Source organism: Dendropsophus ebraccatus, chromosome 9 (genome assembly GCF_027789765.1).
Source record: "Dendropsophus ebraccatus isolate aDenEbr1 chromosome 9, aDenEbr1.pat, whole genome shotgun sequence".
Taxonomy (NCBI): domain Eukaryota; kingdom Metazoa; phylum Chordata; class Amphibia; order Anura; family Hylidae; genus Dendropsophus; species Dendropsophus ebraccatus.
Genome location: NC_091462.1, coordinates 101011720 through 101083808, shown reverse-complemented (window position 1 = coordinate 101083808; position 72089 = coordinate 101011720). Strand labels below are relative to the sequence as shown.

Genomic DNA, 72089 nt, shown 5'->3' with positions numbered 1-72089 from the left:
CGCGGGATATTCGTACGAATATCGAATATTCGAATATCTCACTATTCACTCATCACTATGTAGTAAGTTCTCGCTGAGATGGTGATCCCATTAAGAGCACAGAAAAGTGTAATTTCTAAAGTGGGTGGGGCATCATGAGATCACATGACTTAATTGAAGGAAAAGGGTTCCAGGAATCTTCAGGTAGAAAGATTAGATTAGACTAAACTAAATAAGGTAAAACGAGCTGAAAAACTAACATTTTATTTCAATTATAAAAGAAACTACCGTTACCAATAATAAATTACCACTATAGTAAATATAAGGATATCCTTTTTGTCCTTAAACTTGATGCACAGCATGTTTTCACTGTATGCTGTCCAGGCCACATGTCAAAAATTTTAGTGACAGATGCACTTTAGGAGCTACCCCTTTAACACAGCTGCCCTAGACACAGGTCCTCAGGTGCCATAGGTTACACAGTCAGCACACTAACCTGGAAAAACAAGACAGAAATTTGAACTAGTCTGCAGTGACTGGACCATAATGGTGCGTTTACACAGGCAGATTTATCTGACAGATTTTGGAAGCCAAAGCCAGGAATCGATTTGAAAAGAGGAGAAATCTCAGGCTTTCCTTTATGACCCGTTTCCTGTTTATGGTCTGTTCCTGGCTTTGGCTTAAAAAATCTGTCAGATAAATCTGCCTGTGTAAACGCACCATAAGGAAAGGAACACCCAGTGTACAAAGCCATTAATGCTGAGTGTAATTTCAATTTCAATTTTTGCGTTTTCGTTTTTTCCTCCTTGTGCTTAAAAGGCCATAGCACTTGCATTTTTTCACCTAGAAACCCACATGAGCCCTTATTTTTTGCGCCACTAATTGTACTTTGCAATGACAGGCTGAGTTTTTGCATAAAGTACACTGCAAAAGCAGGAAAAAATTCAATGTGTGGTGACATTGAAAAAAAATAAAACATATTTTTTTTTATTTGGAGGGTTCTTGTTTTTACGCCGTTCTCCCTGGGGTAAAACTGTCTTGTTATATATGTTTCTTAAGTCGTTACGATTACAACGATATATAACATGTATAACTTTTATATTATCTGATGACCTGTAAAAAATTCAAACCATTGTTAACAAATATATGTTCCTTAAAATCGCTCTATTCTCAGGCTTATAGCGCTTTTATCCTTTGGTCTATGGGGCTGTGTCAGGTGTCATTTTTTGCGCCATGATGTTTACTTTCTATCGGTACCTTGATTGCGCATATACAACTTTTTGATCGCTTTTTATTACAATTTTTCTGGATTTGATGCGACCAAAAATGCGCAATTTTGCACTTTTTTTGCGCTTACGTCGTTTACCGTGCAAGATCAAAAATGTGAAAAATTAATATTTTGGGCGATTACGCACGCGGCGATACAAAACATGTTTGTTTATTCATTTATTTATTAATTTTTATTTTTAACATGGGAAAAGGGGGGTGATTCAAACTTTTATTGGGGAGGGGGCTTTTTATGAATAAAAACACTTTTTTTTTTTTTTTTACACTTATACTAGAAGCCCCCCTGGGGTTAGGGTTATTCCCCCTGGGGGACTTCTAGTATAAGTACACTGATCTCTCATTAAGATCTATGCAGTAAAGTTATACAGCATAGATCCATGAGAAAGGCACTCGATTGCTTTCGGCTGCTGAAGCCGAAAACAACCGAGTGCCGAGCCGGGATCATCGCCATTATGGTGCAGACCCCGGCAGGTACCAGACACGTCATGGGGGGGGGGGGGGGGGTGGAATGCCGTGAACTCTTTCTATATCAGCAAATTTTAAGCAAGAGGTGTCACTGTGATGCACGTCTCTCATGTGTTTAATAAGTCTAGGAGCTCCTGAACCTGTTTAACAGAATAAAAATGTTCCTTTATGCGTATATGTAAGGCTCTTTTTGTCTTGCCCACATAGAATCTTCCACAGGGGCAAATTATAACATAGACTATATGGTTAGTTTTACAACAAATAAAATCCTTTACCTGTATAACAGAACCATTAAGGGCCCTTTTACACGGAAAGATTATCTGACAGATTATCTGCCAAAGATTTGAAGCCAAAGCCAGGAATGGACTATAAACAGAGAGCAGGTAAAAAAGGAAAGCCTGAGATTTCTCCTTTTTTCAAATCCATTCCTGGTTTTGGCTTCAAATCTTTGGCAGATAATCTGTCAGATAATCTTTCTGTGTAAAAGGGCCCTAACAGTGAGAGACGTGCCTCTGTGCACCTGTTTGCATAATTTGCAATTACTGCAATGAAAGTTACCAGTTAATTCATTTCTTAACCGTATTTTATTTCTATTTTTATCTGTAAATCTACTTTGTACTAGAATATCTTTTACATTTGTGCTACGTCTAAACGTTATGAACGTCTTTGTTATAGACCAAGCACCTAGAGCTACATCATTTTCCAATAAGCTCCAGTTCAGGGTATCCTCTATTTAACAGGCGAGTTTTTAACTCTAAAGCCTGTTCCATAAATGACTCCACCGAACTATTAATGCAACATATTGGTTGATACATATTGGTTGTACTGTTATGGTCCTTTTACTCGGAGCGATTATCGTTCGACTTTTCACAATAATGATCGCACTTGAGCGATTACTGGCTCGTGTAAACAACGCGAACTATCAAGCGATGAGCAATAAATTGTTCATCATGATCTTTCAACATGTTCTCAAATCGTCATTGGGCGTTCACTAAAAATAAGCAGATAGCTTCTTCTAAACGTATTAGACCGGCTGTTCCGTGACCCGTCCGGGCCACGGAACGACTGGTCTCTGCAAAGATCATCCCGGCCGATACTACAGATGATCTTTCCGGCCGCAGTGTTCTGATGCGGGTGCATCAGCGCGCGCCCGCATCAGAACTCTCATAGCACAGGCCAGAGCCGCTCTCTTCATTGTGTGAACTGACGGGGTTTCCTACTGCCGCAATTCACTGAATTGTGGCCGCAGAAAACTAACATGTCAGTTTTTTCGGAGCTGCATGGGATCCCGGCCGGAGCGTATATGATGTGTATACGCTCCGGGCCGGGATCACATAGAAGAAAAGGCAGTGTTCCACACCGCACAAAGTACGGTTGTTGTTGCCGATGGCAACAACGGCCATACTTTTACGCTGTGTGAACATAGCCTAATCAAGTTTTATTATTTGTTAAAAAAAAAAAAAACACAGCAAATCTGCCATTTTGGGGGTTGATGTTTTTTTTAGTTGTGAGTCCTTTTTTTAAATTTTCTGGCATAACTGAATTTTTATAGGGAAAAGTGTTTTTTCGTGTGTTTTGTACCAGGTTAATTCCTTCGTGTGGTTCTGGTTTGGGCCAGGAGGCACCCTGGCATGGTACCAGGGGAGGTCAGGAAAGAGCGTCCTGGTCAAGCACTGGAGAGTTGGTATGGATGGTACACAGGGACCAAGCAAAGGTGGAGTCGATAACAGAGAAGAGGCAGGTGGTACAGAGTCTGGGTCGAAAATCAGTCGGTTTTGTACAGCAGAAATCAAGCAGAGATGGAATCCAGAAGACTGGCATGGGTCAATACAGGGATATTGGGAACAGTTTGAGCTATGGGCATGAAGAACTGGAATAATGCTGAACCATCAGAAAGAGGGTGGAGCTGGCCTAAACAGGTGTTGTTGAGCTGGTACAGGATGGGGACAGGTTTTGACAATTGACTGCCATATTGCTACTTATTCTGGGGTGTAGGAGCAGGACTTCTGGCTGCTGCCTCCACTACTGCTACCCAACTATTGTATACTAGGTGACATTGCGCTAACCAGTCATATGACAATATAGTCATGTCAAAGAGTTAAATTTCAGATGACTAGTATTAAAAGAACACACTGAAGAAGGAGGAGCCTAATGTCAACATCAGTTTATTGGGTCTCTCCCCTGCTCTGGGAGAGGTGTGGTTTCCTGGAATGCCCCGCCTGTGCGGATCTCTAAAATAACTTTGGTTTGAAAGACTTTTGGTGTACTTGTGTTCTTTGATAGACACAGCTCATTACTTACTGTACTTGTAAGGTAGCTGTGGCATCCTTGCTACCGATAGGGTTTCTTCACTATTTTTATGTCCAGTTTGTTGCTAACTTTGGGCCAATTTTTTTCTGGTTCAATGTTGGGAATAAATATGCAGAGGTGGAGATAACTGAACAGTGAGCCTATATCCATTTATAGTTGACTGGGCTGAACCATTGTTGGTCTGCCAGTCTGGTAACTCTTGGGTCATCGTGCTACTTGTCCTATTGTTGTTCCCCGATGTGAAGGACACTGTTGCTTCCCTTGCATAGGGGGTGGCATCCCAGTTATTATAATGCACCTTATTGCACGAACATCACGCACATGCGTACAGATTATGATCAGGTGTAAAGTGTAAAATATGTAATAGCGAAGCAATTACATGGCATTTATATATATATATGAATTAGCCCTAAAAAGGACTGTTTGGTTCTTAAAGGGGTATTCCCCCCCAAATTTTTTTTGCATTAATACGTTGCCCACCTGTAGCTTTCCATCTTTTCAATATAAAGTTATTATGGATTCTGCACAGTTTTGCTGTTATCTAGAAGCACTCACCCCCACCGTTTGCTTAGAATCATCAGATCTCAGTCCAACCCGACACGCTCCCTGCTCCTGGCCCGCACCCTCCGAGACGGCATCACGTGTCCTGCCTCTGTTCAATGGGCTGGCTTCTAACCCTGCCTATTGAAGTGAGGGAGGACACTGACAGCTGCTGCTGCTGTCTCCCGACTGCCTCCCCCCAGGTCACCTGTGTGCCCCCTCGCCCCTGAACACACCTGTGGCCCTCACACTGTGCCCCCTGACGTTGGGAGATGTAGTTTTCTGGCTGGAGTCATGTTGGATATAGTTCGGCTTTCTAAAAAACTTGTAACTCAGGAACGGAAGCAGCTAGAAAGACGGGAGATGGCTCAAAATTCTCAGGGGGACTTGGTGAGTAAGACTAGCTAGGTTTGGGAGCATTTTATATTTTAGCTCTTGGGGGGAATACCCCTTTAAGTTTTTTTTCAAAGAGGACGCCTAGTCACTACAGGGTTAAGAAATGAATCCTTATAGTGATAAAATGCTGGATTCTGTCTCTCTCCCTACACTGACAATTTAACAACGTCCTAAGCCCTACTCGGTCAGCTCTCCCTCCCTACACTAACTACTACTGTGAATATTGCTGCCTAACTAAATTCAGATGCTGTCCCTGCTCGTCTCACTCTCCCTACTGAACGGCACAAGAATCAGAAAAGACTTTGAGAAAATTCACCTCGCGTTTTCATAACATTTACGTAACGTATGTAATGACGCTATATACAGCCAATCACAGTAATGCCAGTAGTGAACATGGCTACTACATTACCTGATGTGCCCTTCCTTCCCCACACCTTCATTGGCTCTTTCAAATTGGTGGGAGGAAACTTACGTAGTTGCGTACATCACAAGATAAACGTTCGCATGTTCGAAAATGATCTTTATAACCATGTTCATGTACATGGGCAGCAGGATGCTAGCTCTATCATGGCTCTCTTTATCCTCTGCTTTTTGCAAAGCTCAGGTCAAGTCCTGTTATGTGCCCAGGGCCAGTGTTAACCTTGACTGCTTGTCTCTCGTCAATGTCACCTATTGTACCCCTTCGTGCATTCGTTCATTTTAGAGATTCTTGAACACAATGGTGGGACGGCATTGTCTCCCAAAAGCAGCCACCACCCTCCCCCCCACCTAGTGAATGGAGTAATATTTCGAAGCGTTTCCTGTCTCTATGACAAGCAGTTGGTTATCTGCATAGAGTTCATTTGCTCCATTCTTTCATGAGCGTCTAACACAATAATACATCCTTTTCAAATTCTTATAATATTTCCTCCCTTTGTAGTCTTGTTGCTAACATACGGGTCAACAATTACTTGCAAGCTGTGTTATTTTCTCAGAGGGGATAAATGTACAAATCCTCGTGCCTAATAATTCCGCTCTTTAGTGCTCAACAGTGAATAACATTATAATACAAAGTCATAGGCTATGTTCACATGACATTTTTCTGTCTGTTTTTGTCTTTTAGTTCATGCCCTTTTGGGTGTGGTTCTTTTTTGGAGGTCCATTAAGTTTAGTAGTAAAAACGGTGAAAGGACGGGAAAAAAATGTGTGTGGAAAACTAAAAATAACGTCCACGATTGTCATTAAAGGAGAAGTACGGTCACAATTTTTATTAAAGTATTGTATTGTCGCCCAAAAGTTATAAAAATCACCAATATACATTTATTATGGGAAATGCTTATAAAGTGTTTTTTTCCCCTGCACTTACTACTGCATCAAGGCTTCACTTCCTGGATAAAATGGTGATGTCACGACCCGACTCCCAGGGGGAGTGCCCTGTGTCCCTCAGTGTCCCCCTGCCATTATCCTCTCCAGCAGCCACAGTCCGCACAGCTCTGGGAGTCGGATCGTGACATCCCCATTTTATCCAGGAAGTGACATCACCATGGTATCCAGGAAGTGACATCACCATTTTATCCAGGAAGTGACACCAGCATTTTATCCAGGAAGTGACATCACCATTTTATCCAGGAAGTGACATCACCATTTTATCCAGGAAGTGACATCACCATGTTATCCAGGAAGTGAAGCCTTGATGCAGTTGTAAGTGCAGGGAAAAAAAGCCCTTTATGTGCATTTCCCGTAATAAGTGTATATTGGGGATTTGTATAACTTTTGGGGGACAATACAATACTTAAAAATTTTCACTGGACTTCTCCTTTAACATTAATTTGATGTCCACGCAAAAAAGTCTGTTATTCAATACGCTATTGATTGTAATGAGAACCATGTAATGCAACGTTTTTCTTGCAGTGGTGCTGCCAGGACTGCCAGGTTACAGCTGATCATAGTAGAGGTTCATCAGTTTATCGTCATAGGACCCTACTAATAAAAAGGGATAGTTCAGGACCGTAATTACAGTTCAGTTGGTGTGGACTGTGCTCTATGGGGAAATACACTGTATATGTATGCTTTACCAGAACCTGAATCTCTACACGTAGAGCCAGTGAGGGGTGGGGGGCTCCACAGATGCAGAAGCCAATACATTTTGTTCATAATTGTGTGTGTTGCTCTTTAACCCCTTAAGGACCGGGCCTAAAATGGCCTTAAGGACCAAGGCAAATGTTATGAATATGACCTGTGTCACTTTAGTCATTAATAACTTGGGATGCTTTTACCTATCCGGCTGATTCTGAGATTGTTTTCTCGTGACATATGGTACTTTATATTTCTGGTAAATTGGAGTCGATACTTATAACAAATTGTTATGAAAAAAACCAAAATGTAACTAGGGGTGCGGTGAGCATCTGGACCCCACAGGTGCTTACAGATTTTCAGAACAATATGGCGTTAAAAAAGAAAAAATTAATTTTTTACACTAAAACGTTGTTCTAGCCTTCAATTTTCTGGGTTTTGGGGGCGTACACTTACGCCCGCGGTCGTTAAGGGGTTAAGATCCTCAATTGGTCAAGTTCTCCTTTTGAGTACCAGTCAGTACAGGTCACTATAGGCTATTTAAAAGAGACGTCTCATGAAAAGTGATGAGCCAGCATGCTCGTCCGAGCTTGGTACTCGATCGAGTATTAGGGTACTCGATGGTACTTGTTACTCGGACGAGCATCTCGCGATACTAGAGAAAATATCATCATCCATTTCCTGTAAGTTTGGGTGCTATTTCTCAGCCAATAAACATGCAGGAGACTCTTTGGTACATCCTGCGATCAAGTGGGACTCATACATGTCAATAGCAGCGATTGGTTGGCCAGATCAGAGGACCCTGCCATATAAAACTCGACGCCGGCAGTACTCGCTTCAGAAGCATGCTGTGAGAGATCAGGGACAGAGCTGCTGCTGGTCAGGGAGAGTGTCAGTGTAGGATTTAGCGTTTCAGTAGGCAGGGTATATACTAGCAATACAAACAGGGCTTCAGGGCTTAAAAGTGTTTTTTAATAGTATTACTACAGACTGCTGGCTGGGAGTTGCAGTGCTGCTACCACGATTTCACCAGCACTCTGTGGTGACCGGCTGCTGGCAGAAAGGGGACATTAGGTGTTACATACAGACCCCTAAGAAGTGCTCAGTGTACTCTTTTTTGATTTTAGGGCTGTTGGTCCAGCTGTACTACATTGTATTGCTGGGATTTGTAGTACATCCTGCATAGCACATCACTGCTCATTGTAATGGGGTGTCACAGAGTGTGTATAGGTCCAGCCACTACCAGATTGTACTGTACAGCCCCCCAAAACAAGTGGGTACTACACTGTATTGCTGGGATTTGTAGTACATCCTGCAAAGAACTTCACTGCTCATTGTAAGGGGGTGTCAGAGAGTGTGTGTATAGTTCCGGCCACTACCAGATTGCACCGTACAGCCCCCCCTAAACGAATGGGTACTACACTGTATTGCTGGGATTTGTAGTACACCTGCATAAAGCGTCACTGCTCATTGTAAGGGGGCCCTACGGTTGTGGAGGAGCGGGACTGGTTGCCCGTGGCCTCACCACCCCCGGTCGAGAGGCATCAGGTGTACCCTTGATGGTGACTGACAGCTGGCCTAGCCAGTTAGCTGTCAGCACCCGGGTTCGTGTGTAATTAGCAGTGAGCTTGGATTCCTGTGACAAGGGGCGGAACCTGGTGGCGGCTCTGCAACTCGGCAGCCTCACACATGTACCATGCCTGGCCCACGTTATCAACCTAATGTTGCTGCGGTTCCTTAAAACTTACCCCAATGTGGCTGACTTGCTCAACAAGGTGCACCGCATCTGTTTGCATTTCCGCAACTCAACCACTTAAACTAACCCAACTGCTACAGTCCAATTCAAAGTCAAATTCAAACTAAAAACAACAGTGGGGGGAGAAGTGGGAAGTCACATGATGCAGGGAATGTTACCCCAACTGCTACAGTCAAATTCATAGTCAAATTCAATTTACTTTCCTTGTCTTGTCCATTTCGAACCATATTATCTGTGGATGTCATCTTATCTTATGGGTGTCCTCTGCCATTCTTTCACCAGTACCTTTGACCTTTTTTCGATGTTTTAGCCGTTTTTAAGGCAGGATTGACAAGAGCAGTAATGGACATCCATGTTGACTACTGCTGTGCCTGCCCTTGCCTCCATGTTGGCTACTGCTGAGCCTTAACTGGCATCCATGTTGACTACTACTGACTACTGGTGTGCCGGCCCTTTCTTCCATGTTGGCTACTGCTGATCCTGCCTGGCCTCCATGTTAACTACTGTTGCTCCTGCCTGGCCTCCATGTTGGTTACTGTTGCTCCTGCCTGGCCTCCATGTTGGTTACTGTTGCTCCTGCCTGGCCTCCATGTTGGTTACTGTTGCTCCTGCCTGGCCTCCATGTTGGCTACTGCTGCTCCCGGGAGTTCTCTGTGTGCTCAATGCCATGCAGTGTCTGGCCTAATTTTGGGGAGGCTCACTTGCTTCTTCACTCACTTTTAATGGTTCTCTGTGTGCTCACTGCCATGCTAGGTCTAGTATAATTTTTGGAGGGCTGACTGGCTACCGCTTCTACCTTGTTCACTCTGTCCTCACCGCTGTGCCAGGCTGAATTTTTGGCTGGTTCATGATATGCTACCTCTGTTTTAATGGTTCCCTGTGTTCTCACTGCCATGCTGTGTGGATTGACCAGGATTGACCAGAGCAGTAATGGACATCCATCTTGACTACTGCTGTGCCTGCCCTTGCCTCCATGTTGGCTACTGCTGAGCCTTAACTGGCATCCATGTTGACTACTGCTGACTACTGGTGTGCCTGCCCTTGCTTCCATGTTGGCTACTGCTGATCCTGCCTGGCCTCCATGTTAACTGCTGTTGCTCCTGCCTGGCCTCCATGTTGGTTACTGTTGCTCCTGCCTGGCCTCCATGTTGGTTACTGTTGCTCCTGCCTGGCCTCCATGTTGGCTACTGCTGCTCCCGGGAGTTCTCTGTGTGCTCAATGCCATGCAGTGTCTGGCCTAATTTTGGGGAGGCTCACTTGCTTCTTCACTCACTTTTAATGGTTCTCTGTGTGCTCGCTGCCAATTTTTGGAGGGCTGACTGGCTACCGCTTCTACCTTGTTCACTCTGTCCTCACCGCTATGCTGTGTCAGGCTGAATTTTTGGCTGGTTCATGATATGCTACCTCTGTTTTAATGGTTCCCTGTGTTCTCACTGCCATGCTGTGTCAGGCTGAGTTTTTGGGTGGTCCCTTTGCCTACCTCTGTTTTAACCAGGCTGTTGCACAGAATTAGGCATAATGGTGCCATTAGGCAGCCTCAGAGGCATGCATACATGCTGCCCCTGCTGTTTCCTGTCAATTTCCGTTGTGTTTCCATCAATTTCAGAGGTTGACAGGTTTTCACACGACCTTTCCTCTACCGAACTTGAGTCTCCTGCAAAAATGCTCGAGTCTCCCATTGACTTCAATGGGGTTCGTTACTCGAAACGAGCACTCGAGTATCGGGAGATATTCGTTTCGAGTAACAAGCACCCGAGCATTTTAGTACTCGCTCATTACTAGTAATATCACACTATACTGTAGAGAGGAGACAGCCAACCAGTGCATGTACTTCACTAACACTGGTGTTTTACCAGTAAAACGGCCACTTTCATTGGTGTCGATCAGCTAGTTTTTTTTACATGTTCCGCAGATCCTGACTCTCTTTAGTATAGTATGTTGAGTCTGGTCTGAAGTTACGATGGTCCAGAAAGGAATATTGTATGTTGTAAATATTGTATGTTGAGCAGGGGCGTAGCTAATGACTCCTGGGCCCTGGTGCGAGAGGTCAACTTGGGCCCCCCCCCCTGCTTTCACGACCAAGTGATGCTATTGGTATATATACACATACACACACCAAGACAGATATTACCCATAACACCAGCATATAGGAAGAGAAAATATTATCACCATACATATTACCGCCATACTGTTACTGACCAAATCCTGTATACTGAGACCAATAAAACACAGTACCAGATAACAAGTAACAAATAATTCCACCACATACTGACTAACACCACCGCTGCTACTAACACCGCCACGCCACATACTAACACCAACGCTGCTACTAACACCACCACATACTGACTAACACCAACGCTGCTGACTATTACCACCACATACTAACACCACCGCTGCTACTGAGTAATACCACCACATACTGACTAACACCACCGCTGCTACTGAATAACATCCACTGTACACGTATCACCGCATCCAGTCATATAGAGGTAGCCTCATCTCCACACAGGTTCTGTACACCATATACATAACAGTGCAGTTATATCACGTGACTCACAGAGGGCGTCCTCTCTGATTGGAGTTCTTCCCTTTTCATCTTCTTCTCCATCTGCCCTGGGCCATTATGAGAACTTCTCCGAGCCACGAATCCACAGAATCATATTAGGCTCCACACTCTGTCACCATCCTCATCTCTCTACACACTGCACATCTGTATTGGCCCTTTAGTGGGTAGGCTGACTCTATGTGACCCCCTTACAGTGTATGCCCCCCTATATGTACCTTATAGATGGTCCCCCTCTGTGTACCCCCCCTTATAGTATATGCCCCCTACTATGTAGCCTCCTTATAGATGCCCCCTCTGTGTATCCCCCTTATAGATGGCCCCCTCTCCCCCTATGTTACCCCCTTATAGATGGCCCCCTCTCCCCCTATGTTACCCCCCTTATAGATGGCCCCCTTTCCTCCCTTTATAGATGCCAGCCCTTATAGATAGCCCCCTCTCCCCCCCTCCTATAGATGCTAGATGCCCCCCTTATAGATGGTCCCCTCTGCCCCCCCCCCTTATAGATGGTCCCCTCTCAGCCCCCCCCCCCTTATGGATGGTCCCCTCTCAGGCCCCCCCTATAGATGGTCCCCTCTGCTCCCCCCCTTATAGATGGTCCCCTCTCAGCCCCCCCTTATAGATGGTCCCCTTTCAGCCCCCCCCTTATAGATGGTCCCCTCTCAGCCCCCCCCTTATAGATGGTCCCCTCTCAGCCCCCCCTTATAGATGGTCCCCTCTGCCTCACCCTTATAGATGGTCCCCTCTCAGCCCCCCCTATAGGTGGTCCCCTCTCAGCCCCCCCCCTTATAGATGGTCCCCTCTCAGCCCCCCCCCCCCCCTTATAGATGGTCCCCTCTCAGCCCCCCCTTATAGATGGTCCCTTCTCAGCCCCCCCCTTATAGATGGTCCCCTCTCAGCCCCCCCTTATAGATGGTCCCCTCTCAGCCCCCCCCTTATAGATGGTCCCCTCTCAGCCCCCCCCCTTATAGATGGTCCCCTCTCAGCCCCCCCCCCTTATAGATGGTCCCCTCTCAGCCCCCCCTTAAAGATGGTCCCCTCTCAGCCCCCCCTTATAGATGGTCCCCTCTCAGCCCCCCCCTTATAGATGGTCCCCTCTCAGCCCCCCCCTATAGATGGTCCCCTCTCAGCCCCCCTTATAGATGGTCCCCTCTCAGCCCCCCCCCTTATAGATGGTCCCCTCTCAGCCCCCGCCCTTATAGATGGTCCCCTCTCTTGCCCCCCTTTATAGATGGCCACCTCTCCCCGCCCCCTCTTTCCTTCATGAAAACAAATATAAAAAAAGTAAAAAAAACACACACACAACTCACCTAACAACGCGCCCCCCCGGCGATCCTCTCTCCTTCTTGAGCCTCCGTCTTCCCCCGGATCATGCGCTGCTGCCAGGGGTGTCGGTGTCCTATCCCCGGCAGCGCGCGCATCATAGAGCTCCCTGTGTGCCTGTTACCTCCGGCACAGGGAGCGCACATTAGAGACGCTCCCTGTGCTGGAGGTCCCAGCACAGGGAGCTCTATGATGCGCGCGCTGCCGGGGATAGGACACCGACACCCCGGCAGCAGTGCATCATCCGGGGGAAGACGGTGGCGGCCTCTTGTGACCGCAAGCAAAACATTGCTTGCGGTCACAAGAGTGATTGATAAGGGGCCCTGCGGGCCCCTCCTTGTGGCGGGCTGGGTCGCAGCGGCAACCGCTGCAACCCTGGTAGTTACGCCACTGATGTTGAGGCCATTGTAAGTGGAGGGATCACTGTATTATAGTAGTAATCATTTGTAAAGCAAGCGGTCTGTATGGGTTAAGAATTTTTCTGCATCAAAATTTAGGAAAGCTAGAGTCGGGGAGATCATGATTGGGTATTTGCACAACTTAACCTATTTAAATGGGAAGCTGTTTTGAAGGGATTTAGAAGCTCTTTGAGAACATCCCATATTAAAAAGCTAAGATTTCCCTTTAATTAGTTTGTAATATGAAGCGTATAGGGAATGGTACAGTGGGTTAGAACATGCTATAATGACGCCATCCAAGAATAAGCCAATGCTATGGTCTATTTTGTCAACTATAATACCATTAATAAGTGGGTCACTCCTTACCTTTTTAGCTAGGGGTTCAATTGCCAAAACAAAAATTAGTGGGGATAAAGGACAGCCCTGTTAGGTATTGAGAATGTTTGCAATAAAAACAAAACAAAAAAAAACAAACAACTTAGCCCCACCAACAACACCACAGTTGGCCCCGCCCCCTCACCGGCCATTGGCCGAAAGGTCTAGACCCCACCCCCTGTACGTCGACCAACCAAGCTAATGCCGCGAGGCCACGCCCACTTAATACAATCTGCAGTTGATAAAAGGACACTTTTTACTTGAACAAGCACCATGACGTATGATATTAAATAAGATATGAAAAACGCTAAATTTACCCTTTGCACCTGTGTAGAGATGTCAGAATGCACAAAGGGGGTGACAGTGTCACTTTAAGCGATGAGTGTGTGGTGTCCTACCACGGATGTTGCTATTAGTTACACCCTTCGGAAAAGCCTGTACTTTTTTGGATGTAAGATGTGATGTAGTAGTAATAAAGTTTTGCCACAAGATGTTGCTATTGTAAGTATATGTATTCAGTCGTTGCATAGGAAGTCACATGGGTAGAGGAAGTGTAAGGTCTTTTGTCGCTAGACTCTGTGGAGGAAGGACACAAGCCAGAACGCTCTCTACAGTAGTCCAGTTAGGCCCTGGTCCCCTGCCAGGCCCCCAGTCTCTGTGTGCAGTCTAGAAGCAGACCCAGGCACATGCAACCTACAGTTTCTTCTCAAGTGACTCCACTCAACACTATGCAGTGTTAAACCCTTTACTAGATTGGACAAGTCAGAGATCATCTCAACCCCCGCCATGGACAAGGAGACTCACAGTGCAGGACAGTATCCATAAGAAAAAGTAAAGGAACTGATCCTGATAGAGCAAAGTTGCTAGAAGCCTATGAACTCTATCTCGCAGCGCAGGTGTAAGCAGGGAACCCTCAGCATTCCGCTCATCCCAGGTAACAAGGTCTGGGGCTTGTGTCACTCACTTGGATGGGTCCCCTGACACTGGTAGGGCAATAGGTGGTACAAACACCAAAGAGTCAAAACACGGACACAAGTATTCTCTCTCTCTTCTCAAGTATTCTTCTATTTCTACCTCCGACATTCCGGCAGAGCACAGTACTACTTGGGTTGGGACTCTCACGACATCCTCCTCTCTACTCTTCTGATTCTTCTATATACCTCTCAGCGCAACAACCCGGCAGGTCACTGTCCACAGGGGAACAAGGTATAACCGGCCCTTTAAACTAAAAGCAGGTGTGCCACCATACCTGTGTGCTCAACCAGCACTGGCATCATGACACAACAGCTCTGTGCCCAGCTATATCTCGGCCATCCTCCCACACCGGAGGGCAATGTAGGGCAGCTTCCTATGTAGCGAATCACTGCGAATTTCACACTGCAAGTTCAGCAGCAAAATCTACTGCAATTCTCGCTACTGATAGTTTGAATGGAGTTAAATTTACATTCCGCTGCAAGTATGTAAATTCCAGCCCCCTTAACCAGCAGCATACTTTACCTGGTCAGTGACTCAGCTACATCTGAGGCTCCCAGCTCATATGTCCTGCCAAGCCAATCAGTGATTGCGGCGTGGACGTGCACTGATTGGCTGGGCAGGACATACAGGAGTCGGGAGCCCCAGATACAGCCAGAGCGCAGACCAGGTAAAGTATGCTATGGGCGACGGCTTGTTAAGGGGGCCGGTATTTACATACTCGCAGCGGAATTTAAATGTAGCCCCATTCAAACTCACGGTAGCAAGAATCAACAGATGCGATCAACGATATACGGACAAAATTTCGTATAGGCGTTTTCTTGCTTTATTTACTTGCCAGCGATATCTCATTTTCATTTTGGATAATAATTTATCATAGTTATTGATGATGCATTGGTTATTGGCAATCAAAGGTATAGGACTATTCTTGGCAGTAGATGTGGTTTGTACAATAGAAAATTACAGTATGTCAAACAGTATATCAACCCATATTATGTGTAAACACTTGTGATTAATGATGATGATGATGAGTCCTCTTAAGTCACAGTCTAAAGTATGTTACTCAGGTCTTGGATCGGCAGTCATTTCCTGAACTAAGAAAGAGAGAGTTTTATGCAAACCGCTGCTGTTGTGAAACCAGGAGAAAGGGGAGACAGGGGCAATGAGCCCCCCAAGCTGTCCCTGCCTACTTGCCTCAGCTACTCTAAGCAGTAGCAGACAGCATGGCAACATCCCCTTCCTACGTAAAAGGTGACTACACAGAATTCAGACAAAACAAACAAATACGGGTAGTCAACAAGCCAAGGGTCAGAACCAGTCAAGCTGTGAAGTCAGAATCGGAAAACTAGTCAAGTAGCAATAGCAGAGGTCAGAATAAACGAGATATGAGATACAGAAGAAACGCCGGACGTTCAACAGAGACAAACAGCAAGCGATCAGGTGTGGGTTAGAGATGTGTTTATGGGAAGCCAGGAATGTGCGGACTCTGACATCCCAGTCACACACAGAAACTAACAGGAGAAGCGAGAGTGGCAAGGAATGGTGTCATCAATCAGAAGCAAAACCAAGGTTAATTGTTTGAGGATCCGAGGAAAATCAGCAGGGAAAGAGATGGGTGTTGTGGAGAATCAATTACCAAAGCTCTATTCCTCTGCTAAAGCACAAGATCATAGCGTGCAGATGTTACACAGAGAAAGAGAAAAACAACAATAAAATAAAGGGGGGAATGAGGGGAGGAAGGGTGGAAGGGTAACATCATTTGTTTGTGGGAAAGCTCCCAGTTCTTTGTTTGTAGTAAAGTAGATATTAGTCAGGAAGTAGAAAGGATATTGGAGAGAGATTATGATGTCATCATTTGTTATCGTTTTTTTTTTTTTTTTTTGGAAGTTGGACATCTTGCAAATCTGAAAATCTGGAAATCTTCGAGTACCTTAAGGGTAGCTTCACACACAACATATATGTAGTGGATTGCTTGCTGCGAATGTGCATCTAAATCCGCTGCGGATATTTGCCCATTCTCATGCACTGATTGGCTGACTGCCGGGAGACGCCGGGAGTCCCTAAAGCAAGGAGGAGCTTACACTCTGTACAGTATCTTCCCGGGCCATGGGGGTTAATGGCGCTGAGTTTGACATACTCACAGTGGGATGACAATCCCGCTGCGAGTATGTCAGCCCATTAAAGTGAATGGGCAAGTATCGCAGAGAATTTCGCTGCGAATTTGTAGTGAGAAATCCGCTCCGGATATTTTGTGTGTGAAGCTACCCTTAAGGAATGTTGTTTGCTCATGCGGGTTTAAGTTTGTCTTCTTTTATGTGGCAAAAATTAATTATTGCCTGCATCTGACAGTAGCGTAAAAAAGGCAATTGGAAATTCTTTCATTTCAGTTGGTTGAATTGTCTCCGGAAACCCTCTGAAACTAATGTTGTTGGAACTTGATGTGTGTTCTAGCTCAGCAATCTTAAGTTTGACTGACATCATTTCTTCCTCTAAGCTGTTTGGAGCATCAACTAGAGAATAATGGGTGTGGTAAAGTTTTCCATCTTATTTTCCAGGTGGTCTGTTCTATCTCCAGTGCTTTTAATTTATTGGGATAAAGAAGAAATTTTCAAAGGAACATCCTATTGGATCAATTCTCTGAGCTCTTGCATTAGGTTTTTCATGATACAGTAGTTTCAATTCGAAGATTAGGGGGAGATTTATCAGACATGGTGTAAAGTGAAACTGGCTCAGTTGCCCCTAGCAACCAATCAGATTCCACCTGTCATTTTCCAAAGAGTGTGAGGAATGAAAGGTGGATTCTGATTGGTTGCTAGGGGCAACTGAGCCAGTTTCACTTTACACCATGTTTGATAAATCTCCCTTTTGGTGTTTCTTGGTAGCAAAAAAAGAATCTGTTTGGCTTTTTCAGGTTTGTTTTAGGAGATTTTTCTTTTTTGGACCTATAAGCAATTTCAATAGAGACATGTCTCCGTAATGCTGTTGTGAATTGACTGTTAACTATTTATTTAGGTGAATTGGAATGGATTTCCTGTATCTGAAGTGTTTTGTAAAACATTGTCCATCTGACAGTTTTTTTTTTTAGACTTACTTCTGGATTTAGTAGCCGTAATTTGTCATGTATTTGGCAAATTGAAATGTTAAAGTGAATGTACCACTGGTACATTGCTTTTTTGCTTTTTACATGAATAGACCAATGCCGGCGTCGCGGTCCTTTTTCTGAACTGCTGCCCGGTTCCCGCACACAGGCCGGTCTATTATCGAGCACCGCCTGGGCATGAAGCACTGGAGGTGGTCCCACCGGCCCCCAGTGTGATGATCTGCCCTGCCTTCTGTGACGCGGCTCCATTAGAATCCCGCCTCCAGTGCTTCATGCCCAGTAATAGACCGGGACCATGCACATCTCTCTGCCGGTCTATTCATAAAAAACAAAACAAAAAGCAATGTAGCTGTGGTCCATTCGCTTTCAGGCAGTCTATTTCGCTTATTGTTGTAAAGTAATAGCGTGTTTTTGGAAATAGTAAAAGATAATTACCTTTCCCAACTAGTAGAGGAACCAACAAGAGGGGGGGCCCTTCTGGACCTGATCTTAACCAATAGGCCCGACAGAATATCAAAAATAGAGGTGGGGGGTCACCTAGGTAATAGTGACCATAACATAGTAATTTTTCAATTATCCTTCAATAAAATTATTAGTAGAGGGGCTACAAAAACATTAAATTTTAGGAAGGCTAATTTCCAAAAACTAAGAGAGGACCTTGGGAACATAGACTGGGACAATGCCTTCAGAAATAAAAGTACACAAGAGAAATGGGACATATTTAAGAGCATCCTGGGAAAATCGTGTGAACGGCACATACCATATGGGGATAAAAGTAGTAGAAATAAGAGAAATCCAATGTGGTTAACTACAGCTGTAAGGGGTGCAATAAATGATAAGAAACAAGCATTCAGACAACTAAAACAAGAAGGTAGTGGGGAAGCATTGAGCAACTATAGACAGAAGAATAGAATGTGTAAAACGCAAATAAAAGAAGCAAAAATAGCAACAGAAAGAAGGATAGCCACAGAAAGTAAAACAAATCCCAAAATGTTCTTCACCTATATAAATACCAAAAGACTTAAAACCGAAAATGTTGGTCCCCTCAAAAATAATCTGGGTATAATGGTGGAGGGGGAAGAGGAAAAGGCCAATCTACTAAATACATTCTTCTCTACTGTATTCACAGAGGAGAATCCCATAACAGACGACATGACTAGGGATAATGTTAATCCTCCCATAAATCTCACCTGCCTGACACAACAAGAAGTGGGGAAACGCCTTAAAAACATTAAAATCCATAAGTCACCGGGCCCAGAAGGTATCTATCCTAGAGTTTTGCAAGAATTAAATATTGTGTTGGACAGACCGTTATTCCTATTATTTAAAGATTCTATTACGACAGGGATTGTTCCACAGGACTGGCGCATAGCTAATGTGGTACCAATATTCAAGAAGGGGTCAAGGAGCGATCCTGGAAACTACAGGCCCGTAAGTCTAACATCTATAGTAGGTAAAGTATTTGAGGGGATTGTAAGAGATGCTATACTGGAGTATCTTAATGAAAATGATCTTATGACGCAGCACCAGCATGGATTTATGAGGGATCGGTCCTGTCAGACTAATCTGATCGGCTTCTATGAAGAGGTAAGTTATAGACTGGACCTGGGGGAGGCTGTGGATGTTGTGTATCTGGACTTTTCAAAGGCATTTGATACTGTGCCGCATGAAAGGTTGGTCTACAAAATGAGGATGCTGGGACTCGGGGAAAACGTATGCAAATGGTAAGTAACTGGTTGTGTGATAGAAAACAGAGGGTGGTCATTGATGGAAAATATTCAGATTGGGTTTTAGTTACTAGTGGGGTACCACAGGGGTCAGTGTTGGGTCCACTTCTTTTTAATATTTTTTATTAATGATCTTGTAGAGGGGCTACAGAGTAGAATCTCCATTTTTGCAGATGATACTAAACTGGGTAAAGTAATCAGTACAGAGGAGGATAATATCATATTACAGAGGGATTTGGAGAAGCTAGAGGCTTGGGCGGAGAAATGGCAAATGAAGTTTAATGTGGATAAATGTAAGGTTATGCATTTGGGCCATAGAAATAATAAGTACAGTTATGTGCTAAATAATAAAACACTGGGTAAAACTACTTCCGAAAAGGACCTGGGGGTATTGGTGGACAGTAAACTCAACTTTAGTGATTAGTGCCAGGCAGCAGCTGCCAAGGCTAATAAAATAATGGGATGCATCAAAAGAGGTATAGATGCTAAAGATGAGAACATAATTTTGCCTCTTTATAAATCACTGGTCAGACCACACATGGAATACTGTGTACAGTTTTGGGCACCGGTATATAAGAAGGATATAGGTGAACTGGAGCGGGTGCAGAGGAGGGCAACAAAGGTCATTAAGGGAATGGGTGGGTTACAGTACCAGGACGGGTTATCAAACTTGGGGTTATTTACGCTAGAAAAAAGACGTCTTAGGGGCGATCTGATCACAACATACAAATATATGAATGGACAGTACAGAGATCTTTGTAGTGGTCTTTTTACTCCTAGGTCTGTAACCATGACAAGGGGGCATCCTCTACGTCTAGAGGAAAGAAGATTTCATCATCAGCATCGACGCGGGATCTTTACTGTACGAGCGGTAAGACTGTGGAACTCTCTGCCACATGAGGTTGTCATGGCCGATTCATTAAATAAGTTCAAGAGAGGCCTGGATGCTTTTCTTGAACAATATATTACAAGTTATGGGCACTAGATTTCTGGTGATACGTTGATCCGGGGATTGTTCTGGTTGCCATTGCAGTCGGGGGGGGGGGGGTGGAGTTTCTCCCTGTGGTGGGGCGGTTGTCTTCTGCCCCATAGGGGTTTTTCGCCTTCCTGGATCAACACAGTAGGATTCTCCTAGGTTGAACCTGATGGACTCTTGTCTTCTTTCAACCTTATTTACTATGTTACTATGTTACTATGTTACTATGTTACTATGTAATATGGTTGTATTAGTTGTACTTTGCTGACACGTAGTGGATATTTTGGTGCACTGCAGTATAGTAAGTTAGCTTACAGACTTTTAAAGGGGTACTCCAGCAAAAAATGTTTGCTTTCAAATCAGCTGGTGCCAGAGATTTGTAATTTACGTCTATTTAAAATTCTCCAACCTTCCAGTACTTATCAGCTGCTGTATGTCTTGCAGGAAGTGGTGTATTCTTTCCAGTCTGACACAGTGTTCTTTGCTGCCACCTCTGCCTGTGGCAGGAACTGTCCTGAGCAGTAACAAATCACCAATGAAATTATACAGACAAATAAGTGCAGGTATATGTGTTTAAGAGCATGCTAGTATAAATACAGAAAAGAACAAAAACTTAAGCTGGCATTGGTAATAGCTTGTATATAGAACAGAGTTCAACAAGCAGGCAAACAGATGCTGATACAGTCTTGTTAAGGCATAACTGGTGGTTATAAGAATAGTGAAGTGGCTGGTAACGGCTATATCATGAGTATTATAGGCAGAATCAACAGACAAACAATGACAAGCACACATATGGAAAGTGTCTTGCAGATGCCATAGAGTACTGCATCGTGGCAAACGAGAGATCCGGATATACCGAAATCATGCGATACTGAGCCGGGATGCCATCTGAATCTCTAGTGGCTGTGAGGAGAGCATTTTTAACATGGAGGAAAAGAATCCTCGCAATAATATCCCTGGGAGTATGAGGCGGTTGGTGGGGAGAGTTGGGGATTCTGCGAACCCAATCGAGCACTAAGTCCCTATGGGAGCAATCCGCTGGGGTGTCCTTAAGAAAACGTTGGATATAATGGTGCAAGGCAGGTGCAGAGACGGTTTCGGGGATGCCCCGCAGTTTAACATTTTTGCGTCTGGCATAGTCCTCCAAAGCGGAAACTCTTTGCTTTAAATGTTGTGAGTCATGTTCCAATCCTTTGTATGAAGCTGCAAGGGAGTTGTGAGATGTTGACAGCTCTTTCACAGCACAAATCGAATGGGAAATTGTATCCTGCAGTCCTTGTATAGGAGAGAGGGCTGATTGTATAATGCTGTCCAGGACCTCAAGGAATGATAACAGCTTTTTGAGGGAGGAGGTTGTGAGCGTTGCTTCATCTGACCCTATTGACCCTAACAGCCTGTCTATCCCACCAGTTATGCAATCAGGCAATGTACAGTCTGTTGTACCATGGAAAGCAGGGAGAGGAGGTCCAGAGGGTGTACGTGGTGGAAGCTTACTGTGAAAGACCGGGGCTGCAGGCGAGAGGGTTCTGCGGGAGTCACACGGAGCAGTCTCCTGAGTCACAGTCTGCATATTGGAATGCTCGGTCATTGCCGATGATGTCCCATTGGCTGTAGTAATAAGCGGACCTTGCAGGGGTGATGGCTGGGCTCCCTGTGATGCACGCTGTATTGGCTTGTAAAAAGCATCCGTCCAGTGCGAGGAGGCATGGGCTGGAACCTCACGCAAGTCTGTAGAGGGGGGCTGCGCTTGGATTCCTCCTCCCTGTCGCAGCACCGTCACACGGCCATGGCCGCCCGGTTCTGTCACTGCTTATTAAAGCTGATGTAGTGTCCCGTTTATTCCGGGGGTCAGGAAAAGCGTGGTGAGGGTAGACCCTCCGTGCACCACCAGTCTGTTAGGCTCGGGAGACTGTAATAGTATTCTGAGCGGTCTCCTGTGCCCCCTGCCGCACCACAGGGGAGCCGGCACCATTTTGGGAGCGGGAGGCCGGGATATAGGGAGCTAATTTAACTAGCTTACGGGTCAGATTCTGTGGATCTCTCATGATGAGGCAGTCCCCGTGAGGTTCGGCAAGGCTCTGAAGTAGAAGCAGGAGAAAATATTAAGAGATCTGGGCTGAAATAGCTGAGTTGTCACTGTTTGAGTAGGAGCGCAGCACACACACATCCTCTCCCTCCGGCTGCAGATCACACCCCCAAGGATAACCCCTTAAAATGTTCGAAGAAACCCTCGCCTGGTGGTCTCCTGGATGGATCACCCTCCTCCCCCGCAATGCGATCGCAGAGGGGCGTTCCACGCCACATTGACGCTGATCTTGGCTTAGCAGTTGATCAAGCACTAATCAAGCACTGATTTTACAGATCAATGTAGTACATATGTACTGCATTGAGATCAGTGTAGTTAGCATAAAGGTCTGCCAGGGGGTTATAGTAAAAAAAAATTCATTAATAAAAAATCCCATTCCATTATAAAAGTTTAACTTCCCCCTTTTTCCTATGTTATAAGTAAAAATAAATAAATATATTTGCTATTGTTTTTGGAATAGCCTAAACTATTAAATTATGGCATTCCTGATCTTGCACAGTGAACGGTGTAAGCAGAAAAAAATGCCAAAATGCTAAATTGCTCGTTTCTGGTCACATCAAATCTGGAAAAATTGTAATAAAAAGTTATCAAAAAGTCGCAAGCAAGATACCACTAGAAAGTATACATCATGGCACGAAAAATGACACCAAATAGCCCATAGACCAAAAAGGTTTTAATTTTTAAAAAAGCAGTCAAATAAAATAAATGCATACAATAGTTATGCAAGTTGCATATCATTGTAATCGTATTGACTTGAGGAACATAGATAACATGTCAACTTCAACAAAAGAGAGTCACAGCGCCTGCACAGATACACTATGGTGAAGTGGAGTATAGACAGGACTGGCGTGGTGGATCAGGGGGTCGTGGTGCTAGCCATAGTTCATGCCATAACAACCATAATAAGAAGAAAAGGAGCGCACTCACCCCGTAAAATCAAATACTTCTTTATTCTTGCATCAAAGATTAAAAGCCATCCATGTGTACATCGGGTGGTAGGAACGCCAAAACACTCAAATCACTGTAGACGTGACAGCTGCTTCGTGCCTAGCTGGTGCTTCTATCAGACGTCGCTACCCCATTCAGGTACACAGGTGAAATATACGCCTGATGACGTAGATGGGGGGGGGTTACAAAGATAATTAAAAACATGTGATTAACCCTGTGTTACAGAAACATGTTGAGGTCTATTCTATCATTTAATCCACTTGCTCCTTGAGCATTGGTAGCTAATATCCAACGTGCTTCTTTTTGTAAGAGTATCTTATTTACATCTTGCCCGATTTTTCCTTGTACCTTTTCTAAACCCATGAATTTGATTTGTTTAATGTCGTTGTTGTGTACGTCTTTCATATGCTTAATAAAGCGAGTGGCTCCTATACCTGTGCGGAGTGATCGTACGTGCTCGCTGAACCTGCGGTTGAGGCATCTAATAGTTTTGCCTATGTAATACAAACCGCAGGCACAGGTCATTGCATATACAACGTTTTTACTACGGCAACATATTAGATCCTTTATTTTTTGGGTCACGCCTCCTAGTGTAACCATTTTATTTTCCCCATAGTAAGGGCACCACGAACATGACCCACATTTAAAATTTCCTTTAGGGGTACTCTTTGTGAGCCAATTTTCTTTGTTTTTATCATCTTGTAATTTACTGTGCACCAAAAAAATCTTTTAAGTTTTTACATCTTTTAAATGTAACCATCTACAGTGTCACGTCTACAGTGATTTGAGTGTTTTGGCGTTCCTACCACCCGATGTACACATGGATGGCTTTTAATCTTTAATGCAAGAATAAAGAAGTATTCGATTTTACGGGGTGAGTGCGCTCCTTTTCTTCTTATTATAGATAACATGTCAGTTTCACCAAAGGGCGAATGGCGTAGACTTTAGAGATGAGCGATTAGTGAAATGTTCGATTCAATTGGATTCGATTCGAATAGCTCCCGATATTCGACTATTCGATCAAATATCAAATCCCATTATAGTCTATGGGAGACAAATCCTTGGGACCTGGAAATCTAGATTCAACAAATCGGAGGTCACCAAGTCTAAGACATCTTTAGAAAGTCATGCAAACACCTCTGTAATGCATCTGGGAAAGCAGGGAATCAGTAATAAAGGGAACGGTATTACCGGCAATAGCTATTGCCGGCAATAATACTGCTCCCTGTATTAGTTAATATTTAATTAATAAAGCAAATTTTCATTCTTATAAAGCTATTTTCGTTGCACAATAGCATAATTAAAACAAATCAATACTTTTGCAATTAAATATACTGGTACTAAAAAATAAATACATCAATATATATATATATATATATATATATACAGCATATTTAATTGAAAAAGCATGTATTAATTTTAATTATGCTATTGTACAATAGCTTTATTAGAATGAAAATTTGCTTTATTAATTAAATATTAACTATTACAGGGAGCTGTATTAATGCCGGCAATTACTATTGCCAGTAATACAGCTCAATGTAATACTTAATTAATACTTTAATTAAAACAGCAAATCTTTCTTCCAATTATGCAATTTTTTTTTTATCACAATAGCAACATTAGAAAAAACATTTTGATCCATATGTCCACCCAGCTGATTGGCTGACCGGACATATAAAGAGCCAGAGCCGGCACGGAACTGGCGAAGAGAGAAGACCTGGGAGGGTGAGTAGAAAGCTTTACCCCCCCCCCTTCCCTGCACTACACCGATCCCAGCAAAGAAGGGGGGTCACTTAACCCCTTCCTTGCTGGTATGGGTGCAGTGGGGACCCTTACTTAATCCCCTGGGGGCCAGATTGTTTAGTATGGCACCCAAAGGGTTAAGGGGATGCAATGCATCCCCCTTAAACCCTTGGGTGCCACAGTGTAAGCAGCAATCTGTAAAGATGCTGCATGCTGTAAAGTGCACAACACCGCTCACAATGATGGGTGTTGTGCTCCTGTTTGTGTGTTTTTTTGTGTGTTTCTCCCTTTTTGTTTTTCAGATATCGGTATCCTGTGGATTACGGCGGATTCGGTGGACTACGTCGATGACCAGCGGTTGTTAAGATTTTTTTTATAAAATGGTCAACAAGGGGTGTGGGGGTGTTTTTATTTGAATAAAAAACATTTTTCACTTGAGTCTTGTCTTTATTTCTTTACCATATAGACTTAGTAGTGGAAGCCGTCTAATAGACGAATCCATTACTAAGTCGGGGCCTAGTGTTAGCCGGTATAAAATGGCTAACACTAACCCCCCCATTATTACCACAGTACCCAATGCCACCAGGGGTACTGGGAAGACCTGGGTGCCAGTGGTCCCAGAGCATCAAAATTGGCGCTTCTGGACTGGGTGACAGCAGGGTGGTAATATTAGGCTGGGGATGGCCTAAATAAATGGCCCTTCCCACCCTGGTGTTACTAGGCTACTGTTGTTTGGTTTTTAAGCCGGCTGGTTATGAAAATAGGGGGAACCCTACGCGTTTTTAAAAATTATTTATTTATTAAAAACAAACTTGTAGGGTTCCCCCTATTTTCATACCCAGCCAGGGTTGGCGGGGGATGGTTGGCGGGGGATGGTTAACTTACCCTTGCATCTTCTCTCTGTCTTCTTGTAATCAGCAACTGAGCAGAGACACTATTTCAGCCTCTGATTGGCTGACATCACGCTTGAGAATTTTTTTGGCCCTCCCCAGCCTAATAATACCAGCCTGCTACCGCCCAGTCCAAGAGTGCCAATTTTGACGCTCCGGGACTACTAGTACCTGGCTGTTCCCAGTACCCCTGGTGCTGTTGATACTGGGGTAGTAGTGGGGGGTTAGTGTTAGTTATTTTATACCAGCTAACACAAACCCCGACTTAGTAATGGATGCTGGTCATTAACGTAGTCCAATGAATCTGACATAATCCTCTGGATACCGATATCTGAAAATCAAAGGGGAAAAGCACACACTAAAAAAGGCCAGGAGCAGAACACCTGTTCTTGTTACAGGTGTTCTGCACCTTACAGTATGGCACACAAAGGGTTACATGAGGATGCATGCCATCTTCATTTAACCCCATGGGGGCCACATTGATGTCACAATGTACCCATCCCAGCAAGGAAGGGGGTTAATTGCCCCCCTTCCTTGCTGTGATGGGGGCAGTGCTGGGGGGGGAGAAGGGGGGTCCTACTGATACTCACCCCAACGTCTTCTTGCTTCAGCAGAGCCTAGCAAACTGAGCTACAAGTGTGCCAGGCTCTGCCTCTTCAAAGATGGAGAAAGTTAATCAGCAGATGCAGCCGGGACACTGCTGCAGCCGCTGATTGGCTGAGATGAGGAAACGCAAGCGTCATCTCAGCCAATCAGCGTCTGAAGCAGAGAGGGATAAGACCGGAGGGTAAGTTAACCATTCCCTGATGGTAATCAATTGTTTTACGTGTATTAGGCAGAAAGTAGAAAAGAGAAAATCTCCAGCTGGAGATTTCCCCTTTTCTACTTTCTGCATGATACGCGGCAGTCGGCCTGCTACAGTCTCCATGCTCCACACAGGACATATGCTTGCTGTTTCCCATTGTTCAAGAGTGAGCTAACATATCTATGTCATTGTGTGGTATATTCCTTCTATAGAGTTTATAGCTATGGCTGCTCTGTCTCTTAGCCCCACTTCCTGCTAAGAGACCCCAAAAAAGAAAAGCATGCACATGGCTCTTTGATTTATACAAAATCCATTGGTTAAAGTGTGTTATATACTTTTTTCACATATGTAGCCCGTGCAGTCTCTCTCCCTATGCTGTGTTAGTCTGTTTTGCTTCCTTCTAAAATAATTATGTGACATATATTATATGAACTATTTCTAAAAAAAATTTTTGCAATAAATTTTCTTTGTGTGGCTCTAATGTTTTTTTTTCTCTTTTGGGGGTCTGTTATTTGTTTGAACATTTTGGAGCCTGTATCGGTACAGCCCTTATGTGGCTTTAGAAGCAAAAAACTTTTTTGTGTTGTTACCACTTCCTGCTTAAAGGGGTTGTCTGGCGCTAAAAAATTATTCACGTCATCAGCCGCTCAGCCGTGATTGGCTGAGCACAGTTATGCTCAGCCAATCGCGGCTGAGCTTCGGATGACGCTGCAGAGGGCGGCCGGCACTCGGGAAGATCCGCCGCCCGCCCGAAGAAGACGTCACTGCTGAGGATCGGAGACCGTGGTCGGCACGTGACAAGTGAGTATAGCGCACCACACTTCCGGGTACACGGGTGGGGGTGGTGGGACACGGGGAAGGGGGCCATTCACAGACATAACATACATTACAAAGTTGTATAACTTTGTAATGTGTGTTATTCTGTGAATAATTTTTTAGCGCCGGACAACCCCTTTAAGCCTGTTGCTGGCTTATGTCCTCAGCACTCAATCACCCCACTGCTGCTGTACCTTTAGTTTCAGCCTCTTGGGGGGTGCCGACCTATTTGTTTTGTGAGTCAGGGAGAGTTGAGTGTGTCCTGTGCCTCTGGTATCTTGCAGCCTCTGTGTGGGTAGTTCCAGCGGATATCCTTCCGCCTCTCCTTTACCACTGGAGCCCAGAACTCACTGCTTTCCCCTCTCACTTTGGATACACACAAGCTGCACCCTTTTTACCTCCTGCTCCTGCACTGAAGTGTTAGTCCCCCGTAGATGTGAATTTTAGGCAGGTTACTAGCAGAATGCCGTGTTGTAGCCACTGTATTGGTGAGCTGGCTGGAGAGCCATTTTCCTCTTCATCCGGCCACAAATTTTTGGTGATTTTTTTTCAGTTTCCATTTTATTATCTATGTTATAAAATATTCATGAAGTCTTGCAGCTTTCATATCCACTATGTCTGAAAACTAAGCTGAGACTTCCTGTTGTGATAAGAGGAGGCTGCTGTAAAGTGATCTGCATAGCAATACAGCGTCATGTGACACCTGTAGATATATATCACCAGTATGAGACAATAATAGTTCCCCGTATAATGACCTCTTCACAGGTCACAGAACACGCTCAGTAATGTTTCACATTCATCTCATGGGACAGAGTCTGTATTGTTTTCAAGGTCCATGAGACCTCCTGTAAAGCATGTCAGCTCAGGCAAGATGGCTGCCCCCATAGCAATGTACAAAAAAATTTAAAAAGTCAAAAAATAGAAACTTGCTAGAAAAAAATAGCTTGTTTCAGTATCTGACTCTAATCAGTATAAGAAAATCTAGGCCATTACAGTCCCTTTAAAGATTTGTTTGAACCATAAAATCAAATAAAAAAAGATCAATTTTACTGTGTGTGAACAAGGCCTGATGGCAAACCTTTATATTCAACTTAGTAATATCCAGATCAATGATATCCAGATCAATAATACAAAGCAAAACATCAGTTTTTTTTAAATAATATGTTTTATTTCACGTTTTAAAAACATACAAATAATTAGAAGCAGCCATTTTGTAGTTGTATAAATGCAGATGAAAATGGTTCCACCCCTGAGGTTTCTTAGCAGGGCAGTACATGGTTATTTGCTGCCATGCCAAAGCTTCTCCCAAGTCCACTTAAACCAAGGTGGCTTCTTATTTATTAAGACTAGAGGGGAAGCACTTTTCCTGCGCACAGCTAACTTCCTGTCTGAAATACTTATGCAATAATAAAAAAATTAAATGTGAAAAATGATTTCGGCCTCAATTACCTGATCAGATTGCACACACACGCTTATACAACTGTCAGAGCATCTACCAGCAACCTGATTAATACAACTGAAAGACACAAGGACTGTCCAGGCCCCTTGCAGGTTCTCTGCCCACAGTTCATGCCATATGTATTTCTGAATTGTCCCTGTGAGAGAGGTAGGAAGGCAGCCTGGCAGCATTACCACTATGGTACTATGGTACAGTCTCTCCAATTAGGCCACACCCCATCTATGGCACTCCTATGCTCTCCTGAGACAGTACCTTGAGTTAAAGACTTTGACAGATCCCCCAAATTTAGTTTTAGACCAGTAATTCCTTGTACAGATTCAGTTACATGATGTTTTCTTCTCCATTCCCTCCTGAAGCTGAACTCAGAATTCTTCCTATTTCCTGAGCTTGTGTTAATAAGCTAAGCTGCTAGGTCACATGACTGGCAAAGGGGTGGAGCTAAATCAAGGTCTGTTCCTAAGGGCAACCATCCGAATTCTAAAAGCCGCAACATACAGGGAATGGAGAAAATCACATAAAATAACTTAAAAACTATACAAAAACATTAAGCAAACAATAGGCAAAGTTGATTACTTTTTCAAATTTGAATTGCTTCTTAAAGTGGAATTATACCTTCATTTCATATCCTCCATGAAGAGCATGGGGAATTAAAGGGTGTATCCAAAATTAGAAAAAACATGGCTGCTTTCTTTTAAAAATAGCGTTAACGCCTGTTCACAGTCGTGAACTATTGCAGTTCAGTGCTAAAATACCGGATACCACCTATCAACAAGAGTGGCGCTGTTTTTGGAATTAAGCGGCCATGTTTTGTCTAATCCTAGGTGTCCACCCTTCAACAAAAAGAGCAGCAAAGTAGAAAGTCTTGGCACCAGTTCTTCCGTCATGTTTGTCCTCTATCTTGGGTCTTAGGAAAGGAGGAATAGTCCAAAAATGACAAATAGGATTGAGAGGCCGTGAGCGTGAGCAGAAACCGGAGAGCCTGTGTGGGGGTAAGAGCAACACGTTATAATGTGAAATAGGTGGTCAGGGCATGCTTACTGAAACCCCGCCCCTTTTTGTGGCCTAGTTCACAAGGTAGTCTAGGAAAAAGCAGGACCAATGGGAGGCATACGGTATAACAAGGACAGATTTACATTTTACTTGCTTATTCTCACTTGTAGTAGCGTTTCATTATATAACCAGGAGAATCCCTTTAATTTATATTTTTAATGGTGCGTTCACACCTACAGGATCTGCAGCTGACTTTCTGCAGCAGATTTCATTTAAATAACTGAACACAGCATCAAATCTGCTGCAGATCCTGTAGGTGTGAACGCACCCTAACAGTATATTATATATCATATTAAAGTAAATAGTGAAAATGTTCTTACCTGAACCTGGGGGTTTTGTGGTGACGGTATCCCGTATTCCCCCCGTGATGCCCAGGCCCAGGGTGTCCAGATCGGACTGTTTCTGTATTGCGATCCAGTTGCTGACGACGCTGTTGGTTAGCTGAGTCTTCAGATCCACTGTGTTGGTGCCAAGTAAACTCTTCACATCACTGACTGTAAGACTCTGGGGAGGACAAATGATAGACGATTGTTATGGCTGCTTCAAACTGTATACAGCAAGCTCTTCAGCTCCCCCTACAGGTGAGGATTTAACATTTAATATAAATATTAATATGAATATTAACATCTATATGAATGGGTTTTGGAGCTCAGCATCAGTAAAGATGGACCGTGAGAGCTATAAAGATATAATAGGAAATGAACTGGTACAGGGCTGTGGTAAGAGTAGCCTGAGTTGTTCTGCTACGCCATGTCATTTTCTATTCTGCCATTTTGGCAAAGTGGCCAAATGCAACAATTGCAATGATACCTTTTGCTGTTCTGTCTGTATATTGTCTTCACTGTAGGTATGGCATTATCTTTATGAAACAGGCGGCTTAGGATGAATATTACTGTAGGTGTTGACTTCATATGGAAGATATCCAAGGGGTTCTACATATACCCCCACAAGGAGTGCCAGTGGTTAAGAGAACCATAGTCTCAAGTATTGTTATTAGATAGTCCTTGTAGTTGAGAGGACCACCTCCTTCATGAAGTGGCTGAGGAGAAGTGTAACATTGTGGCTTGTATTCTAGGGCCTCTAGGGGCCTGGTCATAAATGTGGCGTAAGTGGCTGTGAAGATTGGTCTATACCATGCCACTGGGCGTTTCAAACACTGACGTAACTACAGATCTCAGGAGAACCTGCTGGGGGCCAGTCAGTGTGCATCAGTTTAGAAGAGACAAAGGACGGTCAGTATTGTGTATTATGGTGGTGGTGTCTACATACCACTGCTACAAGACCCCCATACTACTGTGTATGCTCTTCTTTATAGATAGTGTATTTATAGACCACTTTGTATAGGCATAGCTGCCCCTAATATATAATGACCTTTATGTTTAGTGAACATAATGTGGATTTCTCACCAACAAAGCTTACAGTGCCAACAGCGCCAATACCTGGCAAGGTGAGGAAGGGGCAAAACCTGTACAGCATTAGGTTTCAGGTTCCAGACTCACCAGCACAGCAGATGGATTCAATTTCACAAAGGTTCCTATGTCCATGTTGGGACCCATTGCAGCCAGGGACTTAAGGTCTGCGGCCGGTGCTCCACCTGTAGTTGGGGTCACGTATATCAGATATTATAATAATTGTACTGTATAATGTCCCTCATAAAATTGTATTGTGTGCACCGATAGGTAACTTACCCAGATATGGCTTTATGAGGTTGAAGTAGGTAGACACTTGGCCGATCTGTGCCTGGTAGGCCGCCTTTGCTTTAGTGTACAGGGCATCTTTTACCGTTTGGCTGCATGCGGAAACATCCAGAGCTTTGGCGTCACTGCAGAAGACATTGGAGGCAGGGGATGTTAGGGAAGCAATGAAGAGATCTAAAGCCTAAATATCTGAACCCTTGAGTCCCTTAGCAGGTTCATGTTTGAGGACCACTCACCTAATAGCACTGGAGGTGATGGAGTTCAGTTGGGCGCTGCTCAGAACGCAGATGTATTGACTCCCAATCACATTTATTACTGCTGCAGTTAATGCATTGCCCAGATTGGTATATCTTGTAATTATGCTAGTGGCCTGAAGTGGTAGAAGAGAGGAGAAGGGAAAATGTTAGCTAGTTACGGGATCAGGGATCCAAATCTTGCCTCTACTTGTCAGGAGTCATAGGGATAAATTCTATGTGTCTGCATCTGCCACTAGGGGGAGCTCACTGCATACTGTTTCATTATTGAGTTCAATGTATAAGAGGCAAGTTTCCGCTAGTGCAACCTGCATGCAGACAAATTTTTATTTTATTATACTTTTACTCACACTAGGACACTTATGTCAATACTTAATTGCTTGTACAGTACACAGCAATGTCAATGTATTGCAGTATATTGTCATTGTGCCGCAATCCTATGGTATCTTGTCTCTTGGCAAGCACTAGTATGATTATAGTCGCCCCAGAGACCTTTACCAGGCCCTTGGCTCCAATGACATTTCTGTGGTTGCCATTGGTTAGGCATTGGAGTAATACAGTATATGTATTACACGATTGGCCCCACTGTATATATTAGGTGGTCCTGAATCTGCTCTTTATTTCTCAAGACCACATTCTCTGTACATGTACACTGGATATTATAATGGACTCATGGGAGTTGTAGTTTTGCACCAGTTGTTGGTGAACAATGCTATACAGTAAGTCATTCATTTACCAAAGTAGTGGAAGGTCCAGCTGTAAGCAAACTGCTGAGGGTGTCCACTGAACTTATGTTCCACTTGTTCACATCAGCGTCTGCACATACTGTAGTGATGGCACCGAGGCTGGATAGGATACTATCTGGGTAACCTGAGGGATAGAGCTGGGGAAGAAGACACAAAACATAGTCAGTATATGAGCAAATGTAATAAGTGGGATTACCCTGAGGAGGGCGACAAAGAGCAGAAGAGAAAGCCCCTCCCACCGTAAAGGGAATATGAAATCTGGGATCCATCTTGAAAAACGATGGGAAGGACATGATATGGATAAGAAAGGAAACTTAAATTTTTTTTTCTTTATTTAACTTAGTAATGTCTCCTGCCTCATGGGCGCTGTTATATTGTGGGCCTGGGGTCACAAAACAATTGTTCCTCCTCCTGAATAGACCCCACTGCATACAATAAACCTAAACTTATTATATCCACATCATTGTAATAGAAACAAGGCCCTTTACAGGAAGATAAGCATGGAAATCCCTGGAGGGTGAAAAGGCCATGTAGAAATGTCTATGGATTGGCCAGATAGGGGAGAATGGGCTAACTTACCGCATCCAGCCTAGTCTTCAGGACGGTGAGTTGGTCAGTGGTGAAGGCCTTACTGCTCAGTGCTGACAGGTAGTTCACCAGCGTGGTGTTGTCTAAGCAGGCGTCTAATTGTGCTGCTGTATATTTCACTGGCAGCAGGTTGTCATTCACATTGTCAGCAGTGATCGCTCCAACGTTACAACCTATAATGGGGGAATCCTGGGTTATACCTGGACACTGATACTGATTTATCGATATTTTAAAGAGACAATATGAAGTATATCCTGAAGGCTGTCCATGTAATAACTACTTATTAATCCTTAAGGCCACAGGCGGAAAGTGAGTGCGGTCAGCGCTCGTTTGCTCCTTGTTCACCGCTCTCTGCCACCGCTATTACACGCGTTGGCAGTGATGGGGTGAGTGCGAGAGGGGCCACGGGCAGCTGCCTGCGTGATCGCTAGATCGTCCGGCCAGCCCATAGAGGATAGCGGCGGTCTGCTGCCACTGCTCCTGTTCCACAGAGCTCCGGCAGCAGATTGCTGCTATCACAGTCGTTTGTTTTTCAACATGGTTGAAAGACAAACGACTGCAACGATCAGCCGACATGGATTATGTCGGCTGATCGTTGCCTTCTATTCCACGGGAGGATTATCGGCCGTAACGGATTATATTGGCCGAATACGGCCGATAATCTCTCTGTGGAATAGGGCCTTTACCCTCTATTTATATTCTTTTACCCCTTTTATTATCTCTTTGGGTACTATTACATCAACAGATCTGACGAAAGATTATCTGCCAAAGATTTGAAGCCAAACCCAGGAGTGGATTTGAAAAGAGGAGAAATCCAGTCTTTCCTTTATGACCTGTTCTCTGATTATAGTCTGTTCCTGGCTTTGTCTTCAAATCTTTGGCAGATAATCTTTCGTCAGATCTGTTGGTGTAATAGTACCCTTACTTGTTACCTTCTATATTGTTTTAGGTTTCCTCTTTTCCTTCAGGCTTTACACTTAGACCCGCCCTTCCTTTTCATTTCCCTTAAGACTTTCCCATCTCATTTACTTTTACACTTTCCCTCCCTCTTTTCTTCACAATGTGCCTTCTCTTTTACTTTTGTTTTTCCTCCTTTTCCTCCCTTCTCTGGACTTTGTCCTTTCCTTAAACCTTTTTATGTTTTATAGCTTCCCTTCTTCTTTCTTTAGCTTTTTTTACATTCTCCCCCCTTTCTATTCCTCTACCATTCCCCCTTTTCTACTTTTCCCTTAGTTTAGTCTCTCCCACTCCAGTAACCCAAGCCATTACCTTTTTCTTTCCATTGAAATTTCCTTTCCTTGGCATTCCCTTTCTCCTTTGTCTATTCTCCTTTCCTTTGATATTCCTTTCGCCATTCTTTCGCCTTTTACTTCTCCTAACCTTTCCCTTCTCCTCCCTTTACCCTTACATTTTCTTTTAGATGATGCTTTCCTTTTCCTTTACTATTTTCCCTCTTGTTTTAGCCATCTTCTTTCCTTTCATTAATATCCTATTTCCTTTAGTGTTTTCTTGTTCTCCTCCTTTACCTTCTTCTTTAACTTAACTTGTTTTTTTGTCTTTCCCTTCTCTCTTCCCTTTGAAATTTTGCCTTTCTTCTCTGTTCTCTTTCCCACCCTGTTTCTCTGCTCTTTCTTCTTATCACCCTTAGGTATTTCACGGGACTATAGGATTGCTCTAATTTCTTCATGTATCTTCATCATGTATCTCACTCACCTGTAGCTCGCCGAGCTTTAGTATTAATACGATTTGAGACAATGTTGGCAAACTGGCTTCTGGTCAAGGAAGAGGACTGTATAGATGCTTTCATCCAGGAGTTAAATGACACCTAGGAAAATGTATTTTGTAAACCACACATAGAAACACCAATGGCATAGCAGGAACAGAACCCCTAATTCCCAAGAAAGAAATTTGAGCCAAAGCCCCTATGGTGGCTAGATAATGGGAAAATCCATAGAGATGAAAATATTGAGTATTAGGCAATCCATTTTGCTCAAATAGTCCTATCAGATTGATAGGATTTGTATATAATGACCCCTGTCGCTGAATGCTTACCTCTGGGACACCTGTCAGGAAGTCTTTGGTTAAAAATGCACTGATTCCTCCAAATGAGTTTAATGTGGTTGTTGTCCATGTGGAGGAGTTCCTGTAAACGACAGGGCTCACAATTAAACTTTATATACAGGCTTACAATTATCTTCTAAACACATCCTAGATTTTTCTGACACAAAGCTCTAAATCCATAGACATAAATCTGGCTGCCTGCAGCTACCACTAGAGGGAGCTAAGGAGCTTACTGCATACAGCTTGTAAAGTGATCCAAATTATAACATAGTATACAGTAAGCTAACTCTAGGTGTCTGCAGGAAGGCAAAATTTTATTATGTACTGTTATGAATTTAGATTTCTTGTATGATGGAAATAGTCCTCTAAGCAATATATAGATATATTGAATAACCTTATCAGCACATAATATTGGATGTATAATCAATATGGTATTATAATAAACGTCTGCCCCAATAGACTGCCCAGTGTAGCATGCATACAGAGAGCAGAGATGGAGGCGCAGTAACCAATGAGTAGCTTAGTTGTTCCTGCTGATGGGTGACTCCCATAGGAAGCCATATAACAAGTGCCCTTTGTATGTACTTCAGTGTCAGGTAGGTTTTGCTGCCTACTCAACAATACAAAAGAATTTAACAAATATATAGAGCAAAATGCCTTCTTTTTTCCATGTTTTTGTTTATGCAAGTAAGTAGACATTATGTAGAAGATACATGAATATCTTGTAATGCTTGGATATGCTATGGCTTTATGATCAATGGGGGTGTGATCTTTGGGACCCCTACCAGTTGTGACAATAAAGAAGCTGTATCCCAAGATAAATCTTTTCTTGGCTGGTTGGCTGCAGTTCCCCTCCAGGTGGCCGGGGGTGCTGTTGTGCAGGAAAAAGAGAAAGCTTATGACTCACCCAAACGTGGAGCTTGGCTGGCTGAGGAGGGTCAGGATGGAGGTTTGCTGTTGAGTAGTGTAGGACTGACACTGAGATAGCTGGTTCACAATGCTGAAAGAGGAATTAGCAATGTATGATGGGCTGAGATCACAGGAGAGCTGACCCAGGACCTGGATATTGCTGTCCGTCAGAGAAGATCCTGCCGATATGTTCTAAAAAAGAAAAATAAATAAATTATAATTTCTGCAACAGTGGGGAAACATGTCCACCCTAATATATCTATATACAGCTTGAAGTTCCCTTTTGCTAACACAAAGCACCAACTTCCCTGAATGGACATGGTCCCCAGAAACCACTAGGGGGAGCTTGTGAACATGCTGCATACTGAATATACATTGAGCTCTATAATAAATCAGTATGCAGTAGCTCCTTCTCCTACAGTAGTAGATCCTAAGCTCCTTGTAATGGTGGTTTAGGCAATGTCTATGCAGAGGATTTGGTGCTCTGTATTAGAAAAATTGAGCTCTGACTGTCATAAAGATATATTAATATATTAGTCAGTACAGAATTGTGTACCCAATGGAAAACCCTAGGAAAATGCATCTTACCATACAGGACAAGGCATTGGTCAGTAGACTTGTGCGCAGACTGGAGCCCTGAGGCAGGATGCTGAGCTTCGCTTTGCCGACGTTGGTGAAGAAGTCAGTGCAGGTTCCATTTACAGCGGAGGAGCTGTAATAATACATGATCAATGATTATAAATCTATATATATTGCTTTCAGTATTTTTGCATATTGTCCTCCGACTACAGTATATTATTATACTGGAACTTACTTAAGGAATAGGAAGACTTCCTGGGGGTATGAGGTCAGATCTGTAGGATAGCCATCCTTGGTTATTTGCCTGCTCAGACAGGTCAGCTGGAAACAGATGAGAAGTCATAGTGAGTTACCTTCTGTTCACATGAGTCACATTGACATGGATCTGGATTAGAGTAAAACTATGGACCTGTGACTTACCTGATCTTGAGTCAGTGCAGCATTCTGGGTCCTCATAGCCTTCCCCAATGACTTGATTTGGCTGCTATTAAGTCTATTTGGGGTACCGCAGGTAAAGCCTTGCAGGACTGATGAGGACATCCTAAAAACATGGAGACAATCTCAATGCAAATTGTATAGGGTCTATGGGGTTGTACATTATATTGACTACTAAGGTGATTTAGGGTAATTTCCCCTTTCAAGCCTCATGTATATGTCTGGATATATAATGTACTTACTGTGTGTAGTCAGTGGCAGTGGCGGCGATGTCATCGAAAAACATGGAAGCCTGAAAGAAATAGAAGACGTGATGAACCAGAGTGTTTCATTATATATAGCTATAGGGGGTGTTGAAGTAGTAGTCACACCTGGTCCCTAAGTGACCCAAACCCCTCTGCCATAAGGGAAGATATGTTTCAGGTGCGGGCCCTATTATAGATATTGTATTGGAGCCCAAAGCTTTAAGTTACCCTTGTATATATATATATAATGGACAAAATGGGAGAGTTTAAACATGATCCATATGATTGTACAATGAGGGTAGCCATGGTTATTTAGGAGGCCATCTTCCTAGTTCATACCTGGTCAGGGCTCCATGACTTGCCATTGACGTCTTGCAGAGATGGCTTGTCTGAACTGAAGAGCAGGAGAGACTTGGGAACAAAGCTTGCCAGGCTGGCGGGGATGTTTTTGACCACAGTGGATGGAGTCGAGTTGGCAGCTACAATCTAGAGAATTATAGACAAAACCATATTAGAGAAATTATTTGGAGAGGAGGATCACATGACTGTTCTGTCATTTGGCAAATATTAAATAGAGTGTTTAATCAGATGCAGGAAATATTGCAGGGATAGCGCAGTTATCACAGTGGGCACTAGAGCAACCCCTCCCCAAAAAGCTGTTTTCTTTTCCTTCTTGCTCATTTGTTAGCTTTGCTGTACACCCCTTGACAGATTTGCAGAGTCATTTCATCATCATTAGAAGGAAGAAGAGATACTAACAGCTCTAGATATGATGTCAGGTTAGTAACACCATACACAGTTTACACAGATAAAGCCTAATATGCAGCTTGCCTGTCACTCCCTGGTCTTTGGGGTAGGGGCTATAGGCCATCATCATGTTCTGTATGGCTTACAAATTTTAATATAACAATAACACCCAGGGGATTTTGAGGTATTATCTTGATGTTTATGCTCTTACCTATAAACGTCTTACCTGTGTGACAAACATGTTCTGCAGAGTCGGAGGGGCGCTGGAGAGCTGGCTTACAAATTTATCATCCTTTATGGCACTCAGTACTATTGTCGGGGACAGAGATTGCAGCTTACTACTTGGCAGCCCAGTTACCAAGCTCCCTAGAGTGCTCAGGTTCTGAATCTATGGAAGCAGAGGGGACTTGGTTACATATTATAGCAATAAAGGACATAACATTAGAGATCTATGGTTTACTAATATATTACCTGGAAGTCAGTGTTTAGGAGCTTGGCCATTATTGACTTGGTCTGCGCAGCATTCCAGCCGCTAACACTGGCCAATGTGGACACGCTGGATTTCAGGTCGCTATCGCTGATCTTGTCGATTTGTCCCGCGGACAGACCCACAGCTGATTGTCCCAGGTTAGAAATAGCATCAGAAGAGAAATTGCTTATTTTGCTGACCAGTGACATTGCCACCTGTGGACAAAATATTTTTAAAATGTACCTGTAATTTATAGATAAGGGGGGACATTTACAAAGACCTGTGTAAGATAAATGCAGTCGACAAAAACTGCCCTTACCTGCACATCATCGGGGGTCGGGGCAGCAACGGTTTGTCCTGCAGAAGCATTATAACATTGCTTATTTAATTTTTTGGTAAAGTCCAGAGCGGCCTGTGCTGTCAGATTGGTCAGAGCTGATGGTGACAGGTAACAGAGGAACGCGTCCGGCAGGCTAGACATATAGGGCAGAGGCTTGGTTAGTGATCACCTTTATCCTGGGCACTATCCATACCAATAAATAAATCAGCAGGGGAGGTAATATACTACATCTTTGCAATTTAATTTATTATTCGTCAGTTTGCTATATAAGTAACAATGCTATAAATTCAGCATCTTCTATCGTTCTATCTATCTCCTATCTATCTATCTCCTATCTATCTATCTCCTATCTATCTATCTATCTATCTATCTATCTATCTATCTATCTATCTATCTCCTATCTATCTATCTATCTATCTATCTATCTATCTATCTCTATCTATCTATCTATCTATCTCCTATCTATCTATCTATCTATCTATCTCCTATCTATCTATCTATCTCTCCTATCTATCTATCTATCTATCTCCTATCTATCTATCTATCTATCTATCTATCTATCTATCTATCTATCTATCTATCTATCTATCTATCTATCTATCTCTATCTATCTATCTATCTCCTATCTATCTCCTATCTATCTATCTATCTATCTATCTATCTATCTATCTATCTATCTATCTATCTCCTATCTATCTATCTATCTATCTATCTATCTATCTCCTATCTATCTATCTATCTATCTATCTATCTATCTATCTATCTATCTATCTATCATCTCCTATCTATCTATCTCCTATCTATCTATCTCCTATCTATCTATCTATCTATCTATCTCCTATCTATCTATCTATCTATCTATCTATCTATCTATCTATCTTATTTACCTGTTTAAGTTGAATGATGAACTTGAGGTCAACAAGGAGGTGTAATAAATCCCGGTGTCTTTGGGTAAGGTAAGCTTACTTGCCAGTTGTATAGTGGATGCATCATTGGCAAAGGTTTTTAGCTGCGAGGAGAAGAAGCAATGGTTGGTCAGTCTACATAGATACGGCTGTATACAAACAACAGCAGAGATTATCAGTTATCAATCATGACTTTCAGGACACGCCAGAACTTGAAGGTTTGCTAAATCTGGATAGCCACAGGCTTATGACTATGTTTCTACAGCTTAAGGGCCACCGATTGGAGACCCTTGTCTTATATGATGCCATATCCTTACCACAGAATCATTAGCAAAAGTGAGCAAGTCTTCTTGACTGGTGTAACTCATATAGGAGCCCAGGTTATTCAGAAGCCAAGCAGAGGAATCACTTTGGTTATAACAAGTTACTGCGCCACCTAGAAGATAAGGAACAAGCTATAGATTAATAATTATACTAATGTTCATGCAACAGCTCAAGAGCCACAGGTTAGGGGGTCACTGCATTAAAGCATGCCACCAAGGCACTGAACAGCCGGGCCCCTCAGAATCACCATATCATGGGGGCCATTCTATCATAGTGGGAATGTACAATGTTAGCAGCTTCTTTTTATTTCTGAACATATATTCAATATGTAACGCAGGATCAGTACAGGATAAGTAATGTAATGTATGTACACAGTGACACCCACCAGCAGAATAGTGAGTGCAGCTCTGGAGTATAATACAGGGTGTAACTCAGGATCAGTACAGGATCAGTAATGTAATGTATGTACACAGTGACCGCACCAGCAGAATAGTGAGTGCAGCTCTGGAGTATAATACAGGGTGTAACTCAGGATCAGTACAGGATATGTAATGTAATGTATGTACACAGTGACCGCACCAGCAGAATAGTGACACTAATATTAGTGACAGAAAAGGAGACACTAATATTATAAATTGTACATGATAGGCAGAGGCTGTTACAGATTTAGTTTTGGGTCAAAAGAGCTATTATACCTCTGATCCTCAACAATTAGAAGCCATTAGAATCACAGGATGGAGGTAGGGGTGTTATAGGAGTAGAAAAAAGGGTTCCCCATGCCAATAAGCCCAGACCCTGTAAAGATGATGTTACGGTATCTTGTAGGCCTATGATCTATGAAGTCACCTTTCTGCTTTAGGTACGGTTTGATGAAAGACTTGTAGACGTCGCCCTGACTGCTGGGTGTAAGTTTTGAGAAACTGGAATCAAGACTGCTGAGTCTGCAAGAAAAAAATGTAGATACAATATTATTATTAGATTATATTCAGATATAATCTATAGATGTTATAGAAAATGTTGCACTTACATTGGACGGTAGGAGTCACAGGAAATGTTGCTGGGGATCAGAGTGAGTTGGTCTTTGCTGATTGATGGTAAAACCAAGCTTAGTTTATTCTGGAAAAGTCCACTCCAGTCAGAGCTGGAATAGGTGTTGAAGCTTGGTGCCAGCAACTGGAAGGACTTGGCCAGGAGACTCTTGGACAGATATGGACTTAAAGAATTGACATTGCTCTGGGGACAGAGATATTGCACCTTGAATGCCTTGGCTTTTCTAAAATTGGCTCCAAAGATCATTGAAAATGATCACACAGTAGACACTTCCTATATGTTCTTAAAGGAAATTTCCACCCAAATTTTTCTTTCCTTTGGATACAGTCTAAAGCTATGTTCACAAATAATGGCGGTAAATAATGATCATGATCATAATTGATGGTCGTCATTGTAAAATAACGGATGTTATTTTGAAAACATTTTGCATAAAAACACATTGTGTGAACATAGCCTAAGTGGGTAAAAGTGCTATTGGATAGGGTACTCGAAAAAGAAAAAAAAATGCACCACATCCACTGGAGGTCCAAGATATGGACAAACGACCAGAAAATTCCTGGGACCTTCTATACTCATTGTATTTAGACTATCAATTTGGGTAACACATTCTGAGATGATCCAAAGAAGAAAGGGCAAGGTGGGCCTCCCTGTTGCACCCTGACTGGATTGGAACATTCATAACTTACCGCTGAAGCAGATGATTTCACGCCAGTCAAAAAGGTATTCACGTCTGCTTGACTTTGTATCGTTGCGACGATCCCAGAAGCCACTGTTGGATTGATGTTGGGGTCCACGCTGAAGTCGATTACTTGTGACGTGGTGAGAGACGACAGAACATCACCCTGTAAAGCAACATAATAAGACATCACAAGATTTCACAGCTGGCGTCCAATAGGATGACTATGGTCTAATTTTTTTTTTGTAAAATATTGGCTCTGAAAATTGCTAAATTTGCAATGGGTTGGGCAACCTTGCTATACACTTTACAGTAACCCCTTCACCAACCCATACAAGATCAGGTTCAACTTCAGGTTTTGGGCGATAGACTAACAGTGGACCTCTGTCTTCTCCACCTTACTCAGATCACTATACAACCCAAAGCTTAATGGTGCCTGGCATCTATCCAGATTTGCCTGCTGCTGATCAGACAGGAACAGGAACCAAGTCTATACTGTAGAAGGAATTATTTTAGCGGTAGAGTATCTAATTCTATTAGCCTCAGTAAAAGAAACAAAAAGACCAAAACAAGTGAAGGCAATAAAGAGAGTGCCAAAATCTCTAATAAAGAGCAGCCCTCTCCCCTACTTCCAATATTTCTGAAATATTCGATCTTGTTGGTGCATTGGTACTTACTCCACTGAAATTTTTATTAATGTTCAGAAAGTCTTTGTAGCTGGCAAACTGGGAGAATTTTCCAAAATACTGCTGTAGAAGTGCACTGCTCCCTACATTCTGAGCACAGGATGGACCTAAGATATTAAAAAGAAAGCAACATTTAAAAATATATATTCTTTTTATTTAGTTAATTTTACACATTTTATTCCTATTTCTTAAAAAAGTAAAAAAACCATAAAATAAGATATAATAGATAAATAAATTCTAAAATAAAAAAAATTGTTTTACAATAATAATTTACCTTGTTGGTTCAGATAAGGCTTGACCAGACTATTGTAAGCATCCTGTTGTGTTCCGGAAGTCATTTTTGGGAAATTTGAGTTCAAACTTGTGAGTCTGTGTGTAATAAAAAATAACATAATTTTTTTCAATGAACATGAATCCAAATTTGTTACAAAAATTTCCTGTAAATAATTTTAGTAAACATATTTGATAAAAGATAGCTCATAGGCAAGCATGTTTTTCATGGGGGAACCAGACCAATTTTGGTGAGATCTACCGACCCTCTAATGTCTATTGGTCTGCTAGATCCCATTGGAAGGCAGGAAGGTATTAGTATTGGTAGTAGAGTAAGTTGAGCTGAAAGTAAATTGAGCAGATAGAATTTTTTGACCCCAATGATATTTTGTCAAAGGTGGTGCCACCCCTGAAATGTACAGTATGTAAATTACAGAAAACACCTTTCAAACTAAAATTGTATATTACATTTATTACATGGTGTAAATAGTTTTTGTTGTTTTTTAACATTGAGTAGGAATGCCTGTGTACCACACAGGACCAGTTGGAAGGGATTCCTCTCTACCTGGAACTTTGACAAGGAAAATTAAGCGACTGGGTTGACCTTGGGGCTCTGATCTTCTAAAAGAGCACCATCAGAAGACTTCAGTAGTACTTCTCCTAATAATGATTCTGGTTGAAATTATTACATTATAGTATATGTCCATACTGCTCCTTTCACCACAGGGTTGTCTCATGAGGTAGAACCCCAAATGGACTGTGTTTTAGCAAATATACTCTATAGTTTATGGTTTTTGTAGGGTTTTATGGTCTGGATGGATCAGTGGTGGTGCTAAAACAGTCCCGTGAATGGAAATTCAATGTATCAATCATTTGATTTCAACACAACTCTTGACATTGGCTTTGAACCATAGGCATCAACATTACTTACATGGCCTGATAGGTGTCACAGGGGATGTTAGTGGGAATAAGGCTGAGCTGTTGGGAAGAGATCTGAGGAAGCAGGGCGCTGATCCTATTTTGGAAGAGCTGAGTCCAATCTGACTTGTTGAACGTGGAGACGTTGGCCTTTATTGCATCAAATGTCTTATTCAGCAGAGCCTGGGACAAAGGGCCATTCACCGAGCTGATGTTTTTCTGCAAGATATTTTGTTACAGGTTAAATGTAGAGGACACAATATCTTCACATACAGTACTAAACCATCTGGTTGAAGCTAAATAGCATAAGCACTTACAGAGGCAATGCCAGTGTTAAGGTTATTCAAAAAGTCAAATAGATCGTTGGTGTTCTGGAGAGTCCCGACAATGCTGGCTGCAGTGGAGGAGTCACTAGAGGCATTCAGCGTCAAGCTAAAGCTCGCCTTCTGTTGTGTGGTGAGGGAAGGTAGCACATCCATCTGTACAACATTAGACAAAAACAATTAATCAATATCCCCAAGACGTCATGAGAACCCTTCACGATTATCTAGAAGATTCATCTATTAGAAGTTGGCACTTCTAACTATTCGAGTGGACAATATAATACCAATTTGGCTATTGCCCTCTAAAGCTTTAAAATCGCCATCCCTAGAAAATACTTTCAATTCAATAACCTTACATTAGGAGTGGGGAACCTTCAGAACCCCAACTGTCTCAAAACTAAAATTCCCATCATACTTGGACAGCCAAAGGTTTCCCATTAGAGATGAGCGAACCTTGAGCATGCTCGAGTCGATCTAAACTCAAACGTTCGGCATTTGATTAGCGGTGGCTGCTGAACTTGGATAAAGCCCTAAGGCTATGTGGAAAACATGGATATAGTCATTGGCTGTATCCATGTTTTCCAGACAACCTTAGAGCTTTATCCAAGTTCAGCAGCCTCGCTAATCAAATGCCGATCGTTCGGGTTCGGATCGACTCGAACCCGATTCGCTCATCTCTATTTCCCATCCCTGTGTTACATTATGTACTAAACAATTCCCACTGATTAAGAAGCACATTCCAAATCCATTTGCACATTACAAGAATACCTAAATACTTAGTTCTTCAACATAATTGTCTGCTTAGCGCTTCTTACTTACAGCATTGAAAGCTCCATTAGATGCCATTATGTCACTGTAGTCGGCAAACTGAGAGAACTTCCCAAAGTTCTGTGTAAGAAAGCTACTGGTACTGGTGTTCTGAGCACAAGCTGGACCTAAAAAGATCAAAAAAGACGTTAATCATGGTAAATTTTGATCAATCTGATGGATACCAAGCATACAATAGGGTTCTATTGCCATAGACAGCCAGCTGTAACTCATGTCTAGTTCCTGGTGGGAGGGAACTAAACTAAGCATGGGCGGTCCATCAAGTTAATAGACCACAGATGGCAAAGATGGCTTTATCTTGTTATATTTATAGATCTTTTCTTTTCCATTAATTATTACCTGACATTTTCAGGAAAGGCTTGATGAAGGAATTATAAATATTTTGCTGGTTTCCAGGGTCCATTTGATTAAATGATGAGTCCAGACTTTTGAGTCTGTAGAATACAACAAAAACACATGAACGTATAGTCTAATTTATTAACCAGTCGGCCTAAGGATTGTTTACATAGGCATCTTACAGTATGTATTACAATGCTTACATGACTTGATAGGAGCTACAGTTGATATTTTGGGGTATGACGCTGAGAAGGCCAGGTGTAATTTGTGGTAGGGCAAAATTTAATTGATTCTGAAAGAGTTTTTGGAATTGACTTGTTGAAAACGTGGAGATGTTGGACCTGATGGCTTCGAATGTCTTGTTGAGAAGAGCTTGTGCCATTTGTGGACTCAGTCCGCTGACGTTCCTCTGTAAAAGTAAAAGAACTTGTCAATTGAAATTAGAACTCTATCCCAAATAATTTCTGAAACTCTGGCTTGGTTGACAGGGGCCTTTTGGATACTTTTGTTTAGGACGTCTGTATAGGGCATAGAAATATATATATATATATATATATATATATATATATATATATATATATCATCTGCATAGTCTACTCTGTGCTTCCTATAAGTGTGGAGAAACATTGCCCCACCCACGCGGAGCTGTGACAGTCTAATGCTGGATATATACAACCTTCTAAAAAGAGAGTTATATGTCTCTTACCGCTGTGGCAGCTGCATTTAGCGAGTCCAGGAAGCTAAGCACATCAGTGTTCTGTATTGTTCCCAAAACACTCGTGATGGAGGCAGTGTTATTGCTGGCAGCTAGGTCCACGCTGAAGGCAGCAATTTGTGGTACATTGAGGAGTGGCAGGGCATCCAGCTGAAAAACATGTATATATAGTAATGAATAGACAGCCATTGATTTTAATAAAGACCCTCCAGAGCAGTGTTTAATGTGGAACCTCCCTCCTATCAGTTCAGTATAATAGGGAATATTGATGAACTGGGCATAACAGACTCCCTACAGGTGTTCTATTTTTTTTTTTTTTGCCTGTTTCTATTACTTACCGCTGTAAAATTTCCATTCAGTGCAGTGAAATCGTTGTAACCTGCAAATTGCCCAAATCTTCCAAAGTTCTGCTTTAGCCATGCGTTGCTGTTAACGTTCTGAGTACAGGCCGCACCTATAGAGGTAAGAAAAGGAACGTACCCAATGGGATCAAGTCATTGACAAGGAAGTTAAAGGGCCACTAACCCTAAAGTCATGAGCTTACAACAGTACAGTGGTTTATGCCTGGTGCGGCTGGTTCAGCTATTGGTAAAGGGCCTCAGATGAGGAAATGTAAGAATATATGGAGAGATGGACATATGGGTAATAATATATGGAGATATGGACATATGGGTAATAATATATGGAGATATAGGCATATGGGTAATAATATATGGAGATATGGGCATATGGGTAATAATATATGGAGATATGGGTAATAATATATGGAGAGATGGGTAATATATGGAGAGATGGACATATGGGTAATAATATATGGAGATATGGGCATATGGGTAATAATATATGGAGATATGGGCATATGGGTAATAATATATGGAGATATGGGCATATGGGTAATAATATATGGAGATATGGGCATATGGGTAATAATATATGGAGATATGGGCATATGGGTAATAATATATGGAGAGATGGGTAATATATGGAGAGATGGACATATGGGTAATAATATATGGAGATATGGGCATATGGGTAATAATATATGGAGATATGGACATATAGGTAATAATATATGGAGATATGGACATATAGGTAATAATATATGGAGATATGAGCATATTGGTAATAATATATGGAGATATGGGCATATGGGTAATAATATATGGAGATATGGACATACAGTATGGGTAATAATATATGGAGATATGGGCATATGGGTAATAATATATGGAGATAAGGGGACCATTTTTAGAATTGTTATCCATGTCATACAGGAAAGGCCCATGTATTTCACAACAAGAGTCCCTGCTTATTGCTTCTCCAACTATCTTTGACATCGGTACAGGGACTGTTCTGATGGGTAACATGGTGTCAATGTGAGGTTAAAGTAGCACTCCACGCAAAATGTGCACTTTGGCTTAGTGCCTAAGAGAGGGACAGGCAACCTTCAGCACTCCAGCTGTTGAAAAATACAATTCTCATCATGCTTAGGCAGCCAACGCTAATGCTTTGGTTGCCTAGCCATGATGGGAATAGTAGTTTCAGTCAAAAATTCAAAAATCCCACAGCACTCCAATCGGTTCAATAAAAAGAACTCAAAATAATAGAAAAAACATATAAATAAACGGATGAAGCAAAGAATAGTAGTTTCACAAGATCTGAAGGGCAGAAGGTTCCCTATCCCTTGCTTTAGGAGACATGACACAGATATTCAAAGTACACCAAGGAGTAAATGACTGTGTCATGCTCCGCCCCCTCTGATACTTAGCAGGCGTTTATGCATCTTACATGGCGTGTTCCTTTAAATATCTGTTATACTTTTCATATAATAGAAATCAACTTTCAAGAAGCCACACAAGGAAATCACAGTCACACAAAAATCCTAAGTGTGTTCAATACCAGATCTGTGGGTCTGATAGCTAAATGTGTAATCTTGTTAGTAACATCACTGTTATGTAATAAGTTTATTATTACTGCTGTATCATTTACCTGGCAGATTCTGGCGGCTCGTTAGGAAAGATTTGAAAGCCAGGTAAAGGTCTGATTGATTCGCCATGGAGGGGAACAATGCGTCCAGATTCTTCACCCTATTAACAGGTTAGATGTGCATGTTACTCCTTGTTATTCCTGGTCATGTGATGGGCAGTGTCACGGTATTATCATACAACAATACTTGTTTCTACTGAATAACAGCATATATATATATATATATATATATATATATATATATATATATATACATACTGTGTAATATATATATATATATATATATATATATATATATATATATATATAGGCATATGGGTAATAATATATGGAGATATGGGCATATGGGTAATAATATATAGAGATATGGGTAATATATGGGGATATGGACATATAGGTAATAATATATGGAGATATGGACATACTGTATGGGTAATAATATATAATATAATATAATCTTATATATCAGATAATATAATAATAATATAATATATCATACAACAATGCTCGTTTCTACTGAATAACAGCATATATATATATATATATATATATATATATATATACTGTATTATATATATATATATCTTATAGCTGTGGCAGCTTCAATACAAATTTTCTATCTTGTACTTAAGTTCAGTTTTATGACACCCCTGAGGATAACACCATATCAGCCACTTATGGTTAGATTTATCATGAGTCTAATGAGTGTGACCCCCACAGACAGCGTGCTTGGTACAATCTAATGTGTAAAGCTGCCTCTAACCCATTTGTCTGAGGACTTATGGAGCCTTTCTAGGAGTCTTTAATACATATCTCTAATGCATCATGAGGCCCCACAATGCCTATAGGGGTACCCCTAATACAATGGCAAGGGAGCATGCCAGAAGTAACACTACAATACTATGTGTTCTACACAGTGAATTCCTCTCTAGTAAGTAGGATATACCTGGAAGAAGACTACTTACAGCTCCTGGAAAGCCGCACAGCTCGCGTTTTTGTCTTGCAGGCATTGGACCATGTCGGGGTTAACACCGATCAAGAAGGGCTGAGCACCAGTGGGGATCCACTGAGCAGCTGTGGAGCTGTTCACGCTCTGAGTGAGACGGGGCCATACCCCAGTCAATATCTGTTTCCTCAGGACCGCTCCCATACTAGCAAACTGGTTGAAAGTGAACAAAACACAATGACATTGTTTTTTTACATTACATTGTAGAAAAAAAAAATAATAAAAAAAATTACTTAAAGGGACATTAACCATTTTGTATATGAATCTGTCTAGATATCCGTCCATCTTAGGGTTGTACAAAGAGCATAGATGACCCTGAAGTCTACCAGACTCTTGGATACAAGCCCAGAATGGCACAGGATTTGTTGCGACATTAACCCCTTTTTGTTTTCCCCCATTTCTAGTTAACAGTATAGTTATGGGGAGGAGGCTCCCTACAGGCTAAAATGGCCCATAACAAGGGACTGATGTGAGCCAAGCTACTTGTATTGATGGACTCCAGAGCAGCGGCCTCTACTTAGGCAAACATCTTAGGGTATGTTCACACTGAGTAAAACAGGCGTAATTCAGTGGCGGAACATTCCCCCCTGCTCAAGTGTCTCATAGCCTGTCTATGGGAGAGCGCGCTTCTCCGCAGCCACCGCTCTTCGCACAAAGAAGTGACATGTCACTTCATTGAGCGGGAAGCCGCGGCAGCAGAGGAGTGTGCACTCACCCATAGACGGGCAATTACACACTAAGCACAGTGGGATTCCACAGCAATGTGCCCAACCCCTCCCTGTGTTGTTGCTGATGCATGTGTTCTGTGAATAGGGAGAGGGGAGAAAGCTGTTGTTAGACTGCTCTGGTGGGGGATTATCTCTCCAAGAACAAAATGATTGGACATGTTGGAATCCAGCATTTGCCACAGTCAGTCAGAGACCCCCATACACAATAGATCTCACTAAAGTCAGCAAGTTTGGCCAGTGATTATAACTAGAGATGAGCGAACTGGATGGACTCGAACCCGAACGTTCGGCATTTGATTAGCGGTGGCTGCTGAAGTTGGATAAAGCCCTAAGGCTATGTGGAAAACATGGATATAGTCATTGGCTGTATCCATGTTTTCCAGACAACCTTAGAGCTTTATCCAAGTTCAGCAGCCACCGCTAATCAAATGCCGAACGACCGGGTTCGGATGGACTCGAACCTGCACGCGGTTCGTTCATCTCTAATTATAACACCTGTGAGATTTATCAAGCATGGTGAAACTGGCAAAGTAAAACTGTCTCAGTTGCCCCTAGCAACCAATCAGATTCCACCTTTCCATTCCTCACAGATTCTTTGGTAAATGAAAGGTGGAATCTGATTGGTTGCTAGGGGCAACTAAGCCAGTTTCACCATGTTTGATAAATCTCCCCCTTCATAACCCTATTACACATACTGTCCACCTACTTTTGGACCACCCTGTATAATAATACATGGCCCTAGGTTCTACAGACTGGGTCTCCTCCCAGGTTGAGTCACTGAACACTATAAATAGTCCTATATACACAATCTTCTATGTTTCCTAGACAGTCACATAAGAATTCCGCCTCGGGTGATTGCCAGCCTTATGTTTGTTATAACAGAGAAATGTCATACACGCCTCGCTAATCCCATTGCGTGAATGTCGACAGACGACAACATGCACTGTGAAATATGCTGGGTTTTTTACAGTTTTTGTGCTGATCATTCGTCTATACTAATTTCCGTGATCTTTGTTGCTATATACGGAGTAATGTAAGATGTACTGGTAGATCCAGACTTCTCACTCTGTGACACCATTACTCTGACCTTCATTTATCCCTCAAAAAGCCTAGGCCCAAGAAGTAGCCCCCGTCCTCATTACTCACGCGGCTGTTGAGTTGGGTGAACAGGGTGTTGATCCTGGTGGTGTCCAGTTTCGTGAAGAACAAAACAAAATGGGCAGGTTGCAACGCCTGTATGGTGTCATTACTGTAACAGGAGAATAGGCTGGCCAGCAGATCATCTGTGAAATTAGCCACGATGACCGCCTGAGGGGAGACAATGATAGGGAGAATATGAATTTATATGGGATTATGTATTATACCCTATTGAGAAGGTGTTGCGGATACTTACGCTGGAACAAGCATATTGCTCAAAGGTGTTATTGCAGGCACCATTTGTAAGGTTTACCCTGGAAAAGAACAGAGATGATGTCTGTGAGAGTCTATACAGTAAAGGGAAACCAGAGAACACTATCTTCTGATATATAGTAGAGCCGGGTGTGGATATAGGGAGGGAATAGTGGGCACATGTCCCAGAGCTTCCACCACTTTGGGGGTCACCATTCTTGTCTAAGGCAGTCCTTCGATCTAATTTTTAAAATCACAACCAGATTGCCTTCTGGGATGCCAATGAGGGTACCTAACGGCAATTTGGAGATCCCGTTCAGCCATGAAGAGGTGAAGAACTGTCCATGCATGCCAATGGCTCTTTCCATTTAAGTCTAAGGGACTTACTTTCATCATAGCTCTTATAGGCCATCTATCCTGTGTGTGGGAGTCTAAAAGGCAGTGGTTGTCATCAAATTTGGCTAACTTTTCATCCAAAAAGATATTAATGGAGCCTGAAAGGTCTCTGTTAGAGATGAGTGAACTTTTCAAAAGTTCGTTCCAACCGGACTTCCGGATTTTTTTGAAAAGTTTGGTTTGACCGAATTTCGGATTTCTTCGGATTTCATAGTTTAAAGCATCTATATGATACGGGGGTAGTGTATTTGGTTGAATTTAGGGCTCTTCATGTCATTAACATCATTATCTTTTCAATATCTCAAAGTAAATTTTTTCTTTTTTTTTTAGACTTCAATACTTGAGTACTTCAGTACTTGGATATCAGTATAGCACTTTTTTTTTAGAGTTTTATTACACAGACATGCACAAGGTATATATTTGTGTCTCAGGAAAACACCTATGTCATATACACTCTCGCAAGGGTCCAACTATAGTACTTGTATATCTGTATAGCACTTTTTTTTAGAGTTTTATTCTACAGAAATGCACAAGGTATATATTTGTGCCTAAGGAAAACACCTATGTCATATACACTCTCGCAAGGGTGACAGTATAATACTTGCATATCTGTATAGCATGTTTTTGTTCTGTGCACCCTTTGCTCTCCTATGCCTGATTTATCTACGTATCTATCTTTCGCCCTCTCTATTTTTCTCTCTCAATCACTATATGTTTTTCCTCTCTGCTTTCCTAATAATCTTTTTGTCTTTGCTTTTGTACAATATCTTCTCAGTGCAGCAGCAGCAGCATTTTGTCACTGACGAGCTCTGTGCACTGCTAACAGACTCCTTCCTCTCTCTGTGCAGACTGCGTGATGTGACCGCTGCTCTTAAAGCAATACTGACATCACACAGGGGGTGGGCTAGTGCAACATCCCTGCTGATTGGATGTGTTCCGGGCATCATGGGAAAGCGCTTTTCCCACCCAGAACACTTCCTGCTTTCTAAAATGTCTGACCGGACTCAGACTTTTGGAAAAATCCGAACCGGATCCCATACCGGCCGAACCGGTTCGCTCATCTCTAGTCTCTGTCAAAAGAGCACTGCAAGATAATTGCAAGATAGACACGTACTGGAAGAGAAGTTGCCCGTTAGATGGTGGGGTCTGTCCCACCTCATGGATTCAGATCCTGACATGATGACAGGTTTAGAGGGGATGTAGAGACAACCAAACCAGTGCACCTTTAGCATTCATGTTTGCACAGATAAGGAAGAAAGCATATGTGTCAGGTACTTACGCTGTTATATTAGTACATAGCGTGCCTTCTGCAAAAATAGAAAAGAGCAGGTTATCATACAGTGGCCTGTAACTCTTAGTATGCTATGACTTGTTACAGGCTCTCAGAGCATGCTGGTAGTTGTATAGGCCTTTGTCATAAAGAGTATATAATTACCATCAAGCTGGCCATAGATATTATAGTTCTGTTGGTTGTTCGTGGCTATATACAACATATATTTGTATATTCTTTAGATATTGATGTACATAGCCCTGTTTACTAGTAATATATATATATATATATACACACACACAAATATAGATGATTATAGGAACTTACCATTGACTGCAATACTTGGGCACTATGGGAACAAACAAAATAATAGTTAGCAAAATATGTAGTGATAATACTTTAGGCTGGGTTCACACTACGTATATTTCAGTCAGTATGTGAACAGTATATGTACAATGTCTATATGTACAGATGTAGCAGAGGTAGATTAGTCATCACCAGTTTGAGGCTGCATTGCATGCGCTCACAATAATTCTTCGGGCTCATGTACATAGCCAGTGCCACAAACCCTATGGAGATGCACTGTCTGCACATCAATGGGAGGGGACAGGTGGTTTTCTTATGTTGTTGGTTCTAGCGTTATAAACATCTCACTCTGTCACATATCTGGATAATCATCCATGCACTTGCATGACTTTGGATAATCATCCATGCAGTTGCATGACTTGTTGGTCCACATCTAGGCTATTTCATAGAATGATCCTATTACACGGGTCTGACACTCCTGAATAATGCTATTTGCAACATATATTTTATTTAATTTAAAGGGGGTTATCAAGGATTAGAAATACATGGCACGGGACTTGGGTACCATGATCTCACACTCTATGTGGCAGATAATATGGAGTAAGGCGGCCAAATCCTCTTTATGTACCCAATATAGGGAAACCCAATACAAGTTACTCATGCGCTGGTACCATACTCCTTCCCTCCTCCACAAATTCAATCCTGCTTACCCCAACATCTGCTGGAGATGCCAGGCCGCTCCTGGCTCGCTCTTTCATATATTCTGGGAATGTCCTTTAATCGCTACTTACTGGACGGCTGTCCGAAGCACAATACAGGAGATCTTGGATATACAGGTTCCTTTGACACCCCTTCACTTTCTCTTTAATGTCCCCCCCAAATCCATCGGGTGCCGCGCAGCTAAATTGCTCCTTCATATCCTCACGGCTGCCAAATGCCTCATCTCCCTACACTGGAAGAGTACCTCTCCACCCTCCTCGCTAGACTTGCTTGCCCGGATCAGGGATGTCCGTAGTATGGAGTCGCTTACAGCAACCCTAAATAATACAGTTGAAAAATTCAACGCGGTCTGGGACCCTTGGGACACGTTCTGGGACAGGCGCCCGAGATGACCCCCCCCCCCCCCCCTCTCCCTCTAGCTTTCTCTTCCCCTCCTCATTCTTTCTTCGTCCCTCCCCTCTCTTACTTCTCTTTATTGCTCTCTTCTTTTTCTCTCTTTGTTGCCAATAATGGAGGGGAGACGTTGCCCCCGCGATCTAAACTTATCTTCCAGGACCCGGAATCTACACCGAGGCTTCTTGCTCACCTACATCTATCTGGTTTTGGATGGCCATCTCGGCACTAAGGCTGAAACCCACCTTCATTTTTGCTGCGGCTGGTTCCTCCTCAACTACAGCCTGGCCCATGTGTTAACTACCTGAACTACCCTCTCTCCTTCGGGTGGCTTCACCCTCCCTATATGGCAATATACTGTTTAATGTCATGCATATTTTTGCTATTCTCCTTTCATGTACCTCTGCTTGGTCTTGTTTATGTTGAAAAATTCAATAAAAAGACAATTTATTAAAAAAAAAAAAGAAATACATGGCAGTGTACTTAAAAAAAACAGCGCCACCCATGTCCTCAGGTTCTTTGTGGTATTACAACAAGGCAATGTTTACTTCAATGGAACTGAGCTGCAAAACCGCACTCAAACTGAGGACAAGAGTGGCGCTGTTTCTGGAAGGAAGCAGCTATGTTTTTCTAGTACTGGATAATCCCTTTAAGATGTCAGCATTTTGGAACTAGAGATGAGCGAACTGCTCTGACTTTTGGTCCGAAAGCAGTTTGCTCTCTCGGCATGCCTTTGATGCCGGCTGCATAGTTGCACTCACGGGAATATGCGGCCAGGATATTCCAGGGAATCCCTGTTGAATTCCCTGGAATATCCTGGCCGCATATTCGAGGGAGCGCAAGTATGCGGCGGGGATCAAAGGCATAATGACCGTCGGACCATCTCTATTTGGAACATGAATTACAACTGACAGACACTTTATTTGCCGTTTTGCCACTTGCAGTACCACCTATCACCACCACACTGTGCAATAGCGCCACTAAGAAATTAATTTAAAAAAATAGTCATCTCTTTTTTGAAAAAAAAGAAGGGGTCTGGATGACGATACATAACAGAAGACAATACGAGGAGGAAACCTGCTCCTATTTGAAATATTTAAAAAAGCAGATGTCCTTAAAGAATGAGGAGTCCCAGTCTTTTTATGACAAATGGATCCATACCGTATTGCCTGCGGCTGACAAAGTCACCAAAAGTCCTGCAAACACAAAAGACATTGTATTTACTGCTGTACCCTCCAGCCAAATCCCTCAACAATGTCGCCTGACCCTCCTCACATAGAAGCGTTCTCTAGGTCAGATGAAGTAGAACCTGTTTCTGAGAACAATGCTGGGAAGAGGCAAATTCTCTTAAATAATATTCAAAGTATCTGTATTATTGTCCCTGAGGTGTCTTTTCGGGTACGGAGAAGGGTCAAAAGGAGACTTTATTACTGTCACTATTCTTTATTACACTATATTCTTCCAATGTAAATAGCAGCCCCAGTTAAAAGGGAAACCCGCTCTACTCTACTGACTATTGTTACTGTAAACCTGGCCATATAGACACCGATAACTCTAGATTCCACCGTACACATACATGATTGGCTCAACTGAGTCTTTGGTATATGTAGGCAGGAGCCACAACAAGACCCCTCTGGTGGCGGCTTATCTCCTCAATAACGAAATCAGGAAGATGAACTCCAACATGCCCAATTTTTCTGTAGGGAGACTTCTTTACTCATTAGGTGGTCAGTCAAACCATTGTTCGTCACATGTGTAATGTGCATCGTATGGCCAGCTCTAGGGGCGAGCTGGATCTAGCTAGATCCAGCCAAAACCTCCTACTACCAGCATCCTGAGGATCACATGACCATTGACAGTCATTAGGAGTGGGAAATGTGGGCACAGGGAAGGCGTGGTTCAGATCAAGATTTTTAACATTTCAATACGTTCCTATGTGCTATATGGATAGTAACCATAGGGGTCTATATGGTGGCCCATCGGGCACCTACCTGAGCAAAGAAGCACAGAAAACAGTCCCCCGAGGTTCTTCATGCTGGCGTCAGTACAAGCTGCCTAGAAAACAAAACATTGAGCGTTCTACAAGATTGATATTACATATTGTGGAGGAAATACTGCCATTGTCTTGAAATCATCTAAATTGTTGTCTGTAAAGGGGCACATACAGGTAAAAGCAATGTTGGCCAAACTCACCGATGTCTACGGGACTGGCCAATTGTCTAATAGGGTATATTGACTTTCCCTTAGTGCCAGATATTGGGTAAGAAAAAGATCTTTTTTTATTGTTCTTGTTAGGCCCGAACGATTGTTTTCACAACATATATAACAGATGGCGAATATGAATGGGCGCCAACAGCCTAGGGTCCGACATCTTGTTATAAGAAAGCAGGCGTATATGAGGATGAATCAGTGATTCTATGTAGACATTTGCACAAACTACATGCTTGACCACAACCAAGGACCTGTGTAGAGCAGACGGGGTCCCATCTCATCACTGATTTGCTAATGTGGATATAAGCAAATAACAGAAGAGCTTTTTATTTCCCCATAGGTCAGTGATGGCATCTGAACTAGTCCTACAGCCTGCACAGGTGTACCTACAGGAATAAGGAATAAAGGAATCAGGTGCCCCAAGGAGCAGAGATTAAGGATCAGATATAAGTAGCCTGCAAGGCCTTACAGGAGGCAAGACGTGAGGTCCTAGGTTAAATTCAGACATGGGGGGGGGGGGGGGGGGGGAGAGGGGCTAAGAAAAACATCAGAAAACTGGAAAAACTGGGTCGGGTACATTAACACGTCAAATGACAGGAAATGGTTACTGGAAATATCAGATTCTTCCATTCAGGGGTGGACCGAGAGTGATTTAGATCCTTTCTATTTAAAGAATATCTGTCATGGAAGAAAAACATTTTGATGTGTCACCGGTACTTCAGTCAATGGTGATCCAACAGCCAACCAGGTCCAATGAACGTCTAAGGGGCAGTGAGGGTGCACACTGGACAGTCAGCTATCCCAGTACTGACCAATAATGTAATGGAGAGAGATGTCTAACAGCATCCAATGTACTTTAAGATGTTAGGTGTTAATTTCTTAACCACGCATAACACAGCAACGTTTCGACCCATCCTTGACAAAGAACCTAGAGTTGAAACGTTGCTGAGGTGTGCTCGGTAATGGAATAAACACCTTGCATCTTGAAGTACATTGGAAGAACTCCTCTCTCCATGCCACAGATACATGTTAAAAGTTTTTTTTTTTCCCAGGGTCTGAGTGTTCAATCCACAAATGATCAGGAGAACGGGCCAGGAACCTTCCTCCCCACTCTCTGTCTATGTGAGCGAGACAGTCCCTATGGACTCAAGCTGTCATATTGGTCATGTAACCTTGAGCGCTGACTTCTCCCAGCTTGTTCTTCTGATTGATCGGGTCTAAATAAAATCCCTACCAATAAAAAGTTTAAAAAAAAAAAAAAAAATACGGTTTTCATGACAGTGCCCATTTAAGGGCTTGGGCCCTTTATAATCCATTAAACGATACACTTGTTTAAGGGGTCTTCCTACTTTATACATTTACAAGATTTGCGCAGATGGGAACAGAGGAACGCACATATGTGGATTTGCCATTAATGTCTAAGGTGAGAATGCCCCTTTAAAGAGGGAATATGAGGAACTCTACAGTAAAGACAACACCCGTCTATGTGTCTAGGGGTCCAGAACTTTAGAGATTACTGGGTTCCATCTGCATGGACATCAACTTCTCTACCCACAGCCATGGCATCCTGGATATATGCTTCATTCACTACAAAAACACACCATTTAAAACCATAGCTACAAGGTCCAAAAAGCAGAGAAGTTCATAAAAAGTGGAGAGCTCCATCACAACCAGCTCCCCACCAGCACACACATAACCACCTGTAATGGGGCGTCTTGGTGCCCTCACCCCATTTGGGTACTCAAACCCAAACATTGGGAGAGCTCTCATGACCCATTAAAATAGGTGCAAGCAATGGTCCTTATTGATCAGGGGCCACACAACAACCCCATGACCGTGTATCTACATGTATATAAGTATAACAACAACACAAGAACATCGTTTATGATCAATCCATGCTGATATATTATATATATATATTTTTTTTTTCTTCAAACCACTTCAACCATCATCTTATACAGCATCTGACTACTCCCTAGGTCAGATTCCCAGCAATCGGATGTATACAGTATATGTGACTATTGTAGGCAGTGTTAGATGGTTATTGCATTATAGTGAGTGACAGGTATTGTGCATCTTACCTTGTCCTGCAGCTGCCAGCCTATCAGTGAGAGTGACTGTCACCAGAGATGCTTTTATATATTATTACAGGAGGGAGGAGGGGCTGCAGGTGCATTACGTCCTTGTCCTGTGTTAGGGAGACAAGAGGTCTGGAATGTTGTACTTCAGGATCCCAAACATATTGATGTGACCTTGTCCATACACAAAAGATGGACATTACTGTAAAGAATTATTTTCCATAACAACCTTTTAAACATGGCCGTATGAGTCAAGCCAAGACATGACCTCTCAGGTATACAAAGCGTCACATTGGGCAATAAGCAGAAACCCCACATTCCGGTTCTTATCGTAATTTAAGTCTAAATGATACAGTCATATAGTACCAAAATATTACTGCCATGTAAAACCCATATAACACCGCCATATAGTGCAACAGGTTGGCTTTTAATCATTCCAATGTCTATTCCTACTTCCCAAATGCCAATGTTTCTTTGTATATATCATTTCAGCACTCATCGTGCCGCAATATAATGTTAAGTTAATACTATGTATAAAGTTTAAACCATGGCACCATGTAGTGCACAACTTATATGCAGTATCCCAATGATACCCCCATAGGCTTCCTAACACATACAGATATAGCAGCTACCAACACAATCTGCAGCATGCTATTCTGTTTTTGGGGATGATGTGTCAATAGCGTAATGTAGGTACAGGAACTTCTGTGTTCCCAGACTTCCTAAACCTGAACACTACATGAGCAGTGATGCATACAGTCTGCAACGTCGCTCTACAGTATATATAACAAACTGACTGCAGTGCACAGTCATTGAGCAGTGATGCATACTGTACATTACATTCACTGGGCCCACAGTAGTAGTGTGCCCTCAGTGAGTGGTGATGCAGACAGTACTATATGCATCATTGCTTTACGGAACATGTGTTGGACTTACTGTGTAGAGTTAGTGAACAGTGATGTATGTATAGTTGATCTACAGTGCCATTGGCCAGACCGACTATAGATCCAGCACTGTTCACTCTGACATACTGTATATACTGTGGTGAAAATAAGTATTTAATTCACTACAATTTTGCAAGTTTTCCCACCTACAAAATGTGGTGAGGTGTGTAATTTTTATCGTTACACTTCACCTGTAAGAGACAAAATATTCAAAAAAAAATAAATAAATCTAGAAAATGTAAATTTTTGATTATTAAATAATTTGCATTTTTTTGCATTAAATAAGTATTTGATCACAGACCAACCAGCAAGAAATTTGACTCTTACAGACCTCCTACTCTACACTTATTCCCTGGATAACACCTGTCTATACATTTAACCAATCACACTCCAACCTCTCCACCATGGGCCAGACCAAAGAGCTGTCTAAGGAAACCAGGAACAACATTGTAGACCTGTACAAGGCTGGGATGGGCTACAGGACAATAGTCAAGCAGCTTAGTGAGAAGGCAACTGTTAGAAATTATCAGAAAATGAAAGAAACACAATCTTCCTCTGTCTGGGGATCCATGCAAAAACCTGCCTCATGGGGTAAGGATGTTTCCAAAAAAAATCAGGTTATCAGCCCAGAACTTCACAGGAGGACCTGGTCAATGACCTGAAGAGAGCTGGGACCACAGTCTTAAAGATCACCGTTAGTAACACAGTACCCCGCCATGCTCCTTCAGAAAGAGCATTGAAGTTGGGTTGTACCGGGTCTTCCAGCATGACAATGACCTGAACACACAGTCAGGACAATTAAGGAGCGGCTCCGTAAGAAGCATTTCATGGTCCTGGAGTGGCCTAGCCGGTCTCCACACCTGCACTCAATAGAAAATCTCTGGAAGAGCTAAAACTGAATGTTACCCAGCAACAACCCCGAAACCTGTAAGATGTGGTGAAGATGTGTATGGAGGAGGGGGACCCTATCCCTGCAGCAGTGTCTGCAAACCTGGTCAGGAACTCCAGGAAACGTCCGACCTCTGTAACGGAAAAGAAAAGTTTCTGCACCAAATATTAAGTTCTGCTTTTCTATTGTATCAAATCTGTATTTCATGTAATAAAATGCTGAATAATTATTTAAAAATTAAACAATGTGATTTTCAGATTTTTCTGTCTCTCATAGGTGAAGTGTACCTACGATAAAAATTACCCATCTCTCCATTCTTTGTAGGTGGGAAAACTTGCAGAATCAGCAGTGTATGAAATATATATTGTCCTTACCGTATAAGCGAGGTATTTAAAGCCACTCTGAATAAATAATCCCTATGTGTAAAACCACTCCTAGACTATGGTTATCTGGTTTAAATTCTACATGGATTTTCACACAAACACACACGTCACTTACTGATATATGATATGGCCTGGATGTGGAATAACCGCATAGACGGGGCTATTCTGAATCTAAAATGTAGCAAAATTTTTTTGACAGAAATAGTTTTCATCTATACATGGCTTAAAGGAGAAGTCTGGTGAAAATTTTTATTAAAGTATTGTATTGTCCCCCAAAAGTTATACAAATTACCCATATACACTTATTACGGGAAATGCCTATTAAGTGCTTTTTTTCCCCTGCACTTACTACTGCATCAAGGCTTCACTTCCTGGATAACATGGTGATGTCACTTCCTGGATAACATGGTGATGTCACTTCACTTCCTCCGACTTCCAGAGCTGTGCGGGCTGTGGCTGCTGGCAGGGGAACACTGAGGGACACAGGGCACTGGAGGAACACTGAGCATCCCTCTGCCATCATCCTCTCCAGCAGCCACAGCCCACACAGCTCTGGGAGTCGGGGCCTTAACATCACCATTTTATCCAGGAAGTGACATCACCATTTTATCTAGGAAGTGACATCACCATTTTATACAGGAAGTGACATCACCATGTTATCCAGGAAGTGACATCACCATTTTATCCAGGAAGTGAATCCTTAATGCAGGGAAAAAGCACTTTATAAGCATTTCAGTAATAGGTGTATATTGGTGATTTGTATAACTTTTGGGAGGCAATACAATACTTTCATAAAAATTTCCACTGGACTTCTCCTTTAACCCCTAGACAACCCTGGACATACCCGTACGTCCAGGGCCGCCTCCATGTGTTCAGAGCGGGTCCTGGGTGCCACTCGTAGCCCGGGACCGCGGCTATTAGCAAGCACGGTCCGATCGCCGTGACTGCTAATAAAGTAATCGGATGCAGCTGTCAAAGTTGACAGCTGCATCCGATTACTGGATGCAGCTGATCCCTGGTGTCTAGTGAGGTGGATCGCTCCTCCGGGACGTTGTCCCAGAGGAGCGATCCACACATCTTACCCCGTCCGGAGTCAGCGCCGTAATGGCGCTGATCCCGGCTTGGCACCCTATTGCTTTGGCTGCAGCAGCCGGAAGCAATCAATGTGCCTATCTCATCGATCTATGCTGCATAGGGCTGGGTTCACACACAGTATATTTCAGGCAGTATTTGGTCCTCATGTCAGGTCCTCATGGCAACCAAAGCCAGGAGTGGATTGAAAACACAGAAAGGATCTGTTCACACAATGTTGAAATTGAGTGGATGGCCGCCATATAACGGTAAATAACTGCCATTATTTTAATACAACGTGTTTTCAATCCACTCCTGGTTTTGGTCGCCATAAAGACCTGACAGGAGGACCACAATACTGACTGAAATATACTGTGTGTGAACCCAGCCTAGGGCTATGTTCACACTACGTAAGAGACCTGCCGTTCCATGACCCCAGCCGGGTCACGGAACGGCCGGTCTCTGGCCGGATCATCTCGGCCGGTACTTAAGTACCGGCCGGATGATCTTTCGGCCGCGGAGCTCTGATGCGGGCGCATCAGCGCGCGCCCACATCAGAGCTTCCCATAGCCCACAGTGAAGCGAGCGGCCGGAGCCGCTTGCTTCACTGTGTGAACTGACAGGTCTTTCTGCTGCCGGACTTCACTGAATTCCAGCCGCAGAAAACTGACATGTTAGTTGTTTGCAGCGACGTATGGGATCCCGGCCGGAGCGCACACGATGTGTGTACGCTCCAGCCGGGATCCCATAGAACAACAGGCATTGTTCCACCGCGGTAAAAGTACGGCCGTTGTTGCCATCGGCAACAACGGCCATACTTTTACGTAGTGTGAACATAGCCTGAATCTGTATGAGAGATCAGAGTACTTGTACTAGAAGTCCCCCAGGGGGAATAACCCTACCCCCAGGGGGGAAAATAACCCTAACCCCGGGGGGGCTTCTAGTATAAGTGTAAAAGTAAAAATAAAAATGTTGTTATTAATAAAAAAGCCCCCTCCCCTAATAAAAGTTTGAATCACCCCCCTTTTCCCATGTTATAAATAAAAATAAAAAAAATAAAAATAATGTTTGCTATCGCCGCGTGCGTAATCGCCCAAACTATTAATTAATCACATTCCTGATCTCGCATGGTAAACGGCGTAAGCGCAAAAAATCCCAAAGTGCAAAATTGCGCATTTTTGGTCGCATCAAATCCAGAAAAATTGTAATAAAAGTGATCAAAAAGTCATATATGTACAATGAAGGTACCGATAGAAAGAACACATCATGGCGCAAAAAATTACACCTCACACAGCCCCATAGACCAAAGGATAAAAGCGTTATAAGGCTATGTTCACACTACGTATGAGACCGGCCGTTCCGTGACCCTGGCCGGTCTCTGGCCGGATCATTTCGGCTGGTACTTAAGTACCGGCCGGATGATCTTTCCGGCCACAGAGCTCTGATGCGGGCGCATCAGCGTGCGCCTGCATCAGAGCTTACCATAGCACACAGTGAAGCAAGCGGCCGGAGCTGCTCGCTTCACTGTGTGAACTGACAGGTCTTTCTGCGGACGGAATTCACTGAATTCTGGTCGCAGAAAACTGACCTGTCAGTTATTTGCGGGGCCGCACAGATCCCGGCCAGAGCGTATATGATGTGTGAACGCTCCGGCCGGGATCCCATTTCTTAATAGGCTGTGTTCCGCTGCACAAAAACTATAGTTTTACGTAGTGTGAACATAGCCTAAGCCTGGGAATAGAGCGATTTTAAGGAACATATATTTGTTAACAATAGTTTGAATTTTTTACAAGCCATCAGATACAATGAAAGTTATACATGTTACATATCGTTGTAATCGTAACGACTTGAGGAACATATATAACAAGTCAGTTTTACCCCAGGGTGAACGGCGTAAAAACGAAAAATCCCCAAATAAAAGAAATGCGTTTTTTTTTTTTTTTTTTTCAATTTCACCACACTTTGAATTTTTTTCTGGTTTCGCAGTGGTTTTTATGAAAAAATTCAGCCTGTCATTGAAAAGTACAATTAGTGGCGCAAAAAATAAGAGCTCATGTGGGTTTCTAGGTGAAAAAATACAAGTGCTATGGCCTTTTAAGCACAAGGAGGGAAAAACGAAAACGCAAAAATTGAAATTGGCCCGATCCTCTAAGGGTTAAGTGGGCACTGTCATGGAAAAAAGTTTTTATATGTCATAGAGAAATATCAAAAGTTTTTTAAGGTCTAGTCAAGAGGAGGAGGTGAGAGAAGAACACACTTGGCTTATTCTCTCCCATTTCTGTGTCATGTGACCGAGATTTGCATACTGTAAGTCTATGAGGATGGACACAGAAAGGGAATGAGGCCCACAGCAGCTCATGTCTCTTTCCACTTGTTCTACTGATCAGTTGGGATCTGAGTGTATCTGGGACGTGTGAAAAGTCTGTTTTATGTCTCTTAAAAGCAAACTACTGTGTGTGGAGATAGCCCTAGGGTTGGGGTGGAAAGATCTTGGAAAGATGATTTTGATGCAATTTTTTGTGGCCTGTAACGGATCCAGCAAAAAAAGGAGAAGTATACGCTCAAAAACAGCTTTAAAATTTCTGTGGCATTTTACCTGGAATAATTTAGAATACTACTAGCTCCTACATAATACTGCAATTCAGTTCCTAAATATTAATTGCCAAAGAATAAACCCCCTTTGGAGGTGTTACAATATGGCGGCACACAGGATCTGTATGTTGCTGTGGAAGCTCCAGACAAGCTTCGTGTATACTGGTCTATAATTTAGAGGGCATCCTGGAAACACCATTCCGTCCTGTACCTGAATTCTGGAAACACCATCCCGTCCTGTTCCTGCCTCCTGGAAACATGATACATAGTTGCCAACAGTCCCAATTTTGCCGTGACTGTCCCAGTTTTGAGGAGGCATCCTGGTGGATGATTGTTTTGGGGGAGGGGGGGGGGGGACAATGTGATCAGCGGAGAATGTTGTGATGAAGTTGGTGTCAAAGTCTGCAGTGGTGTTATTTGCTTTTTTGCCAGGCAGAAGACATTGTTTTTGGCTAGACATTTTGGCCCTGGTGTCTGAATTCTTGACGAGAGATGGTGGATATTTAGGAAATAAACCTTTTGGTAAGGATATTACTTTGCTTGATGTAGTCACTGTTCTTGGAGCAGTTCTGGCGTATACATCTGAATTGGCCAAAGGGGATTTTTGTGATCGACTTCTTGTAGTGGGCGCTCTGGTAGTGGAGATAACTGTTACCGTCGACCGCTTTATAGAAAGTTTTGGGGAAGATCTTTTCGCCCTGGTGGAACAAGAAAAAGTTTCCCAAGTGACAAAGTTTCTCACAGTCACTGAACCATCTCTTTCTTTGTTTTTCTACCTCGTCTAGGTCCACAAAAATCCACTTAAACCACCTGGCAGACCGATAAACTTAGGCATCAACTCTCTCACCAGCAATATGTCCCAATACCTGGATGTTCACCTCCAAAACCACGCAAAGTCTGAGCTCCTACACTCGTGACACCCCACATTTCATTGAGAAAATTACGGTGGTCTCATGGAAGGATGATTACATTTTCCTTACCATGGACATTTCCTTTCTGTACACAGTCATTGGCGACCAGCCTATACGAACAGTAGCCCTTTTTCTTCACAGTTACCCCTCTATACCCTGCATCCAGTCTGACGTTACCCTGGAGTGTATCAAATTCATACTCAAACACAACATCTTCCACTTAGATGGTCACATCTACAATCAGGACCACGGGAAAGCGATGGGAAGTAAATTTGCACCAAGTTTTGCTTATTTGTTTGCCGGTCTGTTTGAACTTATTTACAAGCATCCTCTTTTTGGTAAATGCATAACCTACCAATGATACATTGATGATATTTTTATCATTTGGGGGGGTTCCATGCCAGAGATTAACTCCTTCATCAAGGACATCAACACTAACACCTGGGGCCTCGATTTCACACACAATGTTTTCCATGACAATGCAGAGTTTTCCAATATCTTCGTGTTCCACCAGGGCGAAAAGATCCTCACCAAACGACGAGCGCCCACAACAAGAAGGAGAACACAAACATCCGCTTTGGCCAATTCAGACATATACGCCAGAACTGCTCCGAGAACAGTGACTACATCAAACAAAGTAAAATCCTTACCAAAAGGTTTATTTTCAAAAAATATCCACCATCTCTCGTCAAGAATTCAACTACCAGGGCCAAAATGCTTAGCTAAAAACAATGTCTTCTGCCTGGCAAAAAAGCAAATAATACCACTACAGACTTTGGCACCAACTTCTTCACCACATTCTCCGCTGACCACAGGGCCATCAAAGGTATACTGAGAAAACACTGGGGCATACTCAAACAGAATCCTTTCCTTAAGGATACCCTACCTGGTAGACCTGAAGTCACATTCAAAAAATCATATTCCCTCAAAAACATCCTTGCCCCCAGCAAACTGAGAAAACTAAAACCAAATCCATCTGCAGACACAACCTCCACACCCTTCCTACGCCCTGTCACAGGCAGCTTCAGGTCTGGTGTAAGAGGACCTAGAGGAGCACTAGCTTTACATCCGGGGTCACAGGGTCACAGATGAGTGCTTCCCAATTAAATCTTTTATGAACTGCGGATCCGTAATATATCTCCTCGAATGTCAGTGTGGAATTCAGTATGTAGGACGTACCACCCAGGACCTACGGACAAGGATCAACCAGCATAGGGCCAATGTTGAGAAAGGTTTCCTTCTACATAGACTGTACCAGGACTAGCTTCAGCTCCTTTTACATTACTCCTATAGAGCACATCCCAAATGGGGGTCAGAGGTTCCAGACTCTGCGTAATAGGGAAAACTCGTGGATCTTCAAACTAAAAACCTTGGTCCCCCAGGGGCTCAACAAATATATTGAAAACATGTACTGATTATCCTGTTTTGTAGCCATTTACTGTGCTTGCCATTATGTCAGATTTCTTGTTCACCTCCTGTCTCCATATATTTACAGCCTACTCTCCGCAGCCTCCCACCCTTTTCAGTTGATCCCACCTGAACATCCTCCTCGTGAGTCCCACCTCTCCACTCCCCTATCCATACTTTAGTCTCCTGAGTACTGTTGGTACCCAACAACATAATCTATCATATACCTGTATATCCGATTAATTAATTATATATTTATACTACCGCTTAGCCTTATACATTATACCATCTAGCGACTACACATCTCATACTGTTCCTGTCTACTACAGAACAACTACTACAGTAATAACTAATTACAATATGCCTCTCTACTACATGGCAGTACAGCCACTACCCGCCTGTGCCTACAACTTTGTCCACATACCATTGTATTCCTAGCATTGCTGCCATATGTGTATTGTTTTACTACCCCATGTTTTTCTGTAGGCCATACTGTATACTTTGCCTGTCCCACTGTCCCATTGTTAATGTTATGCATTTCACCCATCCCGTATGTGCCGTGCTATCCAGTATGTGCCGTTGCTTATAGAAGTACTCTTCGGGTCCACTGCCCGATACCCTGTGTGCCACGCAAGTTTTATTTCCAGCCCGATAGAGCTTTTGAAGAAGTTGTTCAGATCAGAACCTCCGCCAGCCAACAGCGCAAGAGGCCGCCGCTACCACTTGACAGCTCACATGACCATTGCAAGCCAGTACATGGCCCTTCTTCCCTGCTATTGTGTCTAACAGCAGCTTGTACCCCAGCGATCTCCGAACCCCACACTTGAATTTATCATTTTAGGGCTTATCCTTGCCCCTTCTGACCTGTAATACTATGTATTATGTGAATCATTATGTTTAATGGGCAGGACTGGCACCCTTCTTTTCTTTTTAAACCCTACCTATGCCACTGTATGTCATATGCACCTTACCTGACGAAAGCTTTTTTTTTTGTGCATCTTTAATAAACGCTTTCACTTTTTTTCTGAAATACATCTGCGGTTCCTGTGACTCCTTAAAGAGGATATACCACCAGGTACATCCTCTTTAATCTGAACCCATGGATCGAACGGCGCCGCCACGGGGAAGCCGGTGCCCGGTCCGTTTTATCATTAGAATGAAAGGAGCCGCGTCATACAGGGGAGGGAATTCCCTCCCACTGGGGGCGGGCCGGCCTACCTCCAGTGCTTGAGCACCGGACGGATCCGGTGCATAGAACGGCACCGTGCCGTTCGATCCGTGGGTTCAGATTAAAGAGGATGTACCTGGTGGTACATCCTCTTTAAAGACAGAGCTGGCCTCCACAGGAATTTGCTTTTTTCCCTTTTTTCCCCCTGTATCTACACTGGCCCCTTTTTAGGAGCACCCCGCTGCGTACTCCTAGCTAGCTGCAGACTACCACGGAATAACGCTGAACCCAGACACAGGGGGAGCCTTGAATCCACCTACACTACAGCTCTACTTACATCTATGGTATCACACGAGGTGCCGCCTCTTGCCTGTTATCCCCCATCATATAACTTTGTATAGGAGTACTCTCTGCCTGACACGATTTATAGAGATATGTGCTGGCTGACACGATTTATAGGGGTACTCTCTGGGGACACTGTTTGGGAGGCACTCTGACTGGGATTATTACTGTTACTTATATTGTATATGGGTGTACTCTCTGAGGACACTGTTTTGGAGGTACTCTGACTGACATTATTACTATTACTGATATTGTATATGGGTGTACTCTCTGAGGACACTGTTTGGGAGGCACTCTGACTGACATTATTACTATTACTGATATTGTATATGGGTGTACTCTCTGAGGACACTGTTTTGGAGGTACTCTGACTGACATTATTACTGTTACTGATATTGTATATGGGTGTACTCTCTGAGGACACTGTTTGGGAGGCACTCTGACTGACATTATTACTATTACTGATATTGTATATGGGTGTACTCTCTGAGGACACTGTTTTGGAGGTACTCTGACTGACATTATTACTATTACTGATATTGTATATGGGTGTACTCTCTGAGGACACTGTTTTGGAGGCACTCTGACTGACATTATTACTGTTACTGATATTGTATATGGGTGTACTCTCTGAGGACACTGTTTTGGAGGTACTCTGACTGGGATTATTACTGTTACTTATATTGTATATTGGTGTACTCTCTGAGGACACTGTTTTGGAGGTACTCTGACTGACATTATTACTATTACTGATATTGTATATGGGTGTACTCTCTGAGGACACTGTTTGGGAGGCACTCTGACTGACATTATTACTATTACTGATATTGTATATGGGTGTACTCTCTGAGGACACTGTTTTGGAGGCACTCTGACTGACATTATTACTGTTACTTATATTGTATATGGGTGTACTCTCTGAGGACACTGTTTTGGAGGTACTCTGACTGGGATTATTACTGTTACTTATATTGTATATGGGTGTACTCTCTGAGGACACTGTTTTGGAGGTACTCTGACTGACATTATTACTATTACTGATATTGTATATGGGTGTACTCTCTGAGGACACTGTTTTGGAGGTACTCTGACTGACATTATTACTATTACTGATATTGTATATGGGTGTACTCTCTGAGGACACTGTTTTGGAGGTACTCTGACCGACATTATTACTATTACTGATATTGTATATGGGTGTACTCTCTGGTGGACACTATTTATGACGATAGTTGCTGGCTGACATTTTAGGGAGGTACTCATTTTCTGCCTGACAATTATTACAACATTTGATATGATCTACTGAATATATATTCTATAAACTCCTATACTAACCCCGAAAATGGCCTGTCCCTCAGCCAACTACACTATCTCCTAGAAAAAAAGGACTCTATTGTAATCAATAAATCCAATGAATCCACAAGATAGGTAAAACAGTATTGCACAAGAACCAGTAAACATAAATTATACAGCAGTCTGTAAACCGTCACGATTCATTGCACAATCCCCGTTATATGAAGTATTACACAAAACCACTTGGCCCAAGATTGTAAACATATCACATATTGGTCATAATACCTGTGGTCGGAAGTGTGTGCACGCTCCCCTCCAACGCACGTTTTGCGCAAAGCTTTTTCTATACTGCTGTTTGTGACTTTCTTTGACTTAAAACTGTTAATAGGGCAATCAAGCTGGCATATTGTAGTTCTCACCAGGGCTCTCTTGCCATTAGTTTTAGGATCCTATTACACTAAGGGACCTATTACAAGGGATGATTATCGTGCGAAAAATGTATTTAGATCTGAACCTAAAATCATTGTTAATCATTCGCTGTAATTCCCCATTCGTTCGCTGTAGTTCTGCGTTTACTCACTAATCGTTCAGTGTAATAGCACATTGTTCATTGTTTTGCTGGTATCAGATGGAGTAAATGATCATAGTAACGATCGCAATACCGATCATAGAAACGATTGTAACTAACGACCATCGCTCTGTGTAATACGGTGAACAATTACAAGTTAACGATAAACAATCTCATTTACGATCGTTTATCGTGAGTCGTTAATCATTAAAAATTGCTTGGGGTCCTATTACACAAACGATTAACGACTAACGATTAACGATCCTAAACAAGATTGTTTATCGTTTACCTGAAATTATTCATATTACACAGAACGATTGTCGTTAGTTACGATCGTTACTACAATCGTTATTGCGATCGTTAGAGCGATCTTTTACTCCATCTGATCCCAGCAAAACAATGAACAATGTGCAATTACACTGAGCGATTAGTGAGTAAACGCAGAACTACAGCGAACAAATGGGGAATTACAGCGAACGATTAGCGAACTATCAACGATAATTTTAAGTTCAGATCTAAATCAACAATCAGCGACACATGAACGATTTTTCAATCGTTGCCTGCTATTATACAGGACGATTATCATTTAAATTCGAACGAAAATTGTCTCCTGTAACAGGGCTCTTACTTGGGTACTCATCATGGCATTAATAATTGGGATTACTGGGGGTATTTAGACCAAATCAGTTTATGAAGGGACTCGTAATTTGCACAATAACGGCCGTTGTTATGAAAGTTGGTGTCATTTTTACATAGTGTGAACCTAGCCTAAGGGTCCATTCACATGCACAGTGTTTTCAGCTGCAGGTTTATAGTTTACACCTGCTTGTTTTTAGACTATATGGGGGAGATTTATCAAATTGTTGTAAAGTAGAATTGTCTTAGTCGCCCCTAACAACCAATCAGATTCCACCTTTCATTTTTCAAAGAATCTGTGAGAAAAATACAGCCCCTACTGGAGGTATTACAACATGGCGGCACACAGGATCTATATGTGGTTGTAGAAGCTCCAAACAAGCTTCATGTATACTGGTCTATACTTAAGAGGACATTCTGGAAATACTATACCGTCCTGTTCCTGCCTCCTGGAAATACTATACCGTTCTGTTCCTGCCTCCTGGAAACACCAAACCGTCCTGTACCTGAATCCTGGAAATATAATAACGTCCTGTTCCTGTCTCTAGCTTACCCTAAATAAAGGAAGATTTTATTACCTCACTTAGCCCTGGAATTCCTATTACAACTGTGTGGGTCCATAGTGTAAAACTATGCAAGACCTAGCACAAAATAGCCAAGTGCCTAAAGCCCCTATTACACAGGGTGACTGTGAGGAGCACACGAGTGCTGTAAGCGGGGGGCTTCCCGGATGACCGCTTGATCTTTCAGGCAGCCCATAGCATATACTGTAGTAGTGGTCTGCTGCTGCCACTCCTATTCCATGGAGCATCGGCAGCAGATCGATGCTATATTAGTCATTTCAACATATTGTCTTTCAACATGACCAACGACTACAATGATCAGCCGATATAGTTCATGTTCTTTGGCTGATACTGTTTATGAGGGTAATCTACGTTTAGGGGTTTTCTCTGGTTACACTATTTATTGAGGTACTTCCTGGTTGATATTATTTAGAGGGGCCCTCTCTGAGGGTACTTACTGACTGACACTATTCATAGGGGCACTCTCTGGAGACACTGTTTATAGCATACTCTGCCCACATATCTCTGGCCCACCTAGACCAAACAGTTTACGAAGAGACTGTAGCTTGCAGTGATAAAGTGGCTGCCCTTTTTTTGATCTAATAGGGTTGCATCTGCCTTCAATTTGACAGCATAGCCAGTATTAAAGTATAAGGATTATGTGGAAAAAATATCACCTTGACCAACAAAACATGGAAAATCTCAATGAACAAACC

General features: G+C 42.7%; 2 protein-coding genes across 2 annotated transcripts; both read right to left on the bottom strand.

Annotated features, from left to right (window-relative positions):
• Positions 1-28814: 28814 nt before the first annotated feature.
• LOC138801831 (mesothelin-like) lies at positions 28815-39233 on the bottom strand. The gene is made up of 18 exons (XM_069984930.1): positions 39072-39233; positions 38755-38967; positions 38510-38671; positions 37876-38022; positions 37534-37583; positions 37277-37397; positions 37092-37177; positions 36866-36989; positions 36276-36469; positions 35360-35450; positions 35021-35132; positions 33299-33480; positions 32710-32856; positions 31956-32089; positions 31711-31844; positions 31522-31616; positions 30343-30526; positions 28815-29951 (listed from the first exon to the last, which is right to left on the bottom strand). The coding sequence occupies exons 1-18, from the start codon at positions 39231-39233 to the stop codon at positions 29878-29880; spliced, it is 2412 nt and encodes an 803-aa protein (XP_069841031.1). The 3' UTR covers positions 28815-29877.
• A 1815-nt stretch (positions 39234-41048) lies between these two features.
• Positions 41049-46312, bottom strand: LOC138801830 (uncharacterized). Its single transcript, XM_069984929.1, has 11 exons — positions 46115-46312; positions 45612-45817; positions 45412-45506; positions 45064-45179; positions 44239-44400; positions 43935-44140; positions 43008-43102; positions 42725-42840; positions 42058-42213; positions 41349-41554; positions 41049-41262 (listed from the first exon to the last, which is right to left on the bottom strand). The coding sequence occupies exons 1-11, from the start codon at positions 46310-46312 to the stop codon at positions 41049-41051; spliced, it is 1770 nt and encodes a 589-aa protein (XP_069841030.1).
• Positions 46313-72089: the final 25777 nt, after the last annotated feature.

Coding starts and splice junctions, on each gene's coding strand:
- LOC138801830 (XM_069984929.1), bottom strand. CDS start 46,312: ATGGCTGTCTATTCATTACTATATATACATGTTTTTCAGCTGGATGCC. Junction 45,507..45,611: donor TGTAGCTCCTATCAAGTCAT/GTAAGCATTGTA, acceptor TGTATTCTACAG/ACTCAAAAGTCTGGACTCAT. Junction 42,841..43,007: donor GCCTTATCTGAACCAACAAG/GTAAATTATTAT, acceptor TTAATATCTTAG/GTCCATCCTGTGCTCAGAAT.
- LOC138801831 (XM_069984930.1), bottom strand. CDS start 39,233: ATGTCTAGCCTGCCGGACGCGTTCCTCTGTTACCTGTCACCATCAGCT. Junction 38,672..38,754: donor TCCTAAACACTGACTTCCAG/GTAATATATTAG, acceptor CTGCTTCCATAG/ATTCAGAACCTGAGCACTCT. Junction 37,398..37,533: donor ACTGCCACTGACTACACACA/GTAAGTACATTA, acceptor CCATGTTTTTAG/GATGTCCTCATCAGTCCTGC.